Genomic DNA, 72,089 nt, shown 5'->3' with positions numbered 1-72,089 from the left:
TGGGTCCCATACATATACCAAAATCAGTAGATGCCCAACTCCCTTATAGGAAATGACATAGTGTTCACACATAACCTACATGCATCCTCCTATACACTGTAAATCATCTTTAAATTACTTATAATATCTAACAAAATGTAAATAGTTGTTGTGCTGTATTATTCAGGGAATAATGACAAGAAAAATGTCTGCACAAATCAGTACTGATGCAATTGTTTTTCAACTATTCTCAGTCTCCGGTTGATTGAGTACAAGAAGGTGGGACCAATGGATATGGAAGGTTGGATGCAGTTTCTTGTGAACAGGCCATGTCAAGAATACATATTCTTGTCATATTCAAATGATTATCCTCATTCCTATTCCTCCCTGGAACCACAAAGGTATTTTTCTCCAATTTTTACCAGGAGAAACTGGTGAAACTCATGAGAGTGAACCTGGGAGATCTCTTAAAGATTGTCCCCCACAGGATTCTGAACTCTATTAAACTGATCAATCTATAATTGTGTGTGTGTGTGTGTGTGTGTGTTTAATTTCATTCATGTTTAATATAACCCCTCTCTTTTTTTATATAGATCCCTGGACATCCGTTGTTTTCTCATTTAGCATTTTTACCATGATCTGGCCAGTGAGTTGGGTAAAAGGGATATTATTTCCCCAAATTCCTGAAACCAAGACTAAGATGGTGAAAACTGAAACTACAATGTCTTTTTATCACCCTAAAAATTATAAGCTTTCTCAACTAATTATAATAATAAGTTATACTTACAATAATAAGAGGTCAGGCTTTCTATGTTTTTAAACAGTATAACTGTTTCTCAAGGCAACTTCTTTAATCAGTATCTTTATTTGGTACTTCAATTCTTGAGCTGTTCTAATATTCATCCTTCTACAATAATGTGATTTTATTTTTCATAGAATCAAATATAATCTTCCAAACTCCACTTCGCTGTTGGGGTCTCACGTAACAAGGTGAGTGTCTTTCAGCTTTGCTATTATCTAAGCATTAATTATTAAGGCCTTTTATTCACTATCCAAATACGGTAAAGGGCAGAGCTAAATCGACTTTGCTGTACAATAACTGTAGATTTGTACAACTCAAATACATAAAATGTATTTTTGTGCTTATTAAAAATTTAGCTCAGTTAGTACAGAAGCCTTTGCTTAGGTCATGGAAGCATGTTGATAAAATTTTCCTATCCAGAAGGTGTGCATTTTCCACATGAGAGATGCTGGACCAGGGATGAAACAGGCAGCTAGTGATGATACTACCCTTATCAGCTCAGATTAAAGCCTCTGTCAGGTGGAATGCTTTGCTTCAGAGTTTTTCCAATAAAAGAAAAAAAAAAACAGTGAATATTACCCAAGGTTGATGATTTGCAAGAAATAAGTAGTGAAAATTGTGGCAAGGTGGTAAGATAATAAACCACATTGCAGAAACCACTCCTCTTGGTATTCCCACCTGTGACTTATCAATAAAGAACTTAAAGGGTGGGGTGAGGGGGAGGGCTTGCTTTAGGGATCTGTGCTTCATTAATTGATGCATTCACCATTCCTTTGTTCTACTGAGCGCATGCTCTGACTCTAGCTGCTTTGTTTGTTGGGATACAGTGACAAGTGGCAGCCATTGTGCATAGGTGAGGAGCAGCTTAATCACCATGATGGAGACAGGAGCTGTGGGAGAATGCAGGAAAAGATGTGATTGAACTGAAGAGAAAAAGTCATGCTCAGGTAGGAGACAGCATCTGAAAGTTGCATCTTGGAGTTCATCTGGATGTAGAGGAGGACTGCGTTCCAGGCAGAAGAGGAAGCATGAACAAAGGCTGGAAGAGTGGGAATTGTTTTATTTGGTATGAGTATGATTTGGGGGTATGGGAAAGTATGTGTATGGTGATAAAGTTAGATAATTCGAACATACAAGCTTTGTTAGTGAATAGGGAAAAATCCAATAGGATGCACGCAGGCTTTTAACAAATTACAAGTAGACACATTCAGCATAGGCTTACAGAGAGTTAAAAGATATAGAATGATCTTGTCAGCTTCCACTAAGAAACCTTTTTGCTGGGTTTTCAGTCAGCAGTAAAAAATGGTCTTCAGTTAATTAATATTAGTAGAAACATGTACAACATTAAATATCTGCAAAATAATAGATCACTCAATGCACTTGTGGCAAATTCAGTGGATAATTCATTGCCTTTGATGAGCAGTGCCTTGAATTCTAGCATCAAAGAAGGCAGGCAGTGGATATTACCTAAGGCTGACGATTTGCAAGAAATGAGTAGAGAAAATTGTGGAGAGGTGGTAGGATAATAACCATGTAGCCGAGAGGTGAAAAACATTCAGAGAGAGGTCAATGGACTTATGATTATAAAGGACAGAATTGAGAGGAAGAAGGCTGAGGTGATGAAGGTGCAGCTTTACTGAGGAAGAAAATGAAAGATGAAATCAAAGTAGAGATTATGGAAATCCAAGAATTTGAAGATGGAGTGGTTTGAAAGAAGACAAAGAATGATGAATTTTATAGAGGCTTCCCAAAGGACATTCTCCTCAAGTGACTGAGAATGACAACTCAACATCAGAGCAAATGCCATGACTTTAGGTAACTAATGAAAAGTAAGACTAAAGGCAGTCATTTGGCACACTTTCACTGAGCCACTGTATACCAGTGCTCAACACGACTGCTTCATGACCGGTTTCAGTCTCTGCTCTTTGGAGTTGAATTTCAGATTTTTGGTTCCCCAGTTAAAATAGTTCTTCTCCTCCTGTGTTCTCCCAGGCCTTCCACAAAGGTTGGCTCCTGGATTTTAACAACAACCATAGAAACAAGAATGAAAAGACAGGTCCCGTTGTCTCACTTCGTTGCTATATTCACAGTTCCTCTTAACACTCCTCTGTCCCCACCTGCTTGTAATGCCAAGAATTCAGACATTCTCTCCACCTGACCATCTTCCTAAACTCACACTCCCACCCAGGTAGGTACTTGCCTCTCTTGCTACTATAGAAACCTAAGCCTACCCTCACAATCTGTGTGCCATGTCACCACCTATTATGACTGCGCTTCCTTTCATCCTAGCTTCCCCACACCATGGCCTGCAAGAACCTGGAGAAAGTGAACAGTGTTTTATCTACCCAGTTTACCTGGTACATGTCAATAAAATATTTTGTCCCTGAAATCTATGAATACATATCCCCTCACTCTGTTTATATCTGTGGGTTTTAATCTTTCCTTCTCTATCTAAATAGTGATGATATCTACTAGGTGTTGATCATTTGCATGCCAGACATTCTATATTCATTGTATCACTTGAAACAAGAATCCTATAGATTATATTTTGCTAATGAACAAAACAAATATTTTATATGCTATATATTATTAATATATTATTCATATTATTATTGATATCATATATTATTTGTATTATTAATACTATTTATACTATTGATGTTAGACCATATACCATTGATATTATTAGTTATGTCATTCATATAATTTATATAAGCATTTATAATATTCATATAAAAATATACATACTATTTATATTTTTAAGTTCCTGGCACCTGATCATGTGGATTTTCGCTTTAGAGCCACTTGTGTTATTTGCTGTTCATGGATAGGCTACCTGAAAGGTACCACCCACCAATACCAGTAACCAGGGCTCAAAAAAGGATGTTTATTTTTCCTCAGAGTAGGAAGGCTGAGATGTACTTTCAAGAAAATATGCAAATATTTAGTAAAAATGAAGTGCGTTTTAGTAAACATTGCATAGATTGTTGTGAAATCATAGGACATAAAGGTGAAGACCCTTCCCTTTCCTCGTTAAGAATCACAGTATATTCTGAGTTCTGATTCCCCATTGTTCTAGATGAAGAGTAGAAAAAAGCTCACTAATGTCTGTTTTGAAAGAGAAACTTGATGCTGGTGGAAGAAAAGCCTAATTATCATTTCAGAAAACATTTTTCCTGTGTTGTGGAAAAACCAGAAAATGGCCCTGGTAAGCAACTGGCTGGTAGATGTATACCCCAAAGAAGAGGGGTAAACTTAGGATACATGTGGCTGGGACCTTGGATTAGATGGTAGACACATGCTGCCCATATTTCTTGTTAGTTGTCTGTGTTCTATTAGGGAAGAATGAGTGGGGCAAGATTGAATTAAGTCCCACGACTCTCCACCAGAACATCCACTTGACAGTCACTCACAACCAAGGAAATCACAACACAGTCCTGGCTTTGAGTCCCTTCCTTTACTGGGAAGAGTTTCTAATGAATTTTTACAACCACACCGAGAGTAAGGAGAGAATCATTGAAGGTTACAGAATGTCAATAGGGAAAAAAAGGTTTCTAAGCTAAGGTGCCATATTGAATGAACACTGAGGGTAAATCTCCTTCCCCTAATCCACTAGTAGGTGATGACAAAGGATGTGTGTACACACACATGCATGGGAACACACAAACACACACACACACACACGGCAAAAGATACAAAGAAGGGTGGGTACCTGGAGAGACTCCTAAGAGATGGAGGACTGAGGGAGGAGTGGTAAAACAAGCTGCCTGGAGGAGCATAAGCATAATCAGGAGAACAGCGGCATGACTTCTGCAGATCTCAGAGATGCTCTGAATTCAGAGATGCTCAAGAAGACAGAACAAGGGAAAAGTTGATCTCCATCAGGGGAACTATTTGAGAGCCTATCCTTCTGCCACTTGTTACTCTATTTCTTTTTTTCTTCATATATTTTTTTATTGGTTCATTACAATTTTACATAATGGTGGAATTTTTTGATACATATTTGTATAGGCACACAATAGAACAGTATAATTTGAGCAATATCGTACCTCCGTATTTCCCCTTTCCTTCCTTCTCCCTCCTCCCGGTTCCCTTCCTCTACTCATCTCCCTTCAATTTTTGTGAGATCTCCACCTCCCCACCACTGTGGATTTCCTGTTCCTTTTCCTCTCTAGTTTCCACGTATGTGAGAAAACAATTACCCCTGACCTTCAGAATTTGGCTTATTTTACTTCACATAATGTTCTCAAGTTCTGCAAATGACATGATTTCAATTTTCTTTGTGGCTTAAAAAAACTCTATTGTGTATATATACCACATTTTCTTTATTCATTCATCCATGGATGGACACCTAGACTGTTTCCATATTTTGGCTATTGTGAATTGTGCTGCTATAAACACGGGTATGTAAGTATCGTTGCAGTATGATGATTTAAATTCTTTAGGATTAATTATGAGGGAGTCATAGAGCTGGGTCATACGGTGATTCCATTCCTAACCTTTTGCTATCAAAAATCAAATAACATAATTAATAAATGGGCAAATAAACTAGAAAGACACTTGTCAAAAGAAGAAATATAAATTGCAAAGAAATATATGAAGAAATGTTCAGCATCATTAGTGATCAGAGAAATGCAAATCAAAACAACGCTGAGGTTTCTTCCCACTCCAGTCAGAATGGTAGCTAAAAGGGATATGAACAGTAATAAATGCTGGAAAGGATGTAGAGAAAAAAAAAAATGTTGGTGAGATTGTAAATTAATACAACCACTATGGACATGAGAATGTAGGTTCCTAACTCTATTTCAAGGAATCTGAATCGCTTCCCCCAAACAAAAGGTAGAAGAGATTTTCAAAAGATTTTAAAAGTTCTTCCAGAAAAAATCTCCCTGTGTTACTCCTTCTGAACAGTGATGTCCCCTTGACTGTGCTCTTGTACACGGAGTGCTAATGCTGCCTCATACTGCCTCCTTGTAACAATAAACTTTTTAGAATTAAAGTACTTCTTTGGAATAAAATATTGCAAAATTTTTCCAAGAAAAATTCCTTATACACCACACCCAGTCGCCCCTGTTATTATCTTACATTTTTGTATTACATTTGTTTTAAATAATGAACTGATTGAACACATGCTTACTTTAAAAGTTCATACTTTATTTGGATATTCTTAGTTTTCATCTAACAACTCTTTTTTTGTTCCAGATTTCAATTTAGAGTACTGCATTACATTTGGTTACCAGGTCTACTTCGGCTCCTCTTGCCTGTGACATTTTCTTAGATTTTCCTGGCTTTTGTTAACCTTGACAGTCGCTAAGATCAGGTGTTCTGTAGAATATCCTTCAACTGGCATTTGTCAGATGCTATTCTTATATTAGGGCTATGGCGTTTGGGGAGGAAAAATCACTGAAATAAAATGCCATGCTCATCGTGTCATACTATCAACAATAGGTGGTCACGATCTGTCACCTATTCATGATGTATCACAGACGATCTACCTGGCCAAAGTGGTGCTTTTCAGATTTATCCACTGTAAATTTCGAATTTCTCACTCTCCTTCCTGTGCTATGCTCCTTGAAAGATGTGCTCGTGCATGGCCCACAAGAAAAGGGAAAGGGGTGGTACTGCAATTGAGGGCACAGCAGCTTCATAAATTATTTGGATTTCTTTGAAATGGGAGGCTTGTCACTTTTCCTAGTTAGTATTATAAAATAATTTATTTTTGTCAGTATGGACTTGTAGAATCCTATTTTATTATTTGTGTCATAACAAAAAACACAGACTTACATATAACATAAGGATGCTTTAGTCACAGATAGACCACAGAGAGGAAGGGACTCCATAAGAATGGATTATCTGGTGATGCTGTAGTCATTTACGTAAATACAATCTGCAATATTTGTACAATGATGAAATCCTGAGGACGCATTTCCCAGAGCATATCCTCCTCAGCAAGAAATGCATGATTGTATTTATTTTGCTGCTCAAAACAGTATAGCACTGGCCACTGGAGGCTCTTTCAGTTGGCTCCTAAATCTCTTTGAGGTACCCCATTGTCATGGTTATTTTGAGAGCACTTTCTTACTTTCTGCAACCAGAAGATACTCATCTGACTATTCCCTGTCCCAGCCCTAGGACAGGCCATTTCTGCAAGGAGCCCTGGTTCTTATCATGGAAGAAAGGTATTAGAAACCAAGATCTGGGCAAAGGATGTTATTATCTCCTTTAGCACATGGATATCAATCAAGGATCAGTAAACAGTGAAGTAAATATTGAAATGTGAAACAAAAAAGAAATACATTGCAAGCGATCTCTAAGAAAAGTATGTTACACCCAGGGCATAGGCCAGCAAAGAGAGAAAGGCAACATTGTCAGGGCTAAGCTGCTATATCCAAATAGAATAGCAAGCTATGGGAAAAAAAAAAATATTTGCATAAGAAAAAGCTCATGGAAACTAAGAAAAAATGGTAACTGTAATTGAAAAGTAGCTTTAAGAAGCAATAGGGACTTTGGAAAATAAAGATAAATCTCTGAGAAAACAATACTAAACAGCATAAGAATGTAGTATATATAAGACTCAACCATGCATCAAGGAAATTCAACCAAGAGTTTTAGAATGAAAAAATAAACAAAATCATGAGGTGGAAACTGTTAAAGAAATAATGCAATATTTCTCAGAGCAGAAAATTGTAAATCTTTGGATGGCAGTGACTGAAAAAGATGCATCTTGATACATCATCTTGAATCTCTAAAACGTCAAGTATGAATATATAAAAAGCTTTTGTGGGAGGATAACTGAGTCCTTAACAATGGAAAACAACTATTGATGTTACATATCTCAACTTCAAAATTGAATGTTAGAAAAAAATGGCAGAAGAATTTTAAATGCATTTTCATTTTGGGAATCTCTGTCCCTTTAAATTTTAAATTAATTATTAGATTAGAATTAAAACACTTCCTGATTTATAGGAAAGTGAGAAATGCCTATTCTGTCAGCATCTCTCAGGGGATTACTGGATGTCATGGTTCCAACAAAATGAAAGAGAACATCCCAAAGCAGAAAGACCTATATCCTGTCAGGAGAGGGAGGCTGGGGAGGAAGGAAGTTTATCCCAAAGATTCTTTGGAATAAAATAAACATAAATGACAAAGTAGAGCAGTTGGTCCAGGACCATGCAGGGGAATGAATGGCTCTAGAAAGGTTACTCAAGAAAAATGTAACTTCAGGAGCTGGGTGCACGGCTCAGAGATAGATCATATTCAGCTTAACATGTGGGAGGTCCTGGGTTCCGTTTGTGGCACTAAAAGCGGGTAAACCCTCCCCCTCAAAATAAATCTAATTTCTGAAATTGTGTACTATTGGTGAGAATCTGAACAACTTAAACAGCTTCTCAAGAGCAGAGGATGAGATCCAGTTAGAAATGCCCGCTGTAAAAACAAACAAATCTGTAAAACAAAACAAAATAATTTGTGAAGGAATGTTATACTAGAATACTAATTGATATATATGTAGCACCTATTACATATACATCAAAAAATATATGAATAGTGTATATTCATTATACTCTCAACGTAAACATGGATTGATTAGCATAGCTGTATCACTATTAGGGGGCAGGAAAGAGGAAATGCTATGCTCCACGTGGCTCAATCATTATTTCTCAGAGCAGGAGATCAGTATATAACAACTAAAATGAATGGATCAATGACTGAAAAGGTTTGACTAATCAAAGTGGCGCTGTCTGAAAGAGGGCTAGAGTACTGAGAGGGTAGAAAAGAAGTAGCTGTTTCTGTTTGTTTTTTTTTTTTTTATTTTAACTCCATGTTTTTTATTTGTTTTTCAACTACATGCTAATTTGATGCAACATTAAAGTATATTACCATTTAATATAGGGATGCAGACTTAGGCGACCATTTAAATGTCCTATGGGGAGAACGCTGGCTGTCTGGTTCTCTACTGAGTTCTCTACTGACGTGGGAATCAGTAGCATGTGATGCCATGAAAACCATGAGGTTCTGACCTTGTCCAGAGGGGAGCACGAGAGTGAGAGAAGAGGACAAGCCTGGGATAAGGGCCAAGGGAATTAAACTGGGGGGTAGATCACTGATCAGAAAGTAGTTGACGGTTTTGAGTTCTTGATGAGTCTCCAGGACTAACCTCCTCAACATGTGTGAACTCATCTCATCCTCTCTGTGAGGTTGATAATATTATCTACTTTTTCCAAGTGAGGAAAACAGGGATTTGATAATTATCTCAGCCCCCCAAGTCTGAGTGCAGGACGTGGGAGTTTTGCCAGGCAGCAGTCTCTCCCCAGAGCTCCTGTTCTGAGCCCTCCTTCCTCCAGTCCTGGGCAACACTGCTGAGAAACCCTGTCAATGGGACAGAAGGGATCCTTGGGCCTTGGTGTCTAGGGTACTAACAGCCATGCCTAGAAGAGGCACAGCTCTGCTTGAACAAGGGATAGGGACTTACTCAACAAAGAGTAATCAAGTGTCTGAAATGTACCCATCTCCGTCCTATAAAACACAAAGAAATATTGAGAACTAAATATATGGCTTTGGTATTTAAGGGCCAACACTTGGGATGTTCATCATCCAGTCTAGAGACACTACTTTAGTGAACACATTCTTCCTCCTGCTCAGCTCCCATTACAGAGGAGGATGCTTATTCTTGCCCGCACATCTCTGTATTCTCAAATTAAGAAAGGGATGCTGTTTTATTATCTTTTTTATTTTGGGGCTCCATGTGCCCAAAGACAGCTTCATTAGATGAATCAGCCCTACTGAGTTTCTGGATTAAGCAAGTGCCCTCATTTTGAATCTAGGGATGCCACAGACAACCCAACTGGGCTAATCTGATGAGTTTTGTGCATTTTTGTGCATATTTGTGATGTGTGTGTGGTGCACACATACACGGAGAGCTCTTAATTGAAACTCCTTTAAAGTGACCCTTCCCATACTGATAAATGAGCTCTATTGTTCCTGGGCAATCTTCCTGCTCTATCGCCCAAGATTATTTCATTTTTTTTTTCCCATTCCTCTCTCATATTCCTTCTTCCCTGGTGGGTTTTTCAGGAAACCCTGAGGTACACAAAGAGCAGAGTGTAAGTTACCACCACATAAAAATGTCAGGAGTTTAGGAGCTGCCGAACAAATAAAGGGCTGATGGAGGAGCAAACACCTTCGCAAAGCATTTCTATTCTGTTCTAGCCTGCAGGCAAATTCATCTGGCTGCTCTTTTTATTTCATGCATATTGATTCTGGGACTGTTTTGTGTAGGTATCCACCGTATCTCTCACAGAAACGGAGAGGGCAGATCGAGGTGCAATTACACGACTTTAGCAACACAGCAGGAGGTCGCCAGGGAACAAAACGTATTCTTCACTGAGGGTTTGAGCTTTCACCACACTGAGCGCCCTAATTTGCCCTAATGTCCTGTCATCTGAGCGATCCCATGATCAGCACACAGGGGCGGCCCAGGGGCTCCAGCTGAGCTGAATGGAGACCCGGGAGTTCAAAGCACTTGAGCTTTAAAGCCAGCCCTTCATTAAGAAACATGCAATGCAATACTGACTCTGGTAAAGACAGAGCAATGAAAAGAGAAAACAGCGCTGGTAAAAATAGCACACGTTTGCTCCCAACACCAGTATTTAATCCATTATGAAGTCATTTCTTTCCCTTTTTCTAATTCAGCATTCCTTTCAAAAGCCTTTTCTGACATCGGTCAGTGAAAGAAGCTATAATTATCTAACTAGCAGGTTGTAGAGCTTCACAGGGAAAACAAGATCGTTCTGGTGGCAGGCCTAGGAAGCATGGTGTCCCAGTCCCTTTGGGTGCTGGGGGACGTCTTGGAGGCCTCTGAGACCTGACCCATCCTACTGTCACATTAAAACTTCCTGTGTTCACTCTCATTTTAAAGAACCATAAAATAAGAGTCTTCCGTAAATACAGCACCTGCTTTGAGGGGGATATGAGAATGTAAATGTCTCCAAACATTCCTCATTAATGTAGCCTGCAGCCACTCCTGGGGTAATAACAGAGCCCTAGAGTCTCAAGAACCAGCCTGATGACAAGAAATAGTTACTCGGTCTTCATTCTACCCTCTAGAAACATTCTCACAGAAGTTATCTGATTGAGGAACTCATCTGAGCATATATCAGGATTTTTTTTCAGTCCCCAATGTATAAATTAGCCCCAAATTCCAGGCTTAATAGGCTTTTCCTTGATACGGCAGAATTAACAAGTTTTAATGACCTACATTTGGCAATTTCCAAAACTAGTGTTCTGCTCCACAGGAAACGTGGGCTGCAGAATCTCAACTGATGTAGGTACCTACACACACACACAATAAGTGTTATCTTCTATTACCTTTTAATTCTTAGATTTAGGACTTGGCATTGTATATTTTGTTTGGGGAGAAGAGATGTCATTGCTGCCAGCTGTGCAGAGGCCCAGGAGGGAGGTGGCAGAGAAGCCACGCAGGAGCTCAGGAGTGTGTAAGAGAAAGAGCCCCTCCCTGCCACTCAGCACCTGTTTTTTCCCATCACCTGGATCTGACTCCATCGCCAATGCCCCACCTTGCTCTATATTATTTTATCGATCTGGATTCTTCCATGAGATTCCATTAGAATTCTCCTGCCGTATCTGCTCTATGGCCCAGTATGTGGATGATACTTGTCACATGGTAGGTGGTTAATTACTGCTTTTCCCTGGAATTCTTAAGGAAAGTCAAACCTAAACTGACAAAGTAATGACCCGCTGTGAGGAATCTCAATCTAGTGTGCATCTGACTGAGAAGGAAACATAGTGGCTTGCTTCAGCAATGCATTTCTGGAGTGGGCCACCCAGAGCCACAGCTGGTCACTTGGAACCTGTTCAAGCCGTCCCCTCATCCCCATGGGGCTGACTCTTGCACTTGAATGTGAACTTCCTTCCAGGTCAGCATGAGTCGGAGGTAGATGGCGATTTGGAATGGGTCAAAGGTGGGCATGAAGACTTGGAGAAGTGGGTAGCATCAACTGCCTAAGAAAACCAAGGATTCTACCACCACACCAGGGCTGAGAAAGAGATGGAGTGCACGTGTTGATGGACGATGATTGTCACGTGAGGATCTGACAGAGTTGGTGGCCTTGGTGGGGGAGGGGGAGGTTCAGGTGCCTCACATGGAATTTAAATAACCCCCTGCCTGCTGAGCCATGGCATGGTGCAAATACGCCATGAGAGCAGATGCTCAGGGTCTGCCTGGCCTTTGGAAATGAATGAGGAGCTCACCTGTGGTTAAATAGAGACCAAGCCCTAAAGCTCTTGTGACTCCATAAAAAGGTCACTGTACACTAAAAAAAATATGACTCATTCAAAACTCTGAGCTTAACTTCAGAAAATATGTCTCTGTTGTGCAATATTAGGTAGCTCACTTAATCTCCGCTAGTCTAGGTAGCCTTATCTGCAAAAGGTATTAAGGAGAATGCTCTTTCTGATGGCATTCGATAATAAAATGCTGGATAAAAAAAAGATATATAGTAGGACAATTTATTGCCTCACTTAAGCAGAAGTGAGAGAGTGGGTACTGAAAACTTGGAGAACTTCATGGCTTGTGGATAGTGTCAAAACAAGGGCCCTCCCACCTACTAGTGCTGCCACCTCCTGGATACTAGGTAGCTAGCTGCACTGGCTCCAAAATTTCCACCCTTACCAGCATCTGCCAAACAAAGATGGGAGGTGATAGGAACATCCCACTAGATTCTCATTGTTAAGAAGGAAAATACTAAAAGAAGGTATGTTAGGTGAACTGGCAGGCACAGAAAGATAAAGGCTGCTTGTTCTTTCCCTCCTTTATGAAGGCTGAAAACACTGACCACACTTAAGAGGGTAGAAGAAATGTCGATGGAGGCTGAGAGAGGTGAGGGAGGGAGACAGGTAGAATGGATAATGGAGACCAACATACTTTGGGACCCGAGAAGCTGTCTTAATGTTCTAGAGCACAATAGGAAAAATTATCTATAACAGTTCATCATAGATTTCAAAATAACTAGAGTAGAAGAGTTTGAAGGTTTCCAACACCTAGAAATGATAATATTTGAGATGAAGGATCTGGTAATTGCCCTGATTTGGCCATAGCACATGGGCTATACGTTGACTTCCATACTTTACCCCATAAATAAGTATAAATATGTCAAATGAAAAATGGAAATTAAAAAGAAAGGAAATATATCCCAGATGTCTCTTCTGTGTCCAACTGGCATTTTGTGTCCAATTGGCAGGAACCAGGTACCATCAATCCCCAATCAACACATGGTGATGGGAAAGACATGCAAGATTGACTGTGACTGTGACTAGCAGGGATCGCACTCTGGGGTCCTCTTCACTGCGGCTATTCTCCAGGGCAATGCAAGCCTGATGGTAAGGGAGGGGGGAAGGAAACACGCTTCTTTGGACACCTAATCCACAGGTTTTTTTCTTTCTTTTGAGGCTTAAAGTGATGAGAACAGAAGTGCACTTTTTAAACTGTAGTCACTGTGCTTGTTAAAGTTTATTCCCGTCATATTTCTGCTAACAAGCTTTCATACCTGGAGTACTTTCCTTCATTTTTTCACTGTGAGAAACTTGATAATAAATCTGGGCTAACCATGAAAGGGAGGAATATCAAGTTCTCCGTTTCTGAATTAACTGGTTTCCTAACGTAACTGTTTGCTTTTCTAATGAAGACTTCTGCCAGCTCTCTCTGGGGCCTGCATGTCTTCTGTCACCTCAAAGCCAAGAGGGCAGCAGACGTGAACCCTAGGGACCTCAGGGCGTAGTCCATGATCTGGCTGTGGACAGCCACCCCCTGGGGCTGCTCACCAGACCGTTCATCCTCTCCTGGAAACATCGCCGTGGACACATGTGGATACCATGTGGCCCAGCGCTGTGTCAACATGGGACAGTGCACAGTCTGGAGAAAACACTGGGCTTCAGCTGGTGCAGTCATTCTCTCATGCTCCTGAGAGCTGCTGGAAGGCAGGATGCAGGTGGGAAGGGCCCTGTCCTGCGGTTCCTGACATCCTCAGCACGGCTCGAAGTTCTTTCCATCCTGTGGGAGACTCCTAGGAACTTGTTTAGGGCAGAGTGACTTCAAATCAGTAAGGCACTCAGCAGGATCCTATTTTTCTTTCCTTGAGTTTTTCATTCCTGATCACTGACCACCCATGTGATAGTCAACTGGTTTCTTCCTGCCTTTTGAGGTTCAAAATTTAAGTTTCTGAGGAGAGCATAGAAATAATCAGCAATATGAAATAGGCAGAGGAGACCAATTTTCCTTCAGGCTTGATAAACATGACCCATCTGATGCTCCTACTGGAACACCCCCATAGTGAACTCTGGAGAACCTCAGGGCCTGGCTGTGACCCATCACCCAGATGCTTGGGTCTCTCTGCTGCCTGTGAGTCTTGACCAGCAACCAGGCCTGTCCCCCAGATGAGCTTGGGCTTCCCTTGGGATTCAGTTCATCCCACCCTCTTTCACCTGTTCAAACTGTAAATATGTACACTTAGAAGTGTGTATTTAAACAGACAAGGACAGAGAAACAAGGAGCCAAAGTGGTTTGAAAAGTGATTTAAAATTGTTCTTCCTCCTTAAAATCATCTGTCTTTGTAAGATTCAGAATTTCATGGGAGGGTCAGTGAATGATACTGAGTCGTCACACAATCAAAAGGTCTTTCACTTTGCCTGTATTTTAAAACTTGAAGATCCCAGCAAACACAAACTCAGCATTCTCTGTATTAGACAGACTAACTGAAGGTAAAAACAGAGCAGCAGAGAAATAACTTGAGTTACGGAAAAGTGAGATGGAAAGAACTTTACCTCCTCCACCCAGAAAAGAAAGGCTTTGCCAGCTGTCTTGGAAGAACTCTGTATTTGTCTTAACAAGATGGAATCACGAGTTTAATGGACAATCCTGCTAGAAGCTGCAATTGAACTTCAAAGCAGAAAAAAAAAGAAAGAAAGAAAGAAACAATTAGGGTTAAGAGGACTGAACTAAAGAAAGCATCCATCTTCATACTCTGTTCAGATGGGAATGTGGGAAAAACATGAAACCAATAGAACTTTCTAAATCATGAGAGCTTCCCATCTGTTACATTTTATTTCTTATTATGCTCACAGACACTTGCTTGTTCAATAGCCTCTAGGCCCATGTTAATACGAAGATTAGATGCATAAGTCATCTTAATATTGCCCAAGTGAGATAGGTGGCCGATCTACCCCTCCTAGGAAGAGATCAAGCCTGAAAATAAACACGATAACCCACAACACAACTAAGTGGAAAATATTATAAAGCTTCTCTTTGTGAAGCTGCATGGGCGAAATAATTACTGAGTCTCTTTGTAGTAAATTTCTTAACCTCAGAATTTTTGCCATATTTTTTATGTTGTGAAATTACAAGAAGTTGACAAAAATAAATATGAAAGTTCTTCTTTTTTTATTGGGTTTTAATTATATCTGAGATCTAATGAGCCTCAAAGAGGGAAGGGTGGCGCTTTGATCTGCATATCATCCCAGCAAGTCCTGTGCTACTGTCAGCCCTTCAGTTAATCGTGGTTTATTTCTGGAAGTCGATAGGCACTTCCACCACCACGTCCTTTCGTAACGTGACAATATGGCTACTTCATTTTCTACTGGAGGAATTCTGTTACCCCTTTGAGTAACAAATCACTTTTTTACAGTGCCCAGGAAACAGTATTAGAAATGTTTTACTTTAGATTCAGAGGGCTAAAGGATTAGGAAAGGATTAGAATGTGGAGGTGATCACATCCCACCTTTACCTGTGGTGGGAATGAGGTGCAGCTGTGCCCAGGCCTGGGGATGGGGAGGTGCTTCCCAGGGGTAATCCACCCTCCTTCTAACCCAGGCTGCTCTCTCTCACAGCTGGATCCACTCCTGGGCCTGATTCTGACCCCCTTCCAGTCCCCGCACCAACCTGGGCTTTAGACAAAGAGAGCTTGAATAACCTCCTTTTTTTTTTCAATAGTTTTTTTTTTTTTTTAATAGTTTGAATCAAACTATTCTCCTTGGATCATCCATTGAGTTTCTGGGTTCAGTCCTCAACATTATTGTGGGGATTTATTTGTTTTGATAAAGTTTTATTTTTATCTTATTTAGGATAAGGTAAAGTCATGGACACATATACACATACTTGACCATACTGACACCCACACAGTATGCACACACGTACACACACCGGCATGCACATCTACACATGTGGCACATGTATGTGTACAGCACACACACAACTTGCATGTCACACATGTACATACCATGCATGTTCCTATGTATGTCACATGCCTATATACCACACACACTCTACACATGCACATTACACACATACACATCACACAAACACACCCTTGAGTTCACATGCACTATGTTCTTCCTCAACCACAGAAAGAGGCCCTGGATTCAAGCTCCTCTCAGTCAGGTGCTGACTGGCCCCATTTTCTATGGCACTTATTCTGATGCTCCTACGGGAACACCCCCATAGTGAACTCTGGAGAACCTCAGGGCCTGGCTGTGACCCATCACCCAGATGCTTGGGTCTCTCTGCTGCCTGTGAGTCTTGACCAGCAGCCAGGCCTGTCCCCCAGATGAGCTTGGGCTTCCCTTGGGATTCAGTTCATCCCACCCTCTTTCACCCGTTCAAACTGTAAATACGTACACTTGCTCTGATTAAAAACAAACATAAACAAATCTGAAACACTCAAATGTCAATCTCTTTTGCTCGACATTAATAGTTCTTTGTCCAAAACTTGGTCAAATCTAAGGATCCGTAAAGATACAGCCAAATTAACAAAGATGATTGCTCTTCAAAGGAACTCTAAAAGAAATTATTTTGTAGGCCCAAACATATTTTTTTTTTTGGTATGTAGATAAAATTTAACTAACCAAGGTTTTATGTCATAAAAAGCATATTAGCTTAATTCAAGAGACTTCTGAGATAGAAGCATACACTGCATACTAAAATGCAAAAATTAAGACTTATGAGCCTAGAAGCTCCACTCGACACCCAGGCGTGAGGGGACTTCCCTGGTTAGACATCAGTGCACAGAGGTGTCCCTAAGAGTCACAAGTCCTCATGTCCCCAACTGAAAGCAGCGATACTCCCTGGGAAAATAATTTAAGAAAGTGAATAGATGGAATTGTCACCCTGTGATGGAAAGTCAACAGACAGGTGTTTGAGGGTGATGACAAAGCAGTATGACAGATTCCGAATTTTTAAGAGTTTCTTTTTTCTTTTTCTTTTTCTTTTTTTTTTTTTTTTTGACTTTACTTGTCAGAAATCTTTCTGGAGAGGAGTGCTGAAGATAGGATATCCCACAAAATCAGAAGCAAAAATGAACTTAAAGGCAGTATTGCCCGTTTCATCTGGCAATCACAAGGAACCTGGGCAAGTTTAACGCAGTACTCACTAGAAAGTCATGGAATCAGAGGGAAGGGGTGTGTAAACTCAGGGTACAAGACGTTCAGCTTCTTAAATAGAAGCAGGTTGAAGATGTGGGGGGGTTGTCTCAAAAGGCCATGGTGCCAAAATGAAACCAAGAGAAGACTCTAAAGGAATTCGATTAGGAATTGACTTAGCCTGAATATTATATTTTAAGCCAACATTTCTTTGTTGCAAAATGAGAAAGTGCATCAGTAAATTATAAAACCCCCAAGTCACCCATTCAAGAAACGTAAACTGGGTGGAAGAGGACTTCAGGGAAAAGTACACTATGACCCTGCATTATCAGCTCAGCCTGGCCTGTGCTGGACACAGAGTGCAGTCTTTTAAGACATCTGCAATAAAAAGGGAGATACAGTAGAAAGAGCAGGAGCTAAGCTGAAAGAGATCAGTGTGTCCTTGGGAAAGTTATGAACAAACACTCTCTAAACTTATTTGGAAATCAGGAACAATAAGATCTACTTTTAAGCTTTATTACATTTAGAAATGCAGTGATTGACAAGAAGTATGCACTCAGAAATGTTGTTTTTCCCGTCTTCTTGAAAATTTATGTGCAAGGGATTACTCACATGGTGGCATTGAAAATTTCAATCTAGTCCCTGTGTCCTTTCAATAGATTCCCTCTACTCTCATTAGTCGAATGTGTGTTTGTTAGGGAAGAAAGACTTTTTCCGACCTCTCTTATGTTCTAGTCTGGGGGCCTGTGAATCAAACCAGCAAAAGATAGATTCTCAGGAGCAAAGGTGCTAATTCTTCCTTAATGTTTGTGTACAAGAGAGTTTTCAGAAAAGAAGTGAAACTCATGTAGTTAAAATTGGGGGATTGTGTTTTATTTGAACAAAGACAGTTTGGACTTCCAGGGACAACAAATCATGGAGAAGTGACCAAGAAATACAGGGGGGGAAAACTAATGGAGAATGAGGATGATTTTAGCTGGGTATAGTGATACAAACTTGTCTCCATGTTGGCTCTCCATCTGTAAAGGTAAGAATCGCTCTCCTCCTCCTGGAAGACAAGGGAGGGTTGGGCACATTTACAACAAAAATATAGTGAAAGGGTAAAGTTTCTAAGCTGGAAAGCTTGAATGTAAAAGATTAGGTATTATTAAGTTCCTCTGTTACAGCCAGATTCCTGAGATAGTTAAGACAACACCCTACTGGCCATTTAGCCTAGGGCCCTGTGCAGTTCCTCACAGGGCCCAAACCAATCAGTTTGAATGTGTAACCCACTTACGAATGACCAATCACCCTCGCCCGCCAATGAATGTGCCAATCACGTCTCAGAGTTGTTGTTCAATTTCCCTGTGCCTCATGATGATTTGTTCTGATGTATGCAAAGACTCCCGCCCTCCCCAAAAAGTGTACTTAAGCTCTGCTTGACCCCCTTTTGCCAATTGCATGGAGTAAGTCTCTTGTGTGTGGTCTCTCCCTCCGACGTTCCACTGGACCCCCCTTACATTTGGTGCGTTGGCTGGGAACAGCGCATCGCCAGACAGAGAGACCCTAACAAAGGACTGCTTCAGGGGGTAAGTAAGGCGCCTCTCTCTCTCTCTCTCTCTCCCACCACTTTCTCCTTCTTGTTTCTTGTTTTTCTTTTGCGATCGCTCGGGTTCGGCTCAATGGCGGTCATGAGCCCCTAGAGAGCATTCGGGTTTGGTGTCTGGCTCAATGGCGGGCATGAGCCCCGAGAGAGCATTCGGGTTCGGTGTCTGGCTCAGTGGCGGGCGTAAGCTCTCAGAGCCTTCTGGTTTTGGGCTGGAGAGCGTAAGCTCTCAGAGCCTTCTGGTTTTGGGCTGGAGAGCATAAGCTCTCAGAGCCTTCTGGTTTTGGGCTGGAGAGCGTAAGCTCTCAGAGCCTTCTGGTTTTGGGCTGGAGAGCGTAAGCTCTCAGAGCCTTCTGGTTTGGGGCTGGAGAGCGTAAGCTCTCAGAGCCTTCTGGTTTGGGGCTGGAGAGCGTAAGCTCTCAGAGCCTTCTGGTTTGGGGCTGGAGAGCATAAGCTCTCAGAGCCTTCTGGTTTTGGGCTGGAGAGCATAAGCTCTCAGAGCCTTCTGGTTTTTCTGGTTTTCTGGTTTTGGGTTGACAGAGTGTGATTGTCAGCGGAGAGCGTAAGCTCCCCCTGGCGGTGGTGGATAGACGTGTCCCTGAAGCCACAGACCACGTCTCCTCAAAGGACGCTTTGGGAGACTCTGGGGGGGACGGAGGTGCCCCCATCTGGGAGGGACAAGGTGCCCTCATCTGTATTCTGCTGCCAACCCGTCTGGTTTTGCCGGCTACTCTTTGTTTACTGTCTGGGTTGAGTTTATTGTCTGTCTTTAATCTTTGCCTCTGAACTCATGTGTGTGTGTCGGTTGTCTCATCTCCCTGCTCGGTCCGGGCCGCGGGCGCCACGGGTGGCGGTCTGAGCGGTTCCTTCGGTGGCATGGGCTTCGCTTTGCCTGGTCTGGGTTGGCCGTCAGGACTACTGTCTTTTTCTTCGCTTCATTCCGTGTTTGTGTCACGTTTGTATTGTCTCTCTGCACTTCAGAGCAGAGTGGCCCACCCTCGGAGTTGAATGGCCCCCAGGAGAGTCCCTCCATCTCTCTCTCTAATCTGCAAAGTCAGAGATATTGTCTTTCAGCCGGGGCCGCATGACCATCTAGATCATGGCTTCTAACCTTTCAGGACCTCTGCGAATCTCTTCCTGCATGGGTGGGGTCCGCGCAGTTTGCTGGGAGGATTCCACCCGATGGTAGGGCGGATCTGTCCTATCCTTGTTCCTCCTGGCCCCTCCACCCACCTGTCCTTTCCGCCCCTTCGCTGTCTCCCCTCCCCGGAAGGGGGGGTGCCCCGGCGGGCGGGGTCGGAGGTAAGGTCGGAGGGGGACTGTCCCTCCCCCTCCTCTGCCTGCGACCGGTTGCCATCAGACGCATTTCCACTACAGTGGGACGGGCGGGTCAGAGATGGAGTCAGCGAGGGACTGCCCCCTACCTCCGACCACCTGGCGAGCGGGGGAAGGTGGCTGGGGCACCCAGCCCTTTCCCTCCCTCATGGAGGCAGAAGGGACCAGGTCCCCAGAGTCTGAGTTGTTGCTTGGGAATGCAGCCCCAAAGCGGGTGGTAAACTTTGATCCCCTTTGTTAAACAAAATTAGGAAAACAATGTTTTCTTTCCCTCCCTTAGTTGGCTTGAGTGCAAATAGAGATGCCTGCTGATTAAATTGGTGTTAATTGGCTTTGGGGGATGGGAACCAAATTTTCAGTCACAAATTTTGACACTCCCAAGGGGGCTTTTAAGAAATCCCCACTTTGCTTTCTTGGGGAAGCCTAGCACTCAAAATAACTGCAAGCAGAGGATGAGCATATTGGGAGCTGGCTACTAAAGTTAGGAAAAAAAAATAAATATATAAATATATATAAATATATATAAATATATATATAAATATATATATAAATATATATATATATATATATATATATATATATATATATATATATATATATATATATATAGTGCCTAAGGTCAAACCAAACTGGAGAAGAGCTAATCTTGCAAGTGAAGGGAAAACTGAGGAATTCCCAGCAGCTGCCAGAGCCATTTTTGCTTTGGGGAAATTTCCTCATTTTTTTCTCTGCACTGTAAGGATTACTACTCCACCTAAATGCAGTAAGTCAGTCACACTGAGAATTTGCTGTGACCTTGCATGTGTGTTTGAGAAAGGTGACCCTACTCAATGACCAGGGTGGATCCAGGATTAGGGTGTATCCTGCAGGTTTTAGGAAGTATTCGGGTTTAAGATAATTTGAGTTTAGGGCATTCCCGGTTTACAATAGGGGTTTTAGGGAAGTTGGAAGTTGAAGATTATTGCTGCGGGATTAGAGTGCTCCTGCTGCTTTTTCCCGTTGAGTTCTCGTGAGATTAAAATGGGATGGGGAAAAAGCCTCATGGAGTAGGTGAGTTGGCGGCAGAACTTGAATTTCCCCAGAACCTGTTTGTGTAGAGGCCAATGTGAGTTCAGGAATAAAGGATTGCTGTTTAAATCTACAAGGTGTGTGGTGGCTCGTGATTCTGTGCCAAGCCGAGACATTGGCAGCCCCTAAGTGAGGACATCTTGTCCACTCATGGGAAATCTAAGGTGCCACTGATAGGAGTCATAATTAAATGGAAGTTCAAAACCTGGAGAGATTTTTTCTTATCTGGTCTGTTTTAAAGGTTATTATAGATTGTTTCTTAACATCTGGTATCTAGATGAGTTTGAAGCATTGTATAATCTTGCAGTTAAAAGTTAGGGTTAGGTAATTGTTTAGTTTGTGGTTTCAGACAATTCATGCCAGAGAACTTATAGATACTTAGGATAGAAAATTAAAAAAACTCTACTTCCAAGTTGGCAAGTAACTCCCAATCATTCAGTTTTATTTCCTCATCAACTTTTGAGCTGGGTAGCCTAAGGAGATTTCACTAGGTATACAGTGCATTGATTTGGGCAAGGATAGTAAATTATGATTTGTTATCTGTTTATCAGTGTGTAAGATTTAAAAAAAAGTGTTAAATTAAAACATTGGTCTGGCTTATTGAAATGACATTAATTAGCAACAGTCTTGGGAATTTTCAAAGCTTAATTTTGGATATACATGGTAGTGTGTGGTTCTCTTTTAAAAATTTTCAGGCAATTTAGTGTAACTTAATACTACTTTAGGAACTTCAGAACAAAAAAAGTTGGCTTAATGATCTTGAAGGTATTTCTTCTGATGGTGGCTTTTATATTATCAAGAAGGATCCTATTTTCAGTTTTGTGTGAGCAAGTTTTTCTAGTGTAGAAAGATAAAGATCAAATTTTGTAAATTGTATTTAAAATTTTAAAAAAAATTGTGACTTATGGTTAAAATGCCTTAGGCATAAAGTTTCTGTTCAGAATTCTGGTTTTCCCAGGTCCTTCCAGAATTCAGCCAGGACTTGAGTTGATATGCAAATAGAAGAAGCCTGAGGCTCAATAGGAGACAGATCTGAGGCCCAAGGGAAAAAAAAAAAAGGAGTAAAGATGTCTTACCTGAACTCAAACTAGATTAAACCAAAAAGTAAATTGAATGGCATTTACTAATTACTGGCCAGTTAATTTTTTAGGACTTTTGCTTTTTTCTTAGATTCTGTATCTTTTTTTTTGAGCTCATGATTTTGTTCCTACAGACAAGTTAATGTTTTTCTGATAAGTTCTATTTTTGATCAACTGGAGTTTTTTTTTTGAAACATTGCAATGGAGATTTCATCTGTGAAAAGCTACAAGGCCTTCACTATTATGTGTGCACACTCTTGTTATGTGTTGTATGTCGGTATGTCTGTATGTGTGTATGTCCATATATCCTGCAGTGATATGACAAATGACAGATGAGGAGCACTCATGAAAAATTAAAAATTGATCCAAATATCTTTAATTCACGTGATTCAAATGGTTCAATTTAAATTGGGTAAACAGATAAAAATAAAGATGTCTTTAAAATTAAGCTTATAAGTTTTTCTAGGTGTTCAAAAAGGCCCTAATAAAATGTTGATGTCTATGAAATAATCTGCTTAGATTCAAAGGTTTGCAGGTATTGTTTCAAAATGTGAACAGAAGGAGGTTAACAGATTAAAAAAAAAAAAAAAGAGAAACTAGAAGGTTCTAGGGATGGAATTAATAGAGGGAAAGTGTGTTTCTGGATAAGAGTTTAAGTAATTAAGAGGGTTTAAGTAAGTGATAAAGGTCTGTGTATGTTGGTTATAAGTGTAAGTTTTTGAACAAGTAATCTTAAAGAAATTAAACAGCTGGTTAAACGAGTGCTGTTGTTTTAGAGAATTGTGCTATGTTATTTCTTTAAAAGCCCAAACTTGGTTAGCATAAAATCATCAATGCAATTGTGATGTTACTAATGTGTTCATATCTTCCAGGTATACAAGTCTGTAAGGTAGAAGCTTTACAAGCTGGTGTTCTAAAGTTGTATGGTAATTTTAGGCTCAAAGAGAAAAACATGCTGGAAATTTATTTATCATGTGTGTTCTGTAACTGGACTTGTTATCAGTGAGATATGTAAAGTTCTATGTTGCTTTCTACACTGAGACACAATTTAAATGTATTTTTAAGTTAATGAGAGCCTAATCTGGGTAAAGGTTTTATTGTAAAACACAAAAGTACTTTGCTACTTTCCTACAAGAGGTTAAAAGTTTTCAGCCTTTCTTTAATTCATGTTTTAGATGTGATATTATATTGTGTTAGCTAATATTCATGTAAGATTGAGCAACAATTTATGTAGACTTTGTAAAATGATGTCTAAAAAGCAAAGATCAGCTTCAGAACTATAGTATTTAAGACTTATGATGAGCCCCGCCTTACTTGAGATAAGGCTCTATGTCCCATCTCATGTGAAAGTGACTATGGAAGAAGTAGGCCAGATTTCAGTGCATTTAAGGTTGTGTCCAAAAGTTGGTTTTGTCACGATTGCCAGGACCTCAAACAGGGGATTATAATGTATAACTCAGCCAGAATTCAAGGTAGCTATTACATAAACTAAATATGTTTTTATCCTAGTTAGTTTTGTTTTGTAGTTTGCTTTTAGATGGTCTAAAGATTGCCTGTTAATGTTTTAAAGAAGTACTGCTTTAAGAACTCACAACCTGGGTTAACTTAAGATAAGGAGTTATCACCTACAGGATAGAGAGATAGGTACTAAAGCCCAGTACTTAGTATAAGGCTGTTGAAGTTTATTTGCTGGATGTTTAAGATTAAGTTTTAAAATTAAAGTTAAAGGGCCAAGAAAACCAATATTTGGCTCTTGCCCTCTGAGTCAGTCTGAATCAGGGATAGGGGACTTCTCCAAAAGGCTTTGCAACTCTAGGCCACATAACCTCCTGATTAGGGAGATTAATGAGACCAGTGGAGGACAGAAAGCCAATCAGTGCATTTGCTGTGAAGAGGAGGGTCATCAGAAAAGGGAGACATCCCTGATGCTTCTGAGGGAAGCCACGTGGTCAAGCAAGGCCTGGACCCATCCTTGCGCAAATGGCACTAACAGAACTGAGAAGCTGCTGTGAAGTTCCTGAGGACTCCCAGGAAGCTCAGCTGACTGTTAACAATAGGTAGAAACAGAAGTCAGTTTGACTTGCTTCATCTTAAACACTTAGCAAAGACAGTCAAAGCCAAAGCACAGCTGTTCCTGGACATCTTAAATGATAATAATAAATAGACTGGAGGCTACAAAAGAGATTCTTAGACAGAAATGCCTGATAACTGTCAAAGGGACTGTTAGAGTAGTTTTAGTCTAAGGCCTTTATTTCTAACCAATGCAGGTAGGCTTGATGTGTGCCAGTATGGTTATCCAGCCCAGAGTAGCAGAATTAAAGATTTCTCTATTAGACACAGAGGTCAGTAAAAGGATTTTGCAGGATCAGATGGCATTAAATTATTAGACTATATCTTAAGGGAAAAGACATCTGTAAACCTAAATGTTAGTTGTTGTGTTGACATCCCTGACATTTTTGACAATGTGACAAATTCCTTAAAGAATTACATGCTCAGAAGCCATGTCCTCAGCAACATTGTCGTGGAAACAGTATCTTAACTCCTAGTTCCTGGTATTGCCTGATAGGAAACATTGTTGATCTTTGTCTTGGCCATTATACTCATTGGCATATTTCTGTGCTGTGGCATTTCTTGCTGCATCAATCTGGTTCCAGTACTAATGAATTCTTGTTTCTCTTATAGACCACCTATCACTCGAATGGCCCTCCAGCCTATTACTTCTCAATTGGACTGTTAGCATGGATCACTCCATAGACCCGATATTTTTAAGGGGGACTCCAAACTGCTTGCCCCACACCGTCCCTTTTCAGCCTGAAGAAGCCAGAAAGATCATCTTCGTCCCCCTTCCTCACAGCAGTAAGGAGTTCCCAAATTAGAGAGGGGAATGAAGCCAGATTTAAAGTTAGGCAGTCAGTGTAGTTAGATAAATCGGAGTCTAATACCGAGTGAAATCTAAAATGGAGGCCATGCTAAAAATGATTCCAGGAAACACAGGACAACTCGTGGTAATCGGAAGGCAGTATACTCCACTGACAGGGATGAAAAATGAGACTCCCCAATAATTATGATTCATTACTTTTAAGATTAAAAGTAGTCAGAAAAAGGAGTGGGGAATGAAAGGGTAAAGTTTCTAAGCTGGAAAGCTTGAATGTAAAAGATTAGGTATTATTAAGTTCCTCTGTTATACCCAGATTCCTGAGATAGTTAAGACAACACCCTACTGGCCATTTAGCCTAGGGCCCTGTGCAGTTCCTCACAGGGCCCAAACCAATCAGTTTGAATGTGTAACCCGCTTACGAATGACCAATCACCCTCGCCCGCCAATGAATGTGCCAATCACGTCTCAGAGTTGTTGTTCAATTTCCCCGCGCCTCATGATGATTTGTTCTGATGTATGCAAAGACTCCCGCCCTCCCCAAAAAGTGTACTTAAGCTCTGCTTGACCTTTGCTCTGGGCTCTGAGCTGCGTTCCCTTCTTGAGTGGGCACAGAGTCCCAGCGCGCTGGAATGGATCCCCAATAAATCCCCTTTTGCCAATTGCATGGAGTAAGTCTCTTGTGTGTGGTCTCTCCCTCCGACGTTCCGCCGGACCCCCCTTACAATAGGACCTACATTTAGGAAGAAAAGAGGAAGGCATGAGGTAAGATAAAAAAACAAAAATTAGGTTAAAAAGAAATATGAAGGAAGGCCAAGAAAAGAAGACTTTAATTGAGAAGTTCTGCATACTTTTTCAGCCCTGTCACTCCATTGAAAGACCCTATCCCAGTTAGCCCAGTTACCTAAGGCCAAGATATGAAATCAAGATACCGGGCTTGTCACAAACAGGCTCAGGCGCCGGATGTGCTTTCCATATAACCAGTTGAGAAAGAACAGAGCACCCGCATCCTGAGGCATGAATGAATAAACCGGAACAGATAAGCAGGAACAGAAAGAATAGAATGCAGACCTGTGGTTTTTGGAATGCAGACCTGTACCCCCTAGGTGGCCTATATGCTAGATTTAAACAAACCAATAAGAAACCTGTTGCTTCCAGCGCGTTCGCGAAACCTGCCCCAAACCCTATAAAAATCTCTGTATCCCCAAGCCCGGTGTGCCAGTTCACCAAAGCTCTGGCTGAGGTTCTGCTGGACACCCGAAGGCGCCTGTGTCTCAATAAACCACCTCGTGCTTTTGCAGCCAGTGTTTCATGTGATTCTCCTTGGACAGGGAAACGGGGGTCTTTCATAAACGGGGTGTCTTTCACCATAAACCTCTTTCCCAGAACAGTGACTCCCAAATGGCTGAAAAATCTTTAAACCTACCACCAGTGCTCCAGAAACCACCTTGAGATTGTCGGGTGATACTACTCCTACATGCCTGTCCATGTCTGCCCCTCACTGAATTTCTTTTAAAAGAAGAGCCAGGAATTTCTAGAACATGTCTCTCTCTTTAATTTGCCCACATTCTGCCCCGAATGTGTGGATCTATTCCCTAAGTAAACCTCTGTTTGTGCCTCCTGCTGACTGTGCGGAAGTCTTTTTCTATCACATCTGCCAAGAACCTCTCTGATTCTGAGCTGAGTTGTGCCTCCTCTCATAAAGTCCTAGGACGCTTCTTTGGAAACACTTCTTCTCCTATGGCAGGGAGAGATTTCTTACAGCTGTTGATCTTGAGTTACTTACAGATGGAAATAATCCTCATGCCAAAGTAGTATTTGGGGGTGGTGCATTCTGATTCCCTCTTCCTACTTCATGTTCAATAGTTCAATTATGTTTGTAACTTACTCAGAATAATGAAGATCCAGAAGGATATTGCTTGAATGAAACTTCTGGGTTTCTGATTTTGAAAAACCAGCCTCTATCTCAGAGCAAAGTCTGTCCAAGGAAGGGGGCGTGACCCTTGTCCTTGGAAAGACTCACAGAGCACTCCTAGGCACATTCCCACCCTGCTGAGTTGTTTATCTACAAATCACAGGAGAGATCTGCTCACCAGGTGTCCCTGACTCAGTCAGGCTAGGTGGGGACCCATAGCAGCCCCCTAGCAGCCACCAATCAGCATGAGACAGGGAAATACCTGGGATGCCAGATGACCCCCAGTAGTTTATGGAGGTTGATAACATGTTGGGAAACCATGTAGTTCAGCACGTACACCCCTCTTGGCTTAAACCAATCAGTTCATATGAATCCCCCTCTTGTACTGACCAATCACCCCTACCCAACTTGTTCCCTCCAGTGAAAGTGCTAATCATGTTTTAGAGTTATTTGATTTTCCTGTGGTGTGTGATGATTTGCTATGATGTATGTGAAGTCCCTGCCCTCTCCAAAGAATGTATAAAACTGCTGCAAACCCTGGGCTGGGGCCTCTCAGCATCACCAGTTGCTGTGTGCGCGTGGAGGACCCAGCTAGCTCACAATAAACACCTCTTTTCTGCTTACGTTGATCTTGGTCTCTGGTGGTCTTTTGGGGATCCCGAATTTGAGTAGAACAACTTCTGGAGGCATCTCACAATTGTGCTCAAATACAATTCAAAGGAGGCTCTTAGAAGACCAGTTGCTCAGAATTTTTGCCCCATCCAATAGAAGTTCAATGAATTTTCAGGTCAGTATTTTTAAAAGCAAAATTCATGTGTATCTCTTTGAGGTCTTGCCACATATTTTATTCACTGTAGTCACTATTATTATATTCTGGGGTGGTCCTGGCAGACTTGACCTCTCAGTAAAGATGGATATTAATATTGTTGCTATATGGGTTTTAATCTCCATATAAATATGGAGAAGTGCTTGCCAATTTGAAGTTTAATTAACCCTCTTAGAACAGTTTCCATCTAATTCACAGAGAGGTACTTAGTGTACAAGTGTTTACCAAATTATGAATATTAGAAATTGCAACTCAGAAACTCTAGGATTCTAGTTTTACCAAGGTCACAGAAAATTATCTAGCCCACTAGACAGTACTAAAAGAGTAAAACTTTACGGAGTCTGGCTCCCTGCCCAACATTCCCATTCCAGAAAAACTTTTCAATCATAAAATCAGTGACAATAACAGTCTTTTCCTCCTAACAATGCCCTCTGCTATATCCAGTTCATAAATGTAGGATTATTAGTCTTTTCATACCCTTGAAAGGGTAAAGTTTCTAAGCTGGAAAGCTTGAATGTAAAAGATTAGTTATTATTAAATTCCTCTGTTACACCCAGATTCCTGAGATAGTTAAAACAACACCCTACTGGCCATTTAGCCTAGGGCCCTGTGCAGTTCCTCACAGGGCCCAAACCAATCAGTTTGAATGTGTAACCCACTTACGAATGACCAATCACCCCCGCCTCACCTGTTCCTGCCAATGATTGTGCCAATCACGTTTCAGAGTTGTTGTTCAATTTTCCCGAGCCTCATGATGATTTGTTCTGATGTATGCAAAGCCCACCGCCCTCTCGGAAAAAGTGTACTTAAGCTCTGCTTGACCTTTGCTCTGGGCTCTGAGCTGCGCTCCCTTCTTGAATGGGCACAGAGTCCCAGCGTGCTGGAATGGATCCCCAATAAATCCCCTTTTGCCAATTGCATGGAGTAAGTCTCTTGTGTGTGGTCTCTCCCTCCGACGTTCCGCTGGACCCCCCTTACACCCTAAAATGAATATATGCTCCCAAATGCATCTTGGAATAAAGAACCATAAAGGATCTGTCTTACTCATTGTGATCCATTCTCTCTCTCTCTCTCTCTCTCTCTCTCTCTCTCTCTCTCTCTCTCTCTTTTACCATTTCCACTGCTAGACACATAAAACATGTACATTTATGGAGGAATTAATTCCTTGTGCTTTTTTTCTCTTTAAGTCCTAAGATATATTTCCTAAGTCCAGGCAGAGAAGGTAAGCTATCAATTTAAAGGCTGAAACACCACCAAATATTTTGAATCGACTCTAAACCAAAAATATACACAATTGAATGTTACTACATCCCATAACTGGAGTTATTCTTGTTCCTGGCCTTTGCGGACTGAAGACCACCAGCTGCAATGAATTATGCTCAACTGAACAGTGGTTCTGTGACAATAATAAATGAGGACCAGAATAACACCACAAAATATATATCCACTTGAAACCTGAGGTTAGATTTCAGGACTTGATGTTCAGCCTGCTTGGAATCTGCAGCCTCCAGATGCAGTTGACAGATATGATTGCATAGGACAGATGCTGGCTGGCTTGGATATGCCATAGTCTCTCTGCTTTGGCAATCAATCCTCAGCCTGGGATGGTTTTCAGTTTTACCCCTGGAACATCTCAAAAAACTGTAACTGAATTCATTGATGATGGCACAAGTAGGTTTCAAAAAGTACGTGTGGTCTGTTTGATTTCTTAACATATAAAACCAATGGCACCATACTTCAGATAAATGATCTTAATCATTTATTTAACATTGATCTGATATCCAAGTCCACCAGGAAATGGTTTCGCCATCCACACCTTTTGATACAGCAACAAGTCAGCCCTGCCCTCTTCCTGAGCTCCTTTGACTTGAAAACACAGGGTATGGATTAGGATCCAATCGGTAAAAGGCATTCACTCACCTCACCCCCACACAACTTTTCTCAAAAGACTCTCACTCCAAGTCAATCTCAAATACAGCTCAGGGTTGTTGCCTCCAGGCCATCCTGTCTTCCCAGAAACCTGTTTTTCTTTCACTCTGTGTTCCCACTGAGCAATGAGTGACCTTTATCTCTGATGAAAAACAAGACACAGCGTGTGTATCACTTCCAGGATTGAATGTCTCCAAATAGATAATACATATGCAATGTCTGTTCTGCAGAGATAGAGAAGAGATTGCTAGACAAAAAGAAGGCTTCAGGTGGCCAGGCTCCAACCATCTGATAGCAATTCTACGATTTCTTCTCATCTCCTTAAAATTTAAACCCACAGGTATTGTTTTAAAAATCAGGTCTATTTACTTAGGTTTATTTACTGCATCCTAAAGCCTGAATTGTGTTCAAAGGGAAAAACCCTAGCTCCCAATAGGACTGTTAGGAAATGCATCTATAAGGAGGTGTTACGGTTTATATAGGAGGTGACCCCCCAAAGCTCACGTGTGAGACGATTTGAGAGTTCAGAGGTGAAATGGTTGGAATAGGAGTGTCTTAACCAGTGCATTAATCCCTCAATAGGGATTCACTGGGTAGTAACCAGAGGCAGGTAGGGTGTGGCTGGAGGAGGTGGGTCCCTGGGGTGGAGCCTTTGGGGGGGGCTTAGTGATGGGAGCCGTTTCTCTTCTGCTTCTCTCTGCTTCTCGGCGCCTGGTTCCCATCTGCTTTCCTCCACTGAGCTCTTACACCATGATGCGCTGCCTCACCTGGGACCCTCAGGGATGGAATGTGGCGTCTATGGACTGAGAGCGCTGAAACTCTGATCCTCAAAATAAACTTTTCCTCTTCTAAAATCATTCTTGTCAGGTGTTTTTGTCATAGCAACAAAAAAAAAGCTGACTAAAACAGGAGGTGATTCCAGTTAAAGGAAGTCATAAGGCGGGGGGCAGTCTGATAGAACTGGTGTCATGATAGGAAGAGACGCTAGACTGTACAAGCTGAGAACAGACCCTGAGAGGACACAAAAGGTAGGTATCAGGAAAAAGCACACCTTCTGCAGTCTTGACCTGGAATTTCCAATCTCCGGAATTGTGAGAAAGTACATTTTTACTATTTAACTAATTTGGCTTGTGGTATTTTGTTATGGCAACACTAAGAAACTAATAATAGTCCACATGGGGATTTAATTAAGGTTTTCAGTTCTTGGTTTGGGTTTAAAATAAGTTGCAGTGTTCTACAATACAGCAGGGTGATTATAATTTAAAACAATCGTGTATTTTGTGAAGAACTAGAAAACAGAAGATTGTGAATCAAATGTATGAAATATGATATGTCAAGAGCTTTGTAATGTTTTGAACAACTAATAATAAAAAAAAATTTTTTTAAAAATTGAAAAAATAATTTCACTTAAAAAATTCATTAGAATGACAAAACTGAAGATTATATCAAGAATTATAATTACATGACAAACATAAATATTATTTCCTGACAAACATAAAATTTCTAATGTTGAATATTTACATATAAACCAAAAAGAAAATAGAGGATTGAAGGTCCCTATTGCAAAGAAATGTTTAAGGAGACGGAAATGTTTATTGCCTGATTTAATCGTTACACATTACATACACATGCGATTATAATACTACCCCATAAATAAATAAATGTTTATACTCTAAGCAACATGAAACTTCATTTAAAAATAAATTTTAAAAAATGCAATAAAATCTTTAGCTTGAAAATATTTTCTACTCCTGATTATTAACAATAATTCTGGATTGGTAATAAGGAAGCAACAATTTTCTAAGGTTTCTTGTTTGTTTTTGTTTTCGGTGTTTTGGGTACTGGTAATCAAACCCAAGGGTGCTTAACTACTGAGCAACATCCCCAGCCTTTTTTATATTTTATTTTGAGACGGGGTCTTACTGAGTTGCTTGGGGCTTCCTTAAATTGCTGAGGCTGGCCTAGAACTTGAGATTCTCCTGCCTCAGCCTCCTGAGTTGTTGGATTTACACTGTGCCCAGCTAAAGTTCCCTCTTAAGCCAGTTCTAGCTGTCTTTTGATAACAATACCTGGTCAATATAGAAAGCAATACATCTCACCAAAGAGATTTATACAAGCTCACAGAACACTGATGCCAACAGGCAGCTCAGACCTCCTGTGCAGTTCCATTCAGATGTCAATGCCAGGCTGAGGAAGCTTGCAATTCATCTGCCCACTTTCTTTAGGTTTGGAAGCAGAGGAATAAAGTTGCTGGTAGCCTGCTGCTTAGGTTCCAAGGCAGGGAGCAAAGACAAAGCCAGGGGCTATGACAGGTGAGAGCTCTGGTCAGAAACCCTGGCTCACAACGAGACTCTTCAAAGCAATCTGTTCTGTTTGTCCTCTAGGAAGAAATGCCCCACTCCCAGGACCATGCTGTGAGAAGGCATTCCCTCCCTTGATCTGGACTCTAGGTAGGAGAGGGAGAGAAGCCTTCTGTGGAAGTTCCTCACGTCAAGTTCAATCCCACATTAATATATACTGAGTAAATATTACCTCTATGGCTCAAAATAACTCAACCCCAAATCTTCAGTTTAATAAGTTTCAGGTTTGCAGTGCCTCAAGTGGCTTCCAAAAGCAAACCATCTCTGAAACCTCTGTGGATCTCCCATGGTCTCTTAATCAGGGTCCAAAATAATTCCCATCAACAATGCGTCCAAAAAATAATGATTTCTAGAAAAATCACAAAACATTTGAGGAAACAAGACACAGTGAGCAAAAGTCAGAGAAATATTGGAGAACTGGAATTGCAAAGTTTGCAGATATTAAAATTAACATTTATAGAATTTAAATGCTCAACTGTTTATCAACAGAATGAGGTTAGCAAAAGGATAATAGGACAAAGCCAGAAAGATGAGAAGAAAAGCCAAATCGAGCTCCAGAAATGAATATATGAGTACAATTAAAATCCCAGTGTAAAAAGACAGTACAATAGATTTCAAATGGCAGGAAACAAAATGAATGAGTTGTATAACTTATCAAAAGGAATATAACATAACACAATCCAGGGTAGGAAAGTATGGAACTATGAAAGTGAGGTAAACAGATATAGAGGTTGGGTAGAAGGGTTTACAGCGCAACTAATATGATTCCATCAAGTGAGGAGGGAGATAATGGAAAAATAAATAACAGGTGAGAATTCTGCAGAACTAATGAAGGGCTCCACTATTCAGATTTAGAGAGTGCCCCCCCGCCCCATGCAAATAAACAAATACCCATCCACAATCAGGCAAACTAAAGATAGGTTATTATAGGGAATGACTCCTCAAAGCAGCAAGGAAGGACCAAAATTTAAAAACATATAGTACAAATGAAGTAAGGAGAAAAATTAACTGTCAACTTTAAATTGTAAATTTAAAAACATGTTAGTACCTGTTTTGTGAATTAGTGTGACTCAAAAATGTATGTGAATTGACCAAAAAATGAAGGTTTTCTTCTTTTCAAAAGATGCTCATTAATGACATTTTTAAAGGATACACCTCAGTGAGACTGAGAATGATATAATTGAAAGGTCTCAGATTCTTGAAAGAAAAAAAAGCAAAAAAAAAAAAACCCAAAAAACCCAAAAACAACAACAACAACAAAAAAGAACAAGTGCCAAACTGTTGAACATGAATAAATGTGACAGAGATTGAATATAAAACAATAACTGCTCAAAAGGGGTAGATGCAAAGTTAAAGTTGAATATCAGACATCATGGTATATACTGTGGGCAGAAAGCAGAAATTAGGGATCGACAAGTCCATGTATTTTTAAAGACAGGGCGTGGATACCTGTTTAATTATTAAAATGTGTAAAGTACCTGGCAAACAATAAAAGCAAGATTGCAGCAAAGAGAAAAGAGATGTGCACTAAATGAAACAGTCCAATAAGTACTCTAGGTTTAGAAAATATATAGAATATATCAAAACTAGGGGAAATAGAATCCACAAAAGCTAGAATAGAAATATAATCAGATATCTTAGAAATTGCATTGCATATTCTGTGGCTCCACATTTCCATTAGAATATGAAGATTGTCAGATAAAATTCCAGCATGATAAGAGAATGAAAATTCAAATCAAGCCCAAAATTAATTAAAAGAGGAAGGCTTGACTACATTAAAATCAGACAAACTAGACTTAAAGAAAATAGACTTAGGAAAATACATTCTGATAAACTTCCTAACTGATCAGGATGATATAATAATAAACATGTAAGTGCTGACAGAGCTGAAGGAGAATTTGTGATTTTCACCTTGTGACAAAGATGGTTACACATTGATGACGGTACCTGAAGTTTTTGTTGACAAAAACTAAATGAGGCATGGGAGATTTGGGTCATATTACTAACAAACATGATCTGACATCTGGTAGAAATATATGAAGTCCTTCATCCAATAATGAGAAATTTTACATCCACTTCAATTTAAAAAGGGAACATAAATATTGATCATACTACATCATGAATCAAGTATGAATACATTTTAGAGTTTCATCATTACGAAGTAAATGGTCTTTAAAGTGAAAATAAATTAGAAATCTACTACAAAATATTTAAAATAAATTACATTTGCATATTTAAAACAGTAGTCAACAATGCATCATCGATAAGAATCATAATGAAAACATAAAACACTCCAAAATACACATGAAAGTTCAAACACCTAGGCAAAAACACAATATGTCAAAAGAAAGCAAATTAGAAAAGCCTAATGAATGAAACAAATTGCATGTGAAATAATGAAAAGAACTTTGAGCTTCTTCAGTGGGAAAGTGCGAAATCTGAACAGTGTTAATGTTATTTTTCTTCACAAATTTAACTCTCTCCTCTCAAAATATCTGTGTGTATATATGTATGTATGTATGTATGTATTTATAGTGAGGATTGAACCCAGGGGTGCCGTACCACTGAACCACATGCCCAGTCTATTATTATTATTATTATTATTATTGTTAATTTGAGACAGGCTCTCACTGAGTTGCTTAAGGTCTCACTAATATGCTGAGGCTGGCCTGGAACTTGCGATTCTCCTGCCTCAGCCTCTGAGTCACTGAGATTACAGACATGGGCAACCACACCTAGGTCAAAATATTTTCATCTTCTTCTTCTTTTCCCTCTCCCTTCCTTCCTCTTCCTTTTCCTTTTTCTGGTGCTAAAATTTTCATTGCAGATTTTATCTGGACAAAATGAAGTCCTTTAGAATTCAGAAATGAGGAAAACTTGCTTAACAGTAACAAAATTCAGACACAAGAAAAGACATTCTTAATATCAGGAAATAGATTTCAAATATTTAATATCTGAAAAAATAGAGCCTTTTGGTGCTGGTCACATGGGGCGGCGGCAGCAGGGGTGGAGGGTGTGGGGTGTTGTGCAGCAGGGTGGGCTCTGGGGACTGCGCTGCTGCAGGTTGCCAGGGCTGCTGTGGACAGTCTCTACCTGTTGCACAGGTAAGACCACCAGGTCTTGCAAGTGCTACATGGAAGCGCTAGGTTTGGCTGGAGCCTGGTACACGGCCAGGAAAACATCACCATCGTCTATGACTTCTACGGCCTGATCAGGCTGCACTTTATCCTTCTCTGGGGAGCAGGGCAGAGGAACCAAGCAGTACCAAAGATGGGCCGGTTCAGTGGTGCAACAGATGGAAGTGGAGAAGCCTACACTGAAGAGTCGGCAAGCCGAGGTCTCCACACTATCCCGACGAGGCAGAGCAGAGAAGCTGTGGACAGTTGTCAAAGACGGCCGACACCTACGTGGTGGAAAAGGATGTCATAGTTGCAGAATTTAGCAGGGGACTCTTTTACTCTCTGAGGACAAGCTCTGGGACAAAATAAAGGTGAAGGTTGCCACCGCCAGTTGGCATGATGATCCATGGAGTGTCACCAGGAGTTTTGGAGGGAAAGAAAGGTATCATAGTCACCATCTCCCCTGTCTCCCCTGGCTCCTGCTGCACACCCACTCCCCGGACAGCTGTGTTTTCTGCTTCTAAGACTTACTTAGACCACCTCAGCGACTTGGCCACCCACAGGGATGCACCTAGCAGCTTCTGCATAGATGCCTGTGATGGTTGTCTTCACCAAAAGTAGATGCACATCACGCCGTCTCGACCCTGGGGGTTTCAAAAAGGACCACAGGATGCTGGTTCCACTCTATTCAGTTCCTTTTTGCACAGTATATGCTCGAGTGGCTCTGGGTGTGGGGAGCAAGTGTTCTCAACCCCTGGTTAGGCAAGGGGGCCTTAGCCTGCAAAGCCTGAATCCCAGCGGTCAGTCACGTTTTGCCAACTCATGGTCACGCACAGCATTCTGACATTTGGAGACACGTTTCATTTATCTGATGTATTTTCTTTTTGACAGATGATCCAGTGTGCTGTCAGATTCATCCTTTGCAACGCAAACTTGGAAAGCCTGTGATAAACCTCTGGGGCCAAGTGGAGGGCCCAGAGTAAATCACCACCAAGGTGTGTGGACCGGTGAAATCGCCCGCATATCCTTGCTTTGCTCCCAGGCTGTTGAAGAGTGGCATTGACTTCAAAGCCATGGCAACCTAACTTGTCAGCTCTTAAATTTCAGATGTTGTGTTTAAAGGGAAATAGCCTGTTTTCCCCTTAACAGATGACAGACAGTCTTGGTTTTAAGTGTTCACTAGGAAGATGGTTGAAGATTGTTATTTTGTAACTGAGATCACTGGTGTCAGCTTAGAAATCTGTGGCTGGGCTGCCCCAGACAGAGATGCTGTTCTTCATGAGGTCTCCCTAGACAACCCGAGTGCTGTGCTCTTTGCTGTTTGTGTCTCAGCGGCTTTACATATGGTTAAGTTACAGAAGAGTCTGGTCAGGGGTATAGAACGCAGAAGACCTAGGCTCTTCCTTTTCAAACTAGACAAGCCTGCTGGGTTCTGTCCTGTGGGTTTGCCGTGTCGGATGCTGCTTCCTCCATAATATTTTTGTTCTTCCAGCTCTGGTGGTGAGTGCGTTTCTAGATTTGGATATCTAATGAGTCACTATCTTTTGATTTGTAATTGTGGGTAAGTAGTGATTTCTTAACCCATGATCCATTTTATAACTGAAATTTTCCCCTTTAGAGTTTGTTATAGCTGGCTTTCATACACCTTGCTATGTGATATGATTCTATTCCAGTAGTATTATTGACAGAAGCACCAAATATCTGTGGAATATCACTTAAAATATGGACAAATTATGTGTGTCATATATCTGTTGAAATAATGTTGAAAGTGCACTTTTGGTTCATGGAATCAATTAATACTTTGATTGGTGTGATGATAATTATGCACAAACCCTACAATATGGATCAGCATCAAAACCTACAGTGAAAATGTCTTTGATTCAGATTCTAAAAAGACAACTATTTTTTTTGGGGGGTGACATACCTTACACTCAAAATTCATGTAAGTTTCTGTATGAATATGGTACATGTACAGATTTAAAATTCAGAGCTTAGTATTGGGCACTGCAGACACTGGTGTGAAATGATTCTCTCGCCTGGCGTGCTTCTGTGCTTCAGCCTAAGCACATTTCTGTGTTGAACACATGAGTTTTTGCCTGTGATGTTGCTTGGTAGCATTTCCAGATGTGACATGGACTCAAGAAGCTAAATTCTGAAGCTCCTCTGCTCCTAATCATGTCTTCTCTTCCAAACAGAAGATGTGGAGAGCTTTGCACTTGGAGGCACTGTGTAGCAAAGGTTCTGGGGGAGGTGGCTAGGAGGCCTCTTGACTTCATGCCTCACTGATGGAATCTGCGGGACTTGGGATCAGCTGCAGTGCTTTCTCTAGCCACATGGTCAGATGATTCTGTGTCAGGCTGTGTGCCCAGGGCTTCTGAGGCTTCTGGATCACGTGCAGAGGTGCTGCATGATGAGAACTGGAGAACGCACCTGGCAGCAAGGCTCTGAGTTCTACCCTTGGCAGGATGTGCTGAGATATGCCCACTGTGTGGATATGGTGCAGGGTCGTCCATAGCTTCAGGGAAAGAGCAAGACCGAGAGTGTCCTTTGGTTTTCTAGCTTTCATAAAATACCACCATCAAAGCTCAAAATTGAGAGTCGATGGGGCCACTGTGGATGGGATCTCTTATTAAGCATGTGCAAAATCTGAACTTTTGAAACGTGATCTAGGAGTTGAAAATGTAACAATAAAAGCATTTGTTCTGTTTCCTCTGGGGGGAAAAATAGAAGCTTTTATTTTGTCAGAGATTCTATTTGATACTACATCATCAGTGTTTTCTTTAATTTTTACAAAAAACATAATAATGGTTTAATATTGCCCACATTTTACAGATAAGGAAGCAGAACGAGAGTTTATGTAATTTTGCCCAAGGTTCAGGGCCAATAAATATTCTGTGCTAGTATGTTTTTTCCCTGGAATTTATTTACTCAGACAGTGAACTTGTATGATTTTTACCAATAGCCTAAGAAATTGGCTATACAGAGTGAAGAAGGGGAATAGAGAATTTTATTACTTTAGAAGTAAAATTGCCTACAGCCTTCAGTGAAATATAGCACAGTGAAAATATTGCTTCCCTGTTTTATTGGTTTAAATAAACTGAAAATCTTGGTAAGAATAACCAAACAAGCAAAATCTTAAAGACAAAATTTGAACCACAACAAAATGAAAAGACAGTACCAGAAACTAAACACAACCCTGAGGAAAGGCCTCAGTTGCAGTGAAAATAAATAGGATGTTGGAAGAGGGAGGTATTCAAAGCAGACTCAGACTCATGCAGATCTCACAAAGGACATAAATAGCCAAAGGCAGTCAAGGCTGAGATACTTTGAAAAGTTATGGACATTCAGTGTTCTTGTAGCTTTATGCAGCATCCCTGAGTGGTGGAGTGAGTCAGGTGAAAGAAGGAAATGGAACATAGAACAAGCAGCTGCCTCTTGGTGCATGGGATAAAGGGAAAAGGTAGCAATCATCTACCCAACTGCTACTCTTGGTTTTCTGCAAAGAATTAAATCTTAATCATCCAAGGAAAAATGCATCAAGGATCCTCAGAATGAGGTTGGAAAACAAATGATGAAATGATGTGCAGCCTGAAGGGCTTAGACAGAAGGGTACGCACGTCACAACATGCTTGGGCACGCATCTAAAATAATCTGGAGTGACTGGATATCAGGATGGATAAATCAAGAGGTATGAGATGAATTGAATGGCAACCATAGACTCTAGGTAGTAGATACACAGGGGTTAACTGTACTTTGTTTTAAAAAACATTTTGATATATATCTCAATGTTTTCATAATAAAATGTCCAGTACAGAAATATATTAAAGAAGTCTTTCTTTTTTAAAAAATACTCAAAAGGCAATAAGTAGACAGAAAACTGTTTATAAATAATTTTTAAAATCTCCAGCAACAATTGGCTTCAGAGCTCTCGATTTTCAGTTGAGATGGCCTCCCTCCAAGCCCCCAAAACTCACATTTAATGACAAATCCTAACCAGAGGCAGTTGTTATGCAACTTGTGGGAAGTTATTGAAAATATAAAAAGAAGGAAATGGACAGAGAAAACCAAAGAGAAATGAAGAAAATCCACAAGGAGAGCTGTGTTCTGATGAAAACATGCAAACAAACAAAACCAACAGCAAGAGCATCATTTCTCCATGAGAAAAAATACTGAAATTATAAAAAGTCCTATTTAATGTTACATTAACATATAATATTATTTAAAGAGAATTTTCAAAAAAATTGTTATTGGTTACTCTGATAACTACAATATATTTAAATTATAAAGTTTCTTTCAAACAATGGCTACAACATGATAATCAATGAACACAATTTTTTTTCTGAGAGAGAGAGAGAGAGAGAGAGAGAGAGAGAGAGAGAGAGAGAAGTTTTTAATATTCATTTTTTAGTTTTCGGTGGACACAACATCTTTATTTTATTTTTATGTGGTGCTGAGGATCGAACCCAGCACCCCGAGCATGCCAGGTGAGTGCGCTACCGCCTGAGCCACATCCCCAGCCCCAAGAACACATTTTTTTAAAAGATGAAAATCCAAGTAGCACAGATCAGAAAAGAAACAGAAGAAAAACAGAAAATCATTCCAGGAATAAAATAAGTATTAAAAGAAGCAATTGGGAGAACGAACTTTTGAGAACAGTCAAGACAGTTAACAGAAATGGCTTGAGAAAAATGTGTGTCATAAAGTGGAATGCGATCATAAAATATTTCAGGATAAAAGATAAAGTGATAGTTCTAGGAGACAGACAAATGATCCTTTTAAAAGTCCAATCATATCCATGAAGCAGCTCAGAAGAACAATGGGAAAGAACGTTTATTCCCACATGCAATAGAATACGATTTTTCTAACATTAAGACAGCCTCGAGTCTGCAGGGAGAAAGTTCAGACTTGCTCAAGGAAAAAATGATGCAGAATCACCACAGTCACTTGGCCACACACTAGTTTAAAATATAAACACAGAACTCCTTCATCCTAAGAGAATATACATCCTTTTAGTCATTTGGTTTTCATTTAAAAAAAAAAAAACTCATAAAGGAAAATTTGATATTTTGTTCACACTCAGAAATCACTTTCAAGGTCTACAAAATGCTACAAAAATCAGAGCATGCAAACAAGTCAAAAGAAAATGTCATTTCTACGATTAAATCCCTTTATCACGTTATTTTATTTTATTAGCCATCTACATTATTTAATTGGGCTATTTAATTACATGATGTGTGGAGTTATTAAAATCATTTTTTACTTACAGTGATTCGTGTGTGTAGGTAAAATATGAAAGAATCATGGAGAGACAGTGTTTCCTGAGAGCCACAGACACACAGATGTGCGGTTTGCTCCTGGAGTCGCCCTCTGGTGTCTGGTGCTTCTAACTGCACCACAGGAGTGATTGGAGGACTCTGTTTCTCTCTTCTTAACTGAAGATTGGGCGTCTTTCTCGCCCACCTGAGGTCCTGGCCCTTCAGTTCTCCATGTCTGTCTACCTTCCAGCTGCTTTTCTCCTTCTTCAGAAGCTGCTGCAAGACTTTGGTTAAGTGATACAATAATTTATATATTTATTCTTCATATAGTTGGCATCCATATGCAATATTTATGAAAGTTATAAAGCATGACTAAGACATATCCACAGAGGGAGGCAGTTTTTCCTGTGGTTATTTTTCAGAAGTTTGAAAAGTATTCATTAAATCTCAGAGAGAGAGAGAGAGAGAGAGAGAGAGAGAGAGAGAGCGCAAGACCTAAACACTCCAAGTAAAGGAAACATTGATTTTAAATTTTTTTTTAAATCACAAATGTAAATATGTCTCCATAGAAAGTTATTCTTTCAACCATATGTGGAACACATTTATCCTAAAAAAGTAAAAAAAAAAAAGAATGCTATAATGAAAGCTCAATATCTAAGTGAAAATTAAAAAAAAATAGATTAAGTATTAGGAATGGAGAAGAATTCTCACATTTTAAGAAATGGAAAATTACACCAATTTTTAATAATTCTCATTAATATAAAAATTAATCTAAACGACAGAAAAACTTAAGTAGTTGTCCAAAGCTTGACAATTTTAAAATTAATTTTAACTGATACACTAAAAGATATTAATCATACATTTTAATGGGGTACCATGGAATGGTTTGATACACATATACTTCTGCAACATTGAAACCAAGTTAAACGCATTTATCACTTGTATGTGGTGAAAATTTTCAGTCCTTTCTTCTAGTTCTCTGAAATGTATGGTACTTCATCATTATCTATAATCACGTATTATGCAACAGCACATCAGACTTCCTACAGTCATCCAGATGTAACCAATGATCCATCTTTCCTCATTCCCCCTACTCTCCTTCAATGTCTGGTAACTACCATTCTACGTTCAATTTCTATGAAATCAATTTCTTTATATTCTACATATGAATGAGATCATGCAGTATCTATTTTTCTTTGCCTAGATTATTTCCCTTAACATAATGACTTTCAGTTCCATCTTGTTGCCACAAATGAAAGGATTCCATTCCTTTTTCGGGGCAAATAGTATTCCATTATGTATCTGTAATTCATTTTCTTTATCCATTCATTAATTTATGGAAAGCCAAGGTTGATTCTGTTTCTTGGCTATTAAAACTAGTGCTTCAATTAATTTGGGAGAGTAAATGTGTCTTTCACATACTGACTTCATTCCCTTGGTATATATGCCCAGAGTTGAGATTGTTGAATCATATGGCAATTATCTTTTTAAAATCATCACAATTGTAAATATTTAGAAGCAATATAAATTTATATCCATGAAAGAATGATTAAATTTTACACATCAATCAGAAAGCATATTATACCGTCTTTAAAAACAAAACTCCAAAATGTAGAAAATATGTAAAATACATATGGTGTGATACTGATATGATATTGTATAACTGGATCCCAAATTCTCAATGTCTGCGAGAAAGTAAATCTAAGTAAAAAGGACAATGGAACAAAGGGGAGCTATCTCAGAAATTAAAAGATGGTCTAATAATGAGAATTCTGCAATTAGGTCAAGAATGTACAGGAAAAACTGCACAAAGGTGACGGAATAAACACACAGGGCTAGTCATACTGACATGGCTAACAACAAGCCCCAGAGAAGGCACACGCTGTGTTCAGGACCAAAGTGAGCTTAGGAGCAGATCATCATTATTATTAGGCATGTCTTTGTGCCCTGGTGTTTTGAAATCCGGGGTGCTTGCCGATCCTGGAAGGACTGACTTCTCACAGCCAGTTAATCTCTGGAGATCTAAAGCACTCACCTGCAAGCCTGGCCTTGATACGTACAACAACTCTCCAGAAGCCCAGCCACAACCACCTCCAGGCCACCACAGCCAGCCCTGATCTCCCAGGGCCAGCACTAGAGAGCTAAGCACAGACCCCGCCACTCAGAGCCTGCTGAAATGATCCAAACCAGCCATCCTGCTCGCCCACTGCTTCTGGTAGAAACCATCATAAAGTCCATGGCCCCATTGTCCTTCTGCCTCTTGAGTGACCTTTGTGCACCCTCCATGGTGTGCTACGTCAATTCCTTGCACAAGTATAAACCTGTCCCTTCATGACAGTCATTTCCATGTCTGTCCATTTTATCATAACTGGCTTAAATGAATTCTAAGCACCTTTTCCAACAACCACCTGTATGGAGGAGTAAATTCATAATAGAACAGATTTCATGCTGTTAGCAACTATAATTATGAGCAAAATAAACAAAGAAGTAAGCATAGATGAAATCTGCTTTTAGTGTTCTGAAGAGTAAATAAAATGTAGGATGATGTTTGAGGGGTATAAACATTTGAAGTAAGCAAGGAAACCACACAGAATTAATTCCCTATATCTAGGGCTTCAATCTGGAGATGATTACAGTCACAATATGGCACAGATGTTTTAAAGAGTAGGGGAAACATTATTTTCCTGGCTAGAAAGACCAGAGCCACTAAAGAGTGATAGAGCAAATTTGAAAAGGAAAAAAAAAACATTAAAAAAAAGGATAATTCCAAATTTTGTATGAGTTTTGTGTGTATCTGTATATAACACTAAATCTCTGATTGGTTCTACAAGTGCTGTAGCAGATTGCAAAAATATCTAAACTGTTAGTCATGTTGCTATTTAATAAGATAGAGTTTTCAGTTTGAATCTAACCAGGTAAATTGGCTCTTAAAACAAATAGATCAACAATCTTGGAAGGAATATAACAAAATCCAGAGCTTCTACAACAAAATATTCCTAATGTCTGGAAAATGATCCAAAATAATTCAATATATGTACAAGCAAGAAAATGTGATCTTTTCTTAAAGGGAAATTCACAATTCACTTAAAAATAATTTCTTATGAAACAATTGTTTTCCTAAGCAGTTAAATAATAGCATACATTGGAAAATAAATTCATTGTATTGGTGAGATGTGAAAACAACGTATATCTTTTCTTGAACTAAAAGCTCTCAGTGTGTGAATGTTTGCACATATGTGTATATGTATGACACAAAGTCAGAACTAAGATTTCCTAGCCCTAACCATTCCTGAACAAAGTTTCAAGGTCATAGTCATTTATAAAATAACAGTGATACCTACAAGTTGTACGAATAACTTTATGTTTTGTGTAAGTACACAGGAAAGTAAAAAACCCAATGTGCTTTTAACAAATAGATATTCTTTTCTGTTAAAAATCCCACTTACAGAATGATATCATGTGATCTGAAATTCCAATGATCTGCTAAACTACCAGTTTTCTAGTTTTGAAGATGAGCTATTCCTGCTTTTCAAAGCAAAGTGAGGTGAGATGGCGCCATGATCCATCCCCAAAGTGTTAGTTTAATGGAACTCTCCAAATCACCCAGTAAAAATGTCTAAAGTCCATACATTTCTCCACCAAATTGTATATTGAAGATATCTGTTGACATAAGTTTGAGTAAACTACTCACAAAGCCATCTTTACAATTGAACATAATAAAGAAAGAGTTATTTTACTTGCAATATAAATTTGCCATAGGTCCTATTGTATGTACCACAAATTTTATATAAAAAATAAGCAACTGAAAAATATCTTGCTTTTAAATTCCTGTTTCTATTAAAATATTATGATTCCCATTACAGTATTCCCATATTACTTACATATAGTAAATGTTTTACTACACCTTAAAAATTTATACAGATTTCAAAAGCAATTCAATTTCTGAGAAAAAAAAACTCATTCTACTTTCTATGTTTCCTAATTAGAATACTGATTTCATTCTAATATTTATGTTAATATAAAAATGGGACAACTCATCTCTAGTTATTACCTTCAAAAAGATAATTCATTGAACCGCAAATTAATTCAGCATTTTTTAGGGTTGGAAAAATTATGTCAAAGATCCTCATAAAGGCATAGACTACAAAAGCTTATTATTTTTTCTAAAGTGAGCATTATGGTAGCAATTTAAGAGGACCATTTTCTGTTCAATACTACTCATGTGTCCTGGGAAAGTTAATACTCTGGATCTAACTCAAAATGGTAATCTGGTGTGTGGTAGGATGACCATTAACAGGACTGACTTAAGGTGTAAGTGAAAATCATAGCTGTCATTTCCGGGCGACTTTCTTTTATGGCTCTCACTTTCAAAAAAGGTAGACGAACTTTGAGACTGACCTCCACTGAGGCCTGAAGGAGAGTGGACACTGTGGTATTTGGAACTTCCTCTGTCCCCAAAGCTATAGCCGTAGGTAGAGAAAGCCCAGCATACCTGGGCATGGAGTCCTTGGGCTCCCCTCCCAGATGCGCTTCTGGCTTCATCTCAGGGTGGACTTGGCCTGAAATCTGGCTGACTGGACCCCAACTCTCCTGGCCTGGTCCCTGACAGCATCTTGGCTCTAACCTCTGCTGTTGTTTGTTTGTTGGTTGGTTTAAGAATTTCTGACTGCAGCTTTGTGGATCTCTGCTGTAAGACCTGATGTGATTTCCCACCATTGCTTCCTAGAAAATTTGGCCCCTCTGTTCTTCCCCCATCCTCCTGGATGCTGATGCCTACCGTGCTGGGTAGGTCGGGAGTTGGCTGTGGCCTTTGAACAGGTCATCCTCCTGCCTGGAAAGCCTTCCAGCTAACTGTGCTGGGTTGGGGCGTCTTCATCCCTCCCAGTTCACTGAGCACCGGGTTCACGTGGATCACCACACTTGACTTACACAGTAGGTGGGGTTTGGGAAGACTGGTCCACTATCACCCATATCCTCATAGACGACTCACCTTATCTGAAATTCTAGCAAATCAAATTGCTGCTTAGATTGATGCCACATTTTCAGGTTTGCTCCCACAGTATTCATTAAGAGAAATAAGATACTTGTTAACATTGATGCTAACATTCAGAAGAGTCCTGAGGAGATGAGACAAAGGGTGGTAGGTCTGATTTACGCTTTCCAAATATGTATCTTGAATGTATGCCACATAAAGTCTCTGGGGCTAGAAACGGTGAAGGGAACACTGAGGAGCAGTGGTTACAAATGAGCCAAAGTTTGAAAGAGCACACACTTGGTGAAGCATGCTAATGGTAAGGATGTAACCTGAGGACGGGACTTGTGCAGCTACCTCCCAGTTCAACACACAGACACTTCCAACTCCAGAAAGACTTACCACACAGCACATTCCACCTCACCTTGATTTTTATTTCTGTCATCATATTTTGCCTGTCCTTGGGTTTCACATAGGTGGAATTTCTCCATAGATATTCTTTTGTTTCTGGCTTCTTTTACTCGATACTAGGCCTATGAAATTCATGTATGTCCTTATGTCTAAAAGTAGTTTTTTTTTCCCCCTGTTTCAATGCTGTGTAGTTTTCCATCATGTGACTATGCCATAATTAAGTTCTTTTACCATTGATAGAGGTGTGGGCTATTTCCAGTTTGGGGCTTTTGTAAATAAAACTGTGATGTATATTCTTACGAATGTCATCCAAATATTTCTCTTTTACTTTCTCAGGAGTGACAACAAAAATTATTTAGGACCACTTTTTAAATATTGATTCACTTGTCCTACTGTTCTTTGGAAGAGTAGATATAAATTGTTGCAAGGTGATGTGTTACTAACTACAATTAATGTTTAAACCACTTTAATTTCAAAGAGCTAAATCTAACAGCTGAAGCAGACATGCCCATCAGTTTGCTCCTTTGCTCCTCCCTCCCTCCTCCTTAACTTTCTGAGAGTAGGATGCCCAGTCACTCCCTCTGCTCACACAACCTCAGCCTGAACCTTCTGACCACAAGAACATCTCTTTGCACAATCACAGTGCAGTTATAAACTTTAGATAACACAGATGCCATGCAATTATCTAATATGCAGTCCATTTTCAAATGTTGCTGATGGTCCCGATGCTCCTTTTACAAAACACTTCCCTATTTTTCCCCCAGGATGCAGCCCAGTATCACACAGTTCATCAGGCTTCCTTGTATTTTGGAACACCGGGGTTTTGGGAGAGTGTAAACCCATTGCATTTTAGAATGTTGCCCTTTTGTTTCTCTGATTTTTGTCTCATGGCTCAATTTAGGTTATGCCTTTTTAACACGAATAGTTCCACAGTATGGTAGGGTTTTTCTCCATGCATCACACCAAGTGGTATTTGATATCGTTAACATCAATATACTCAGCCAATAACTAACATTACTGATAATGTTAATTTTGATCGCTTGGTTAAGAAGCTATCTTGTAGCTTAATAATCCACATATTATAACATTCACATGCTAAAATTGTTTCAGTGTGGATGTGGGGTGCTCCCCCAAAACACACGGGTAAGACGATGCAAGAAGACTCAGAGGTGAAATGATTGTGTTGGGCAGCCTTAACCCAATCAGCAAATCAAACCCTGATAGGGATTAACTAGTAGAACTAACGGCAGGTAGGACGTGGCTGGAGGAGATGGGTCATTGGGGCTGTGCCGTTAAGGTCTATATTTTGTCCCTGCTGAGCCCATCTCCCTGCCTCTCTGGCCCAGGCTTCCTGGTGCGATGCCTTCAGCTGCTTCTCTCAACCACACTCTTCTCCCATGATGTTCTGCCTCACCTCAAGCCCCAAGGAACGGAGTCGGCTTTTCATGGACAGAGACGCCTGAAATTCTGAGTCCCCAAATTAACTTTTCTTTCTTAAAATTGTTCCTGTCACATCTTTTAGCCACTGCAGCAAAACAGCTGGCTAAAACGATAATATAGCAATATAATTTTAAAAAACAGAGTAAAATAAAAATTCTGTAGGGGAAATTACTTCATATCCAGATAACATTTCCTAGTAAGATTTGAAAATGAACAAGTGCATGAGAAATATCACGCTTCTTGAAAATAGATACCCATTGTTACCATTCTGACATAGAGGTATATCCTCTGGAAATTTTTTCTTCCCTATAGATTTTTAGTCATTATAAAAATAGGATTGCATTTTATGAAATCTGTTTTATTAATGCATACAGTAAATATATGTCCAAAGTAATAATAAAACACGGGCAAGATCTTTAAAAGGCAGCATAAAACATGTAAAAAAGGAAGGAATTCGAGACATTATTTATGAGGCACATAGGTATAATATCATTGTTGCTTATGCTTATTTGTTCACATCTTTTTCATCCTTTATGAGATTTAACTGGATCTTGACCAAGTCTTTCCCTGTCTTTTGGTGACTCAGTTTTTCTGTAGATGTCCATTTATCAGTGAAACTGATATGATTGATCAGGAGATACATCTGAATATTTTGGTGGAAAAGATGATAAGTCTTAGCAGATACTAGAATGTCTTGGTGAAGTGCTCAATAATCTGACACGAGACAGCCTGGCTAACAGGAAATCAAGACAAAAATAGAAAAACTATTACTTCAAATCAGAGCAGTTGAGCATGGGTGTATCAGAGGGGAGAGAAGAGCCAACCCACATATTAGCAATATTCCTCCAGAAATTCTGGCACTTTTGAAGGGATATTATTGGAGAAGGAAAACATCATAGTAAGTAGGGAAACCATAAGCACATGGCCCACCCGAGAGTCCCCAGAGAGACTCAGTCTCCCAGTACATATATAATGGGGCTTGAGTCAATTTCAGTGACTCTAACAGCCTGGGCCACCTCATGTTGACTTCAGTCCTGAGCCGTGGGGGAAAACAGTGAGGAGAAGTGGTCAGTAGAGGTCTGAGGAAAGACATGGGCTATTCTGGTTGTCAGTGATCTCATCTATCATCTAGGCACTTGTGGAGAAATGTGATAACCTTGTTCTTAAAGTTTTCCATCTACAACGTAGACAGAAGACCACCAGACTCATCTAAACTACAGAGTTGTATAAAGGCCAAACAACTATGTTAGAAAAGTGTGGACTTGTTTAGAGTGAAGGGCCTCTGGGATCGACTGAATCTGGAGCCAGAGGTGATATGTCAATGTCCATGACCTGGGTTCTAATCTCTCTTTGTCTTTACAGCCAAAGGTTTGGTTCTTATTCATATTAAGGCAGGTTCACACCAGAGTGCAGGAAAAGAATTCATCCTTCCTCCCTGAAACTGTGTGAGGATGACAATATCTTTCATCTAACTGTGCAAGCAGAAACTCAGGAGTCCCCCTAACCTGACCCCCCCACCTCCACATCCATCCTGTCAATCGCAAGGCCAATTAGCATACATATCTCCTTTCCAGTCACCACAAGAACTTTATTATGCACCATGACACTTCCACTTTGAATAGTGCTGCCGCTGCTCATGATGATAATGAAAGTGATAAGCCAGAACTTTTGGACAAAGTGCCGAACCAAACACTTTCCCTATTCAATCCTCAAAAGAACTCTTGTTGATGTTTAATTTTCTCCATTTCCCAAATGAGACAACTGGGATAATGATATATATATATATATATATATATATATATATATATATATATATATATATATATTTTTTTTTTTTTTTCCAAATTTAAGTACTTAGTAAGTGGTGAGGCAGGAGCTTACATCCGAGCAAATTAACAGTAGATCTTATTCTCCTAGACACCACATTACAATTAGGATGACTGTCCTTGATCTTGTCATCTCTTCAAACAATTTTTCACACTAAGGCTAGAATATAATAATTTTTCCTCTTGCCCGCAGGGCAAAGCATACAAAAGGTGTGGGTCTAGCTAAGCCGCTGGTTGAATTCCTGGATACTCTCATCATTCTCTACCCGTATTAGACAACATTCATTTATCTGAACACAGCTGTGTGTGACCTTGCCTCTAGCAGATCTTTGCATTTTCTTTTCCATCCCCTGGGGGCACATCCTTCACCAATTTTGCTTGGCTATTTTCTACTTATCCTTCAAGTAAATATTAAAGCATGCTTCTCTGGCAAGTCTATTTTTACTTGGCTCCCAAAGCCATGAGAAGTATCCTAATGGTGGATTCCTGTTGCAGTTTGTGCTTTCTCTCTTTTCATTCTGTTATAATTGAATGCTTGATTTACTGTGTCTTCCAATGGACCACAAGTTCCTTCATGGTCAAGAACATGTTTAATTTCATATGATTTTGAAAAAAGAACACTTAATTAGCACTTCTCAACATGAGGTCATTATAGGAAATTCAGAAGTTCCCATGGAATCTTTGCCATGTGTCACAAATATATTGCTATGTATTTGGTTGTGTGTGGAAAAGGGTAGTATTTGATGCTTGTTCCTAGATGAGGGCTTGTCCGTAAGGGAAATAAATTGGAGATCCTGCAATAACTTATAGCACCTTTATTCCTGGAAGAATCCCATATATTCCCAATATTTTCCAGGGTTTGCTTTTCCTATAACATTGACACCTCACTGCCTCCTCATGTGGCAGGCTGGGCACACTTCCATTCCATGTTTCCATTTACACCAAGGAACTGAGTGCTTTAATCTGGAAGTTCAAATCATTAAAGTTCCTATATAAATGAAATGTCATCATCAAGCCCGACTAGAAAATAGAATTATCTTAGTCAGCCAAGTATTCTAATTAATGCAGAGTGATCACAGGTGACATGTGACTATATGGCAATGAGATGGATTTGTATCAGTGGTGGGTGAATCGGGCCAAGCACATCATAATGGCAACTACACATAGACTTTTCAGTTTCAAAGCAGCAGCAGAAGGTAAACATATGCTTCTGAACAGAGTAAAATCTTTGATGACTTGGCAGAATCCCCCAATGCTTCCGTCTAGGGGGTGGAGACATCTCTCATCACTGCTATCAGGGTACAAGGAATTAAGATTCCTGGTGGGAGGGTTAGTCTACCCTCCTCTCATTTAGGCCTGGAAAAGGTCGTCAGGAAGTGAAGAGAAGGTCTTAGAAATCTTAGTGAATGACTTCAAGAAGAATAAAGGAAATCTGTATTCATGGACTGTGGTGGTTGAATTGTTTTCTCGTCTCTAACACGTATTAACCTTCCACCCTCTTTCTGTGGCCTCATAAGGAATTCATTATTCCTTTTTTAATGTTTGGACCAAGTGTTTCATTAAAAGGACAAGCTTGAGCAAGTCCCCAGCACAAAGCCTCCAGCTCTATAAAGTAGTCAGTTAATGTTCAAAGGAATTCTCATGTCCTTTGTATCCAACTGAAGGACAACAGCACATTAGTCAATTTTTTTTTTCAACCTCATTGGAGTTGGGGATGTGTAGGAAACAGAAGGAAAATAAAAGAAGCAAGCACTTCTCTTTCAAGGCAATCCGTGGGGCTCTTGGAGCAAATATTATGTTCAGTCCAGCCTTCATCCATCTTCTCCAACACCTCATGATTGAGTCTGCATAATAATAGAAGTGTCAAAGAAATCCAGGACTGGAAACACATTGGAATGAGAAACCTGGAGCTCACAAAGAACTCAAGCTGTCTTTAATAACTTCAGGCTTCCCTTCCTATCTGCCTGATGGTCATCTCCGAAAGGGTTTTAAATCTATCACGACACAAAGGAGATTTGTCATCTTCTTCCCAAATGTGACCCTCCTCTTTTCTGCCTCTTTCACCCCAGAGGAAAGAATTCATCAACCCATCCCCTGAGCCACCTCTACGCTTTGTTTAATGCACTAATTCTTTCTTTCGCTGATCTCCTTGTTACTTGTAAATAATGTATAGTACAGATTGCACCTTAGCCTCCCCCACCGTAGTGATGAGCTGAAACCTGAGAGCAGGGCTACCATTCATTACTGCATATGCGGCATCTTGCAGAGTGCTGAACTTTAGGTAATAATTCAACATAAGAATAACTGAGATATAGTCAAAAGTACATTGCAAACACTCTTCTAAGCAAGTTACTCATACTAATCCACCTATTGTATATTAAAGCTCTAAGAAATAGGCACAAATATTATGTCAGTTTTACAGGTGAAAAACTGAAGCACAGAAAGTTTAATTCACTTTCCTAGACCACATGCCTACTATTGGGAGGTTCCAAGATTCAAATCCAGGCACTTGGTGTGATTTAACTAAATTTTGACAGATTTTTCTTATTTGATAATACACTTTTTTTCCCTTCCAATACTTGAGTCCCTGACTAACTGTAGATAATATAACATAGTCTCAAACATCACAGACATATATGGTCAGGTGCCACATAACTAGATGTTAGTCAGTGATGGAAGGCATATACCATGGTGCTCCTACAAGATTAAAATATAGCCCAGTGGTATAAAGATCTGCACCCTGTAGGTTTGAGTAGGTCCACTTGGGGTTCACATAATAACAAAATCCCCTAATGATGGCTGAATTTTCAGGAAATATTCCCATTGTTGAGCAACACATGACCATGTTGAATTAGACTTTATTTTTGGCAACATAGAAAAATTATATCTTGATTTGCATTTATCTGATGGCTAGAGATGATGAGCATTTTTTCACATATTTATTGATTGATTGTATATCCTCTTCTGAGAAGTGTCTGTTCAGGTCCTTGGCCCATTTGGTGACTTGGTTTTCAGTAGTTAGCTTTTTGAGTTCTTTGTTTACCCTAGAGATTAGTGCTCTATCTGATGTGTGAGGGGTTAAAATTTTCTCCCAGGATGTAGGCTCTCTGTTCACCTCACAAATTGTTTCTTTTGCTGAAAAAAGAAACTTTTTAGTTTTATTCCATCCCATTTATTGATTCTTGGTTTTAATTCTTGCACTATAGGAAGCAAACAACAATAAGTGTTGGCGAGGATGTGGGGTAAAAGGCACACTCATACACTGCTGGTGGGACTGCAAATTGGTGCAGCCAATTTGGAAAGCAGTATGGAGATTCCTTGGAAATCTGGGAATGGAACCATCATTTGACCCAGCTATCCCTCTCCTCAGACTATACCCAAATGACTTAGGAACAGCATACTACAGGGACACAACCACATCAATGTTTATAGTAGCACAATTCACAATAGCTAAACTGTGGAACCAACCTAGATACCCTTCAGTGGATGAATGGATAAAAAAAAATGTGGCCTATATACACAATAGAATTTTACTCAGCATTAAAAAAGAACAAAACCATGGCATTTGCAGGTAAATGGGTGACGTTTGAGAAGATAATGCTAAGTGATGTCAGCCAATCCCAAGAAAACAAATACCGACTGTTTTCTCTGATATAAGAGGGTTGTCTCATAGTGGGATTGGGAGGGAGAGCATGGGAGGAATAGATGAATTCTAGATAGGGAAGAGGGGTGGGAGGGAAAGGGAGGAGGCAGGGGATTAGCAAGGATGGTGGAATGTGATGGTCATCATTATACAAAGTGCATGTATGAAGACTTGAGTTGGGTGTCAACATACTTTAAACAGAGATACAAAAATTATGGTATATATGTGTATTAAAAATTGTAATGCAAAAAAAATAGCATTACCTTAGATTAGGTAGAGGGATGTGAAACGAGGGGAAGGCAGGGGATGTGGGGCTAAGAAAGATAGTAGAATGAAACAGACATTATTACTTTATATATGTATGTGTCTGTAGGACCAATGTGATTCTACAATATGTATGATCCAGAAAAATGAGAAATTATATCCCATCTATGTATGATATAAAAAGTATATAAGTGTATTCTACTATCATGTATAACTAATTAAAACAAATAAAACATTTTTTTAAAAAAGAAAATATTATATCTTGATAAAGTCTCTGTCACAGACATGATGGAAAAATTAAGAGCAAACCTGAAGTGGAAGCACAAACTATAAACTCTAGGCATAGCTAACAAGGAGTTAATATTAGTCTTCAGGAGCTAAAAACAAAGAAAGAACAGGCAAGACGAATTTTTTCAAAAGAGCAGTAAGGGTACAGCTGCTATCGAGGGTGTTTGCCAATTTTAGCTAATTCAAATATTGGATTTTACCAATCACAAGAGGTATAAGAGACATGGGATTGAGCCCAAGAAAGTGAAAGAATGAGAACTGAAATAAATAAATAAATAAATAAATACACACACACACACACACACACACACACACACACACACACACACACACATGTAATTGGCATCCTTCAGAAGCCAAAGTAACAATGATAAAGTAAAAGGACAGAAAAAAAAAACTATATATAAAAAAAGACCTGTGTAGCTTTTCCATGGTTTCAAGATCACAGATCTGCCCTTATGAATATTTGAGGTTTGAATTTGCAATTTCAAATTACAAATTTGAAACATAACATTGAATGATCATGTTCAGTGGACTAAGGAAGACATAATGACTGAGATACATAAACAAATTGTGTTTTTTTGTTCACACTGAAATACGATCCATATCCAAAATTATAAAATACCATAAAAAGTTGATGGTCAAAAGAATAAAGAGCAAAGAGGGCCTCCCCAAGACACCCTGTATTAGGATATTATCTACAAAGGAAATAAGTGCGAATAAGCTTTTATAAGGATTAAACTACAGAACTGATAACATGGTTCAAAGTAAGATGCTACCCAAGAAAGGCAGAAAGGTTTTCTAAAGTTGAAAAAAAAGACATAATAAGTCTTTTATTATAAATTATAAAACTGTAGGTAGATTAAGTGACAGATCGGGCACCGGTGAAGGAAGAAAGAGCAACTGTGCTACAAGACAGGAAGAATATACTTGAGGACTAGAGGAATTTTAAAACAATCTCTCTGTGCATACATGCATACATATATATGTCTATAAATATGAAGAAGAAACTAAGAAACACAGTGAATAGAATGAGAAGGTAGAATGTAGGCTACAGAAGATGGGAAGAAGTTAAATATGGGGGAAACATTTAAAGAAACATTAGTGAGACAGTTCCAGATTTGAAGAAATTCATGTAATCTCAGATTTAATAGGAACCACAGTCATAAAAGAATTAATTAATGAATTTAAAAGTACAGAACATATTAGAAATATTATACTACAACAGCTCAAAAATAAGGGTAAATAGATGAGCTCAAGCTGCCTGGGATAGAAGACATATTATGTGCAAAAGACAGACTGAAAGTTGACTTCTTAATAAATTACAGAAGCCCCAAGATGGTGGAATGCCGCATCCAAAGGGTGGAAATGAAAGTGCTCCTCAGCCAAAGTGTATCAAAGAGATAATAGTGACTCAAGAATGATGAATATATTTTATTTGGATATGTGTGTGTGAGTGTATTTGGAAATATATATATTTCCAACAAAACCGAACTTTACTAATAACTGTTTCTTATGAAACAAGTTCATATGAGGACTAGCAGAAGGAAGGAAATAAATCCTGAACGAAGACCTGAAATACACAAAGAAATAACAAGAAATTATCCAGTATATTGGAAGATCACCACTTACATAAGAAGTAGTGTTCCCTAATTTTCAGAATAAACAATAATACTTAAAATATATGTCAATAATCGTGTCAGTTGGAAAGGCACAAACTAATAAAACCAAAACATTTGGATGGCTCAAGATGAGAGTAAACACTTAATTTTATATTCTACTGGTTATGTAACTTACGTTTAGAAGAGGAACAAATAAAATAATAGAACAGCTGTATGATTCCAAACAAGAGTGGAAAAATGTAGAATAACAATAAAAATTCAAGCAAGTATTTCCCAACAACAACAAAAATAAAATCAAGAGCACAATATTCAGGGCTCAGATTATAGCTCAGTGGTAGAGTGCTTGCTTGCCTAGCATGTATAAGGCACTGGGTTTGATGCTCAGCACCACATAAAAATAAATAAATAAAATATTGTGTCCATCTACAACTAAAGAAATTATTTAAAAAGAGCATAATAATCAAATGAAAATTCAAGAAATGAGACAAAAAATAATTTCAAATATGTAATTATATTGCATTTAAATAGGTAAATATTCAATAAAGGGTAGTCATTGTAATATTTGTTATTTATTTTTTAAATCTATAGTTGTATACTATTAAACTATTACAAGGAGATAAATACTCATCACAGGAAACTTCAAGTCAAACAGATACTCTGGAAAAACATGAGAGAAAAATGAGGATAACTGTAGATAAGAGGTTGCTACAGACTAACCTGCATCCCTACAAAATTTATCCATTAAAGCAGTATCTCTAAATGTGATGGTGTTGGGGAGACGTGGTCTTGGGGAAGTAGAAAGATTGAAAGCAACAAAACTATCCTCATTGACAGATCCAATTTTCTCATAAAATTGCTAGGAGAATTAGTAGGAAAAAAATAGAAATAATGAGGGAATTTGTCAAGTTTGCTATAAGTATGATCTACATATAAAAATCAGTGGCATTTCTATATTCTGAAAACAAAATAAAATGCATTTTTTAGGACAAGAGGAGGTAATGAGGTGGGGTTTTCATGATGGAATTATTGGCTCTACCAGAAAGCCATCACAGTACTCAAGCCCCACTATGTAAGGACCCAGGGGGAAGGTGGCCTGCCACTTGCAGGCCAGGAAGACAGCCTTCACCACAACCCTGCAAGAGCCCTGATCCTGGAATCCCAACTTTCAGAAAGAGAGAAATTAATCTCTGCTGTTTAAGTCAACCAGTCTATTATATTTTGTTATGACATCCCAAAATGACTAATACGGAATTTTAATAGCTCAAGAAGATATGAAAATTCCCTGTAACAGTGTTAAAATAGATAAAAATGTGTAGAATAAAAATTGACAGAAACTCAGGGAAAAATGAAAAATGCAGTACCTTGATGGAAGTTATCTCACACGTAAGCAAAACAGTCAGTGAGGACATGGAAGAGTTGGAAAGATCAATTTAAAAAGTTGGTCTTACAAACACATGCAATAAGTGAGTAAATGGACTTTGGATCCGGCACACAGGGAACATTGGAATAAAATGTCTAGGCATCAGCCACAAAACAAGTCCAATGGACCAGGAAACTATAGCTCATCCTCTAACTCAAATTTACTGTTCTACAGTCATCTCCACAGAAAGGTTTCTAAAAGGCAACAAAAATCCAAATGTATAAGGATTGAAAGCAACAAAACTACCCTCATTGACAGATCCGATTTTCTCATAAAATTGCTAGGAGAATTGGTAGGAAAAAAAATAGAAATAATGAGAATTTGGCAAGTTTGCTATAAATGTGATCTACATATAAAAATCAGTGGCATTTTTATATTCTAAAGCAAAATAAAATGCATTTTTTAAAGAAAATGCCATGTACAATAACAAAAACATATGTAATTATTAGGTACAAATTAGAGAGAGAAGTTGTATAAAATTTCAAGGCTTTATTAAAATAAATTAGAGTAGGCCTAGATAAATGGAGCAAGATGGCGTTTCTAGATGAAAAAAGGTGTCCTAAAGTTGTTCATTTTCCCCAAATTAATGTGAAACATCTACATGAATCTAGAAGAGAGAATTTTGTATGGTGCAAACACAAAGAAATAATAACTATTTAAGAATATGAAATGTTAACCACCCTAGTTTGATAATTACACATTCTCTACCTATATTTAATTAAACCAGAGACCTTGCACCCAAATCTTCATCATGTCAAATTAGGCCCCACAACTTCCTTAATAAGGCTCCTATAGTGCAAGAATTAAAACCAAAAATCAATAAATGGGATGGATTCAAACTAAAAAGCTTCTTCTCAGCAAAAGAAAAACAATCAGTGAAGTGAATAGAGAACCTACAGAAGGAGAGCAAATCTTTACCACAAGCACATCAGATAGAGCACTGATCTCTAGGATATATAAAGCACTCAAAAACCCTAACACCCAAAAAAATCCAATCAATAAATAGGCCAAGGAACTGAACAAATACTTTTCAAAAGAGGATATACAATCAATCAACAAACACATAAAAAAATGTTCAACAACTCTAGGAATGAGAGAAATGCAAATCAAAACTCCTCTAAGATTTCTTCTCACTTCACTCAGAATGGCAGCTATCAAGAATACAAACAACTGAGACACTGAAGTTATGCCTCCCAAGTGTGAGGCACTGGGTTCGATCCTAACACCACATAAAAACAAATAAAGGCATTGAGTCCATACACAACTAAAAACAAAAAATTTAAAAAAAGAAGACAAACAACAATGAGTGTTGGGGATGATGTGAGGAAAAAGGCACATTCATACACTGCTGGTGGGACTGCAAATTGGTGCAGCCAGTATGGAAAGCAGTATGGAGATTCCTTGGAAAATTGGGAATGGAACCACCATTTGACCCAGCTATCCCTCTCCTCAGTCCATACCAAAGGACTTAAAAACAGCATACTACAGGGACACAGCTACATCAATGTTTACAGCAGCACAATTCACAAGAGCTAAATTGTGGAACCAACCCAGATGCCTGGCAGTAGATGAATGGACAGGGAAACTTTGGTATATATACCCAATGGAATATTACTCAGCATTAAAAGAGAATAAAATCATGGCATTTGCAGGTAAATGGAAATGCTAAGGGAAGTAAGCCAATCTCCCCAAATCAAAGGGTGAATGTTTTCTCACATGGGAGATGGGAGTGGGCATGGGAGTAGGAATGACGGTGGAATTAGTTGGATATCATTATCCTAAGTACATGTATGAAGACACAAATGGTGTGAAAATACTTTGTGTACAACCAGTGACTTGAAAAACTATGCTGTATAGGTGTAATAGGAAATGAATTGCATTCTGCCATCATATATAACAAATTAGAATGAATAATTTAATTTAAAAAGGGAAAAAATAAAGGCTTTATTTAAAACAAAAATAAAAACATAGCAGTTTGTAAGCTATGGAGTCACAGTCTTGAATTATTAAACCCTATCTCATATGTATGTACAATTACTATCATCCATTAAAAAGAAATTTTTAAAAAACAATGCAAATAAAACTTCTAAGAGCAATTTATTTTTAATTTACTGAAACCTCACATATTGATTCTAGTGCATGTGGAAGAATCAGCTTAGAAACTTTTGAAGAAGAGCAATGTGGTCAGGGAACTGCCCCACAGATAGGAAGTCTTACCATAAAGCTTTGATATGGCCACGGAAACAGATGCAGAAGATGTGGAGAGAGAAAAACGAAAAGGTCAGAAATATACCTGACTTTTACAATACTTGTGAGGAGCACATTATCATGGAGGGAAGATAGACAATTCAGTAAAAGGTGCTAGGGCATTTGCTCATTCATATGACCAAATAGGAACGGGAGCCTTCATTTATGAAATAAACTAAAAGATCAATTTTTAAAACTTTTGATTTTGTGGGTAATCAGAGACGTGAAATTAAAATCTAAGGAGATACAATTTCATACATACCGAATGGGCAAAAAAAAATGATCAAACATTTGATAATGACAAGCATTTATTGCATGGGAACTCACCATTTACACAGAATTACAAGGTTAGGTCCCCAAGTTTTGTGAAGGTATTTTGTCTAAACACATTAATGTCAATGGTGGATACATCTTTGACTTAGCTATTCCAACTCTTGGGATATACCAAAAAAAAAAAAAATTCATACTTGTACAGAGGGATACAAAGGAGTTATAAAAGAAGTACTACATACATGTAAAATGAATAAAACATCCTAAATATCAAGAAGTAAATGCATAAACAAGTTTGATTGTGTTTCATAGTAAATATCATGCATCAGTGAAAAAGAAATGATATATGTATCTATCATCAGGGATTGATCTCCACATAAAATGTGTAGAGAAAAAGCAAGTTTAAAATTGCAAAGTATCAAAACATACAGAAGGTTAAGCATATTTATGAAAATTTGTAGTTAACATTATTCTTAAAAATTAAATGTTGAATCTTTCCTTTAAGGGTGTAGACAGGGAAAGAATTTCTACTTTCCCCATCTGATTCAGGATGCATCACAGGTGCTAGTCAGCACCATCAAGAGTAAAGGGTAGGGTGGGAGATGAAGGAACCGAAGGAGAGAAGGAGGGAGAAATAAAGGGAGGGAGAATGAGTGAGGCAGGAAAGAAAGAAACAAAGAGAGAGAAGTAAGAAGGTAAATACATACAAAAATTGGAAAATAAAAATTAAAGTATTAGTTGAAGGTCAGATGATTATGTATATAGGAAATCTGAGGGTTAGGGTTATCAATAAACAAACACTGCATTTAATATTGTAATTTAGTAAAGTTGTAGGCTAAAAGTTGAACGTGAAAAATATTGATTTTATTTCCACCAGCAATAATTAGAAAATGAGGTTTTAAAGTAACAATTATTAATATTTTTTTAAAAAAAGAACACCTAGGATTATGTTTAAAAAAGGATATATAAGATCTCTAGGGAACATTGCTGAAAGACATTTTGAGAACTAAAATAAGTCTGTCCATTGACCGTGTCTGTGCATTGAAAAAACCTCAATATTATTAAAATGTCAATTCTTTTCTGAGTTAGGTTACTAACTGAGATAAGTAGACTTATAAAGAGGAAACGTTTATTTCAGCTCATGTTTGGAAGGTTTGAGGTCATGACTGGGAAGCTTGTGGTTTGGGGGCCCTTGGTGCAGTGGCACATCATAATGGAAAGCATGGCATAGAGCAAAGTTGCTCCCTCATGGCTGGGAAGCAAAAGGGACAGAGGAAGAGGACGAAATTCCGCAGTCTCCTTTGAGAGCACAGTCTCCCCACCAGTGACCAAAAACCTACCATGAGGTGACCTCTGCAAAGTTCAACCACTTCCCACAGCAGGAAGCTGACAACCAACAACTTTCCAACACACGGGCCACTGGGAACATTTCAGAGGGAAACTGTAGCATCTTCCAAATTGACCTACAGATTCAATGCAACCCCAGTTGAAATTACATCAGACTTTTTTTTTTAATTTCAAAAATAGAAATTGGCAAGCTAGTTGCAAAATTTATATGCAAATGACATAAGATAGCAAGGCAATCATGAAGATGATAAACAAAATTAGAGGACTTGTGCTCCCTGATTTCAAGACTGACTCAAAAGCCAAAGTAATAAAGAGAGTGTGCTGTTTGCAAAAGTATCTACAAAAGGATTGGGAGAAACAAGGAGTCTAGAAATGGACTCACTTACATACCATAAGTTCTAAAAAAAATTGTCAGAGCAATTCAATAGGTAAGAGAAAGTTCTCTCAAGAAAGAGTGCTGAATAAACATGAGATCCATGAACTATGATTTTTAAAAGTTTGTAGTTATTAACTCACTGGAATCCTCATACAACTCTAGGAGGAAAACACTAATTGCTATGGCCATCTTTACGGAGAGAGGACTGAGATACACAGGGGCTGAGTGAGTTATCCAAAGTCATACAGCTCACCAGTAGCAGAGCCAGAATTAGAACTTAGGCAATATGCAGAATTCAGATCAAGTTGGGATGATAGAGGAAGGCTTACCAGAAGAAACTGCTTGTGGCTTGGGAAAGATGAGCAATGTAAATGAGGGGATAATTTTTTCATCTTTTTTTTTATGGTTCCCTTTTCTAATTTATTTTCTTTTCCTTAATGAGTCGGTGCTGTGACTGCTTCCCCTCAGAGGTCCTGCTTTGAGTCAGGCTTCACTGCCTCTGGAATGGTAGATTTCTAGAGGGCACTGGACCAGGAAAATACAAACCCTCATTCACCTAATACGGAAGAGATACTGTGAATACACCTAGGACCATGAGGGGCATTGAACTGGTAATTCCTCCCTAATAAAAGCAGAAATCCAGGCTCAGATGGTTTCACTGGAGAAGGCTTCATGTTCACAAAGAAATCACATGAAATCTACGTAGTCTCTTTCAGAAAATAGAAGAGATCTCTGACTTAACTTTGTGCTGCAAGTTCTTGCCAGTGTAGGAAGGCAAGAGAGAAAATAAAATGTACATAGATCTAAATCCTAAAGGAGGAAGACATAAAACTGCCCCTGGTAATGGCATGATTGTCAACATGGAAAATCCCCAAGAATTTCTAACATTCAAAACTTATGAGTTCAGCAAGTTAGCATTATATAATATATTTTAAAAGTACACAAACATTTTGTAGACACAATAATTGTGCACTATTAAGGCAAAAAAAAATGAAAATAGCTAACCGTCTCAAGAAGAATAAAGCAGAAGTTTAAATCTGCTTGGTTTTGAGACTTACTTGAGAGCTACAGTACACAGTATGTGGAACTGTCAGAAGTAGAGACATATAGATCAACAGAACAGCACAGAGTACCCAGAAATAGATCTGTAGAAATATGCCCCTGCCACAGTCCGGCTGCAGCAAAATAACCGGGGGGTGACGAATAACTTGCGCACGTTGATACAGCAGGAATAGGAGCCGTTTATTGTAGGACAACAGAGCTATTTATACATTTTGCACAGCTTATCTTAATTAGCATAAACTAGATACATCAATCAACCAATAAGGAATCTCCACACTTAATGGCTCGCTTTTGTTACTTCTCAAACCACTCCCTCTGACATTTTGCCAGGCACCATCCAGACTTGTTTACGAACTCTAACATTTCTCTGGCAAAATACCAGGTGTTATTTTGACTTGTTTACAGACCTTAACATGCCCCAAAGTCTTTTTTAAAGGTGCAAAAGCAACTCAGTGGAGCAATAGATCACTCAACAGTTCAAGAAATAGCACAGAAGCAACTGGACATCCATAGACAAAAATAATTTGAAAAGGACCAAAAAGGGCCTCAACCTAAGACTTTAAAATTCATCCAAAATCAACATCAAATGGATACACAGATCATAAACTTAAATGTATAGCAGAAAACTACAAATGTTTTAGAGGAAAGCATATAAGAAATCTTCACGCTAGAGAAAGGCAAAAAATTTAGACTTGACATTAACACTACCTAAGGAAAACTAGATGGAATGTACTTTATCAAAATTAAGTTAAAATTGAGTGTATTCTGTGAAAGATATTATGAAGAAAATTAAAACTACACTGAGATTTCATCTCACTCTAATCAGAATGGCAACAATACAAGCAACAAGAATACGAGCAATGATAAATGTTGGAAAAGTTGTGGGGGAAAATGTGCATTCATACCATGCTGGTGGTGGGACTGCAAATTGGTACGATCACTCTGGAAAGCAGTATAGAGATTCCTCAGAAAACTCTGAATGGAACCACCATTTGACCAAGTTTTCCCACTCCTCAGTTTCTAGTCAAAGGACTTAAAATCAGCATTCTACAGTGATGCAGCCATATCCATGTTTATAGCAGCTCAATTCACAATAGCTTAACAATGGAACCAACTTGGGTGCCCTTCAACAGATGAATGGATAAAGAAACTGTGGTATATATACAGAATGGAATATTACTCATCCATAAAGCAGAATGAAATTATGGCATTTGCTGGTAAATGGATGGAGTAAGAGACTATCATGCTAGGTTGAAATAAACCAATCCCAAAAAATCAAAGGCCGAATGTTTTCTCTGATACACAGATGCTGACTCACAATAAGGGGAGTGGGTAGGGAAGAATAGAAGTACTTTGGATTAAACAAAGGGGAATTAAGGGAAGGAATGGAAAATACAAATAAGAAAGAAAATGAATTGGACGTTACTATCCTATGTGCATATGTGAATACACAACCAATATATTTCTACATCATGTATAACCAGAAGAAGTTATACTCCATATATGTATGTCAAAATACATTCTATTATCATGTGTAAGTAATAAGAATAACTACAAATATTTTTAAAAGAAAGATGTTATGAAGACAATGAAAAGACAAGCTTCAGAGTAGGAGAAATATTTGTAAGCCTACATACCCACCAAGAAAGAGCAATATGTAATGAACTCTTAAAATATAACAGTGGGGGTAAAAACAAAACCAAAAAAAAATCACTTAGGGCACAGACAAAAGATATGAAGAGAAATTTCAATGCAAAGGATACATACATGACAATTGAGCACATTAGAGAGCTAAACATTATCAACTGCTGGGTACATGCAAGGAGGTGTCACTACACATGGATTAGAATGGCTAAAACCGAACAAAAACTAAAACAAGCTTTGGCTTGAATGTGGAGAAGCCATACTGCACATGTGTTGCTCATGGGGATATAAATGGTAGACACACTGTGGAAAGTAACTTGGCAATTTCTTCAAAAACTAAAGAGACCAAGCATAGTGGTCCACACCAGTAATTCCAGGGGCTCAGGAGCCTGAGGCAGGAGGATGGCAAGTTCCAAGCCAGCCTCAGGAACTCAGAAAGAACCTGTCTATACATAAAATACTTAAAAAAAGGGGGGGCTGGGGATGTGGCTCAGTAGTGCCCCTGGATTCAATGCACAGTAAAAATTTAAAAAAACAAAAAAGTAAAAAAGAAAGAAAGAAAGAAGAAAAGAAAGACAAACCTAAATAGGTAGGAGCCATCTCACCCAACAACTGCATTCTGCATTCTGGAGAATTGAAGACTTAAGTTTACAAAAATCTGTATGTGAGTGTCCATAGCAACTTTATTTATCATTACCCAAACCCTAGGAACAATTCCTACGTCCTTATATGGGGGAATGGTTAGATACACTTAAAAAAAATACTACCCCCCCAAAAAAAAGAAAGAAAGAAAAAAGGAAGGAAGAAAGAGAGAAGATAGACACAAATACTACTAAAGCAATAAAAAGTAATGAACGACTGATTTATGCAAGAACCTGAATTAGTCTGTATGGGATTATTCTAAATGAAAAGTCAAACCCAGACAGTTGCAGACTGTATGATTCCACTCATACAACATTCTAGAAATGGCAAAATGCTATGAATGGAGGACAGAATGGAGGACAGAACAGTGGCTGCTAGGGATTGAGGAAGACGTGAGCAAAGGAGGAAAGGGAAATGGAAATAAAGAGCCCTAGGGTTATACAAATGCTCTCTGTCTCAATACTGATGTCCGTACTTCTGTTGTGATTTTACTATAGTTCAGAAGGATGCTACTATTCAGGGATACTGTAAGAATGCGATCCATGATCAATTTCCTACATCTGTATATCAATATAGTTTTCTCAAAATTTTAATTAAAACTAAAGTGATCGATAATCTACTTTTTTCACTATATCAAAGCTTTATGAGAAAACACATCTCCCTTTCTGTAATCACACTAGCCTTGTGCTGAGAATAGGAAGCAAGTCCTACATAAGACATTGTCAAATGAAGAATACATCATACTCCCATTATTTTGTTTGCTTAAAAATTGGGGGGGTGGTGTAAAATCGAGGTGCAAAGTATCAAAATCCTGCCCCCCCAAAAAAAAACTGGAAACAAACATGAATAGGCAATGCACACAAACACACATACACACAGAGCTAGAGATAGAGGTGCTGTTAGCATTTGGGAAATATTCAGTTACTCACAATAAAATAACACAAATTGAAAACAAAAAGATATCTTCATATAATGATTGGGAAAAATAAAAAGGTGTGCATGTGAAGAATTATTTACATCCATTCATTGCTTGTGTTAATACAAACAAGTACAATATGTATGGAAAGAAATTTGGCAATTCTCGGCAAGACTATAAATGTACTTACATTTTAACCACAGCAAAGACCACTAAGGAAACTCCATGGAAGCTGTACCTTTAGCAATATGTAGGTACACATGCACAGTTATTCAGTATAGTTGTTTTTGTTTGTAAAATATCTTAAACATAATAAATATCCATACATTGAAGAATGGTTAAATAGTATCCACAAAGTGAATCACTGTGCAACTATATATATATATATAAAATGTTGAATGAAAACAGTCCAGAATATATGTGTTGTGCCACCTTTCGTATAAGCAGAAAGATAACATATATAAACATGTTTGTGTGTGTTCTCAATTTGTACAATGTTACAGGAAGGATACATCACAAACTAAGAAAATGTGTTATCTCCAAAGAGTGGGTGAAATAAAGCATGAACAAGGGGAAAAGGGAATGGCGCACTGGGAATGAGGAGCTAGTGCCATGTCTTCCCATGAATCTTTTTTTTCTAGAAAGGTCTAACTTTTAGGACCATAGTAATGTTTTATATATCCCTAAAATAATAAATTTAAATGAACCAGGATGCAGATAGAACCCAAATGAAAAATGAGCTGTAACAAATGAAATCTGCTGTTTTATAAATACATTACATTATTTCATAGTCACAGTAAAGGAGAAGAAAAGAAAGGAGTAGTCTAACAGCTGTTAGACCACTTCCCTTCTTTAGGTCAGGCAGCATACATTTACTGGTCCTGTATTTTGGGCCAAACTTGAGTTTGCCAAGAATTGGCTTCCTCCATTGCTGCACCACACCACCTCCCACACTGCAGCTGCAAAATTGTTCCTTCCTCTGTCTTTTGCATGCCTCACGGATAGAAAATGGCAGCTTCTTTCTCCATACATGGATATCATGCAGCATGTCCTTCAGGTTTGTTGGGCAATGACCTTGTTTCTAAATACTTTGTACCTGGACACACCTCAGCCTTACCCAAAATGTGAGTTCCTCCAATTCCTTTGTGCCTCTACCATGCTCACAGAGGGATCTCTCTGACTACAGCTTCCTGCATGGCTGTGGCAATAGCTGTGACTTGACATTAACACTACCTAAGGAATTTTTCCTTATTTTACCTAGGGATTTTTCCTTATTTTATTATATCCAAACTCCTGTGTCCCTGGTCTGCTTTGAATGCCCAGTTTTAGGTTCCAGTAAAGCACACCCTCTCCAACTTAAAAAAAATGAACTATCTTCACCAATTTAAACTGTTATGAAATATTTCATGGTATGAATGAACCAGTTTAACCAATCTTTATTGGTGAGGAAATGGTTTAATTTTCAGCCATTATAAGAAAAGCTGCAATAAGCATCCTCTATATGTCTCCCTGTGGTCATATAGGAGCACCGTTTATGTAAATGAATTTTCATGCAAGAAAATACTACGTAGTATATAATGAATGCACATATACCTAAAAATTATACAATGCATAATAATTACATTTAATACTACATAGTATATAATGAATGCACACATATATACCTAAAAATTATACAATGCATAATAATTACATTTAACCATTTCTTAATAGCACTCTCAGTTAGAAAAAGGGGAAAAAGACAGGAGGGAAAATGGAAACTCAAGCCAGAAATTTAAAATTGTATTTAAAGAAAAACTCAACAAAATATGGCAAAATGTTAGCATCTCTTTCATCTGAGTGGTTGATAACTGAGACTCTTTTTTACAGCGTGTTTAAAACATTTAATAATTAGAAAAAATGTGCTGCCCAATCAATTGTAACCATTGTGACAATCACTAAACATGTGTAGCTTCATCAGATACTTCATCAGATTCTCATCTGGAGCCTCCAAACTTCCTACCAAACTTGAAGGTCCATTTTTCACATTTCCTCTGAAAATTCACATTGCAGTCTTCTGCTTGACCTTCAACATCAACAAGACAGGCCCTGGAGTTCAGGGAACTGTCAACCGGCCACATCTTTAATTTCTGTGCCAAGAAACAAGTTTGAAGGAGATAGGTCCTAGCTTCTAAAATTCAATTTCTGATACCTGCAGCTAGACCATGCCAATTGAAATGCTCCTAGATTTGGTTAATTGGAGGCACTCAAGGTATAATTTGGTTGTGTACTCAATTCTATAGGCTCTATTTTTTGAAAGGCAATAAATAAATAAATAATGATGAGTATGGATGAAAAATATAAATCCTGTGCTAATTTTATGGCATCATTTAATTATGACCTGTTCAGCACAGCTTCTTCTTTTGATCATCCTTAAAATCCTGAATTTCTTTTTTTTTTTTGAGTCTTTTTTTTTTTATTGGTCGTTCATAACATTACATAGTTCTTAATACATCATATTACACGGTTTGATTCAAGTGGGTTATGAACTCCCGCTTTTACCCCGGATACAGATTGCTATATCACATCAGTTACCCTTCCATTGATTGACATAAAATCCTGAATTTCATTATGGCAGAAACCAAAAAAAAAAAAAAAGAGTTTTCTCTTCTTTTTAATGATCTTTACTTTTCAACTTAGAACTGATCATACTGACAGATGCTTTAATTCACTGGATGGTCCACATTTAACTTTGCATTTATCTCCTTGTTTCTGGGAATTTGTACTTAAGGAAATGGCCCAGGGATGTCCCCAAAACACCTGGGGGAACACTAAGGAGTCAGGCTTGATTAGGAAACCAAGTTCCCTACAAGGCTCAAGATCCCTTTCCTTCATGGGGCCACAGAACTCACACACCACCAACCCTTATTTTCTTTGTCTGAGATACATTGCATTGGAATCTCTATGTGTATGGTCAGAAATCCTTATACAAACCTTGCCTGTTAGATATGAGCGTCCTCTTCTTATAATCAAGAACACTGAGACTAACAGAACTTGGAACTCGCCTACATAGAACAGAGCAGATACAGAATGAAAACACGTCCAGTCTGACTCTAAAGCTGCAAACCTACACCACACATTATCTAGTTGATTTTTAGAAGTAGGAACTTGTTCAGTGTGCAAGTAAGAAAATACAAGTAATAAATACAATATTAATTGTTTTAACTTATGTTGAACTTTCCCCAAATAATATGTAATCATCTTCAAGTTGAATGACTACAGGATATTAGATTCACAAGTGATCTTTTAAAAAATGCCCTAGGGTAAGATAGATGGTATAAGTTACCTTATACAGGGCCATGTCTTACATTATCAAAATTAGTTCCTAACTACACAGTAGAATTTCAGGGGTTCAAACCAATTCCTTTAACATCTTTCCAGATTCAATTCATTATTACAAGGAACAAAGCCCTTTATCTAACAATGACAAACATAAATGCAAAAAATTTTGAGAGAGATGATGCAAATTTTCTAATAGTTTATCTTTTAATCAGACTATAATGTAGGTGATTAGAAGAGCAAAATAGTTTTCTCTTTCAAGGGAGAAGAGAGGAATGTAGCATCTTTCTTTTTTTAATCCTCTAAATTCCTAGGAAGACTTTCAGATTCTTCTTGGACATTAATTTGGGCATCTTTGAGATTAGCACAGATTTATCCCTCAATGTCTCCACATGCCACAAAAAAGTTCTTGCTCAGAGTCCAAAGAGTTGTGGTATCAGATAGAAGGACCAGGCAATTGTGTATGTGCACACACACCTACACACACGTGTGTTCATATGCAGAGTCTACTGCACCTTTGACATCAGGCGGTATCAACTGTCTTACCTTCTGTCAGTGAGTGGACAGAGAGCTGTAGCACTTGGCTGTCTCCACCAGCCAACGGAGCCAGCCAAAGAAATATTGCCTCTGGTCCAATATCCAGCTCAGTTATGTTTCTGTCTTCTTTTGTGTGCACAGCAGCAAGATGGCAGGTATCAGTGTGATGCTACACAGCTCACCAAAGGAAAGAAACCTGGTACCCCAACATATTCATTGCTGAAAGAATATCAGAACATTCAGGGGCAGAGTGGAGCCTCTTACCTACAGGCACGAGCATACTGACTTTCCAAAGGAACCCAGAGCGGGAGACGTTATGCCTGAGCCAACCTATGATGGATAGGATGGAAGCCTACTTCCCTCTGGCTGCAGCCAAGGCACTTCTTTAAACCGCAGTGTGAAACCAGCAGCTCCTAGGGCTCCCAGCATATGTATCCCAGACATCACTCATGCTCCATCAGACAGCACCTTGTTGTGCTGTTTTATCCCAGGCACCGCTCTGCCCCTGAGATGCACAGGGGACAGTGGACAGTGCCTCTCCTTTGAGGTGCTATGGCCCTTCCACCTTCTGCTCAGGGACTTATCTGAGTGTACAGCCCTTTAAGACATCACGACAAAAGCTAAAAATAGAAGCAGGCGTTAACAACTCACGGGCTCACTGTTCAACAAAGGAAGGTGGAAGCTATACAAAGGCTTTTCTACCTGTGGTTGGAAAATTAGAGATGTTTCCTTTTCCAAAAGACCCCAGAGGAAACAAACCGCAGTTGCTGGTTGACATCGGTGATGGATCCCAATCTGTGCACTGAGATGGGTTTCCCTTCTTACCCTGTTTCTCTCATCCCAGTCTCCATTCATTTGCTTTGGGAGCCATCTGCAAGTTGACCACTGGCATGGAACCTTCAGGCCAGGCCCTGACTTTTGCAGGAAACCAGGCGGAGACACGTGAGATATTGAACTGGTAGAGTTTGGATCTGAAATGTCTCCCCAGCCCCATATGTTAAAGGCTTGATCCCTAGAGGGCGCGATCAGGGGGTGGTAGGATTTTAGCAAGTGGGGCCTGGTGGCGATCTTTACACCTTCACCCTCACGAGGCATGGTGGAAGCCCCTCCACCCATCCCTGTTCTCTTTCACTTCCTGGCCTTGAGGTAAGTGGTTTTGCTCTACCACACACGCCTACCTGGATGTGCCTCTGAGCCGCGGGCCTAAATGCAAAGAGGCCAACCAGTCATGGACTGGGCCCCTGGGCTGCTGGACTACGAGACAGAATTGTCATTTTACCTTTATGAGATGAGTTCAGGTGCTTGCTGCAGCGACGGAAGTTAAGACAGACACTTCGCTCGTAGATTACTATTATTAAAGTTGAGGGGTTTAGTATCAAAATGGGTTCTAAAAACTTATAAATCAATAGCAGACAAACAACTTGAGTACAAAATGGACAACAGACCTGAACAGACATTTCTCCACTGTATTCGATGACAAAGATGATTTCAGAAAAGGACCTAAAAGTGGCAAGGACATGAAAAGGTGCTCGACATGCCTAATCATCAGGGAAATGAAAATGAAAATCATATGAGAAATTCCCTCATGGCTCAACTGACACACATCACCAAAAAGACAAAAGATAATGGAGGTTGGTAGAGGTGCAGAGAAAATCAAACCCAAGTACCCGGTTGGTAGAAGATCTAGACTGATACACCCATGGTGGAAAACAGCATAGAGATTCCTAAATTACAAATAAGACCACTATAGGAATACCCCCCAAATGAAATCACCACCTTGTAAAGACATCTCGCACTACCACAGTCACTGCGATGTCACGCACAAAAGTCAAGATATGGAAAGAAACTAAATGTGCGTGAAGGGATAAAGACAAGGTGGTGTATATGAATATAATGGAATGTTTTTCAGCCTTAGAAAAGGAAGATATTTCATCATTTGCACATAAATGGACCGGGCGGACATTATTCTAAGTGAAATAAGTCAGACAAAAAATAAGAAGCATTGTCTTATTTCACTTATATGTGATTTTTAAAAAGCGGAAGAGAGAAGGAGGAAAAGGGAAAGCCCAAATATACACGAAGAATAAAACAGTGGTTTCCATGAATGGGGTTGGGGAAGAAATGGGCAGAGGTAGAACAAAGGATGTAAAGTGGCAGATATGCAGGATGAACAAATCTGAGATTTAATGAAAAACATGAGGAATAAAGTTGTATTGTATTAGGGATTTTTGTTAAATAAATAGATTTCAGTTGCTCTTTTCGCCAAAAAAGTAATTATGTAACATGATAAATATATTCTACTTCATGAGAGTGACCATTTTTTACTATGTGCCTCATGATATTATGTTGTAAATCTCAAAAATACACAACAAAATTTATTTTAAAAAACATGTAGGTTTTCTTCTCTGGTGACAACAAGTGGCCGTATCTGTCCAATTCCACCCAAATGCAAACTGGATAGTTGTCATTACTTCCAACTTCCTGTTTCCCATCCTGAGAATAACTGTAAAACTGAATGATTCGCAGTAAAGCCTCATTCTCGTCTAAGGCCTTTGAACAGATATCAGAAGAAAGCTTTCCTACATGACTGATCCCCGCTGAAAACATTAAAATGACACAAATGTACGCCCACTTAGGCTTCTAAAGGCACGATTCGTGTTGGAAACTCAGTGGCTGTGTTTCCTCTTTCTTGTGCTGGGCCATGGGATACCCACCAGCAAGTCCATCCCCTGGTGATAGTAGAGGGGTGATTAATGCATGTTATTTCTACAATTAGGACTTAATGTTCCCTTAAGTGATGGACTCTGTTAGTTCTAGATGAGTTACTTTTGTTTTTATACTTTCTCATTACTGATTTGTATTTTCTAATGTTCTCGAAGAGAGTGTAAAACAGAGCTGACACCAAGCACGTTATTGCTAGGCATTATTCAAACTGAATCTCGATGCATAGATTTTAATTTACAAAGGGGAGGACAGAGATGCATGAGGTACTTATTCAGTGCATGGCCAGAAGCTCCCTGGATATTTGAGAAGCCCAATTCATTTATCTGGCTAGAGAGTTCTCTAAGGAAAGGGGCTCCCACACCTCACCCGTGTAATCCCTCTGCACTGAAATCTCTGGACTTTTAAGTAGCTGATCATGGTGTGCCCAGAGGACACATTATTCCTGAAAATGAAAGGGACATGTTGACAGTTTGGTCTCTAATGCCTTGCTGACAATGGAGTCGAAAAACTTGACCAATTGAGAAGCGTGACGTGGTTCTCTCTGTCCTTGGAGTCATCATCCCTAAAA

The 72,089-nt window shown here is 39.0% G+C and overlaps 1 pseudogene; it reads left to right on the top strand.

The window, feature by feature from the left end:
- Positions 1-13,578: 13,578 nt before the first annotated feature.
- On the top strand, positions 13,579-36,088 carry LOC144251027 (inactive hydroxysteroid dehydrogenase-like protein 1 pseudogene; annotated as a pseudogene).
- Positions 36,089-72,089: the final 36,001 nt, after the last annotated feature.

This window comes from Urocitellus parryii, chromosome Y (genome assembly GCF_045843805.1).
Source record: "Urocitellus parryii isolate mUroPar1 chromosome Y, mUroPar1.hap1, whole genome shotgun sequence".
NCBI lineage: Eukaryota > Metazoa > Chordata > Mammalia > Rodentia > Sciuridae > Urocitellus > Urocitellus parryii.
Note: the sequence above shows the minus strand (reverse complement) of the source record. Positions and strands in the feature narration are given on the sequence as shown.